The following is a 72,089-nucleotide window of genomic DNA, read 5'->3' as shown; positions in this document are numbered from 1 at the left end:
GAGCTGCCAGTCTGCAAGGAGCCGCCAGAGCTGCCAGTTAGCATGGAGCAGCCAGGGCCGCCAGTCAGTATGGAGCAGCCAGGGCCGCCAGTCAGCATGGAGCAGCCAGGGCCGCCAGTCAGCATGGAGCAGCCAGGGCCGCCAGTCAGCATGGAGCAGCCAGTCAGCATGGAGCAGCCAGAGCAGCCAGTCAGCATGGAGCAGCCAGAGCTGCCAGTCAGCATGGAGCAGCCAGTCAGCATGGAGCAGCCAGAGCTGCCAGTCAGCATGGAGCAGCCAGTCAGCATGGAGCAGCCAGAGCTGCCAGTCATCATGGAGCAGCCAGTCAGCATGGAGCAGCCAGAGCTGCCAGTCGACCAGACTCTCCCAGATCTGCCAGTCGACCAGACTCTTCCAGATCTGCCAGTCGACCAGACTCTTCCAGATCTGCCAGTCGACCAGACTCTTCCAGATCTGCCAGTCGACCAGACTCTTCCAGATCTGCCAGTCGACCAGACTCTTCCAGATCTGCCAGTCGACCAGACTCTTCCAGATCTGCCAGTCAGCCAGGATCTGCCAGTCAGCCAGGATCTGCCGAAACCACCAGCCAGCCAGGATCTGGTAGATTCATCAACCTGCCTGAGCTTCCTTTCACTCCTGAGCTTCCTTTCACTCCTGAGCTTCCTCTCACTCCTGAGCTTCCTCTCACTCCTGAGCTTCCCCTCAGTCCCGAGCTGCCTCAGTCCCGAGCTGCCCCTCAGTCCCGATCTGCTCCTCAGTCCAGTGGGGTTCTGGGTGAGGACTACTAGGCCATGGTCGGCGGCGAGGGTGGACTATCCAGGGACGCGAGGAGAAGGGACTAAGACATTGATTGAGTGGGGTCCACGTCCCGCGCCGGAGCCGCCACCATGGACAGACGCCCACCCGGACCCTCCCTATTGTTTTGAGGTGCGTTCGGGAGTCCGCACCTTAGGGGGGGGGTTCTGTCACACCCTGGTCAAAGTATTTTGTGTTTATCTTTATTTATTTGGTCAGGCCAGGGTGTGGCATGGGTTTGTGTATGTGGTGTGTATGTATGGGGATTGTAGCTAGTGGGGTGTTCTAGCTAAGTCTATGGCTGTCTGAAGTGGTTCTCAATCAGAGGCAGGTGTTTATCGTTGTCTCTGATTGGGAACCATATTTAGGCAGCCGTATTCTTTGAGTTTGTCGTGGGTGATTGTCCTTAGTGTCCTGATGTCATTGTTCTGTGTTAGGTTACACAAGTATAGGCTGTTTCGGTTTTCGTTAAGTTTATTGTTTTGGTAGTGTTTGTGTTTAGTGTGTTACTTCATTAAACATGGATTGCAATAGACACGCCGCATTTTGGTCCGACTCTCCTTCTCATCAAGAAAACCGTTACACATGTGTGATTGTGTAGATGTGCAGGGAGCGTGGAGACAGAGAGAGAAACAGAGTGACGGTGCTCTGCAGACTCACTGTCATTCACTGAAACAGATAATGAACCAGAGCTCAGGTCTAAAAACATCCACTGGGATGGAGGGATCTAGCTGTGTGTTGGTTTCCACAGGTCATGGAAATAAGACTTTAGGAGAGGAGAGGAGCTACTGATGGGCTAGATGCCAAAACAGGGAGGAGATGCAGTCAGCCAACCAGCCAGCCAGCCAGCCAGCCAGCCAGCCAGCCAGCCAGCCAGTCAGCCAGTCAGCCAACCAACCAACAAACCAACCAGCCAGTCAACCAGCCAGCCAGTCAACCAGCCAGTCAGCCAGCAGTCAACCAGCCAGTCAGTCAACCAGTCAGTCAACCAGCCAGCCAGCCAGTCAGCCAAACAGCCAGCCAGCCAGCCAGCCAGTGAACCAGCCAGTCAGTCAACCAGCCAGTCAGCCAACCAGTCAACCAGCCAGTCAGCCAGCCAGCCAGCCAGCCAGCCAGCCAGTCAGCCAGTCAGGCAGCAGGGCCTATGGGCTGAGGGGAGACCTGCTACTTGTTTTTTTCACAATCATCCATTCACAATGTGTAAATTGACTCAGTGATCTCCTGGCTTTTGGACATGCTAGCCAAACTTAACACACCTCCAACACAATGACAACCATGCCCAGATTAGACAGTTGAGTTGGTAGTGCCACATGTTCCCCTGCATGGCTCCCGCTCCTCCCCTCCTCCCCCTATCCCCTTCTCAGACAGTCAGGGTCTGCTGCTCCTCTTCTGCCCTTATTTCTACCACTCAGTGGGTTACTAGTGGGTATCCATGTGTTGAGTTAGCTGGTCCCAGCCCCAGTCCCAGTCTAATAGCCTCTCCATAGTGTATCTACAATAGCTTCACTGAAAGAAACACAACATCATTTGTTTTTCTACCACATCAATGATTAATGATCAATAATTGACATCACTGATAATGGCACCACTGTCGATCAATAACTGTAACTAGTAATCATTATAAACACATTTTCTGCTGTTTTGGCTCTGTACTCCAGCACGTTGGAATTGAAATTATACACTGACTATGAGGTTAAAGTGCAGAATGACAGTTTTAATTTGAGGTTACAGTATTTTCATCCATGTCAGGTGACCCGTTTAGAGATTAAATGGTAAATGTTTTTTTTCTTCATTTTGGAGTCACTTTTATTGTATATAAGAATATAATATGTTTCTAAACACCTCTAAATATCATGCCCCTCCTCCCCAAAAAGTATAACCTCCCCTGGTACTGTAGTGGTGACAGGTTAGCATGACTTGGGGCGTACTTGTGCTTCTCGTACTTCTGTAACTTTCTCACTCATCAATGTTCACGATTCGTTCAGGACTCTCCGTAGTCATGGTAACAATCCCTTTAAAGAAGAGGTGTTTAGAAACATTCTATTTTGATTTACTGTAAAGTGACTTCAAAATGGCACAACATTTGAAGAGTCAGTCACAAGCTTGTTGCAGTCATTGTGTGATATGAATATGGGAACAAATTCTTCATTTCTGACTATTTCAATACAAATATAAGTGAATTTGTCCCAATACTTTTGGTGCTCTAAAATGGGGGGACTATGTACAAAGTGCAGTCATTTCTAAAAAGTTCATCTGATTGTATCCATGCTCTCCTGCTAAACATCTAGACCTAGTATTATCCATGCTCTCCTACTAAACATCTAGACCTAGTATTAATCATGCTCTCCTGCTAAACATCTAGACCTAGTATTATCCATGCTCTCCTACTAAACATCTAGACCTAGTATTATTCATGCTCTCCTACAAACATCTATACCTAGTATTATCCATGCTCTCCTGCTAAACATCTAGACCTAGTATTATCCATGCTCTCCTACTAAACATCTAGACCTAGTATTAATCATGCTCTCCTGCTAAACATCTATACCTAGTATTATCCATGCTCTCCTACTAAACATCTTGACCTAGTATTATTCATGCTCTCCTACAAATAGCTGTGACTTCACTTTCTATATACGTAGCTGGACGATAGGCTTTTGTCCTATTCTTGTTTAGTCATTTTTAGTCATTTGTATTCTTCAGTACTTACCCCTGGTACAGGTATTCTTCAGTACTCACCCTAGTACAGGTATTATTCAGTACTTACCCCTGGTACAGGTATTCTTCAGTACTTACCACTAGATACTCTTCAGTACTTACCCCTGGTACAGGTCTTCTTCAGTACTTACCACTAGATACTCTTCAGTACTTAACCCTGGTACAGGTATTATTCAGTACTTACCCCTGGTACAGGTATTATTCAGTACTTACCACTAGATACTCTTCAGGACTCACCCTTGTACATGTATTCTTCAGTACTTACCCCTGGTACAGGTATTCTTCAGTACTCACCCTGGTACAGGTATTATTCAGTACTTACCCCTGGTACAGGTATTCTTCAGTACTTACCGTTGGAACAGGTATTCTTCAGTAATTACCCCTGGTACAGGTATTATTCAGTACTCACTCTGGTACAGATATTATTCAGTACTCACCCTGGTATAGGTATTCTTCAGTACTTACCCATGGTACAGGTATTCTTCAGTACTTACCCTGGTACAGGTATTCGTCAGTACCTACCCCTGGTACAGGTATTCTTCAGTACTTACCACTAGATATTATTCAGTACTCACCCTGGTATAGGTATTCTTCAGTACTTACCCCTGGTACAGGTATTCTTCAGTACTCACCCTGGTACAGGTATTCTTCAGTACTTACCCTGGTACAGGTATTATTCAGTACTCACCCTGGTACAGGTATTCTTCAGTACTTACCACTAGTTACTCTTCAGTTCTTACCCCTGGTACAGGTATTCTTCAGTACTTACCCCTGGCACAGGTATTCTTCAGTACTCACCCTGGTACAGGTATTATTCAGTACTTACCCATTGTACAGGTATTATTCAGTACTTACCACTAGATATTATTCAGTACTCACCCTGGTATAGGTATTCTTCAGTACTTACCCCTGGTACAGGTATTCTTCAGTACTCACCCTGGTACAGGTATTCTTCAGTACTTACCCTGGTACAGGTATTATTCAGTACTCACCCTGGTACAGGTATTCTTCAGTACTTACCACTAGTTACTCTTCAGTTCTTACCCCTGGTACAGGTATTCTTCAGTACTTACCCCTGGCACAGGTATTCTTCAGTACTCACCCTGGTACAGGTATTATTCAGTACTTACCCATTGAACAGGTATTATTCAGTACTTACCACTAGATACTCTTCAGTACTCAACCTGGTACATGCATTCTTCATTACTCACCCTGGTACAGGTATTCTTCAGTACTTACCCTGGTACAGGTATTATTCAGTACTCACCCTGGTACAGGTATTCTTCAGTACTTACCACTAGATACTCTTCAGTTCTTACCCCTGGTACAGGTATTCTTCAGTACTTACCCCTGGTACAGGTATTCTTCAGTACTCACCCTGGTACAGGTATTATTCAGTACTTACCCATTGTACAGGTATTATTCAGTACTTACCACTAGATACTCTTCAGTACTCAACCTGGTACATGTATTCTTCAGTACTCACCCTGGTACAGGTATTATTCAGCACTCACCCTGGTACAGGTATTATTCAGTACTTACCCCTGGTACAGGTATTATTCAGTACTTACCACTAGATACTCTTCAGTACTCACCCTGGTACATGTATTATTCAGAACCTACCCCTGGTACATGTATTCTACAGTACTTACCACTAGATACTCTTCAGTACTCACCCTGGTACAGGTATTATTCAGTACCTACCCCTGGTACAGGTATTCTTCAGTACTTACCACTAGATACTCTTCAGTACTCACCCTGGTACAGGTATTCTTCAGTACTTACCACTAGATACTCTTCAGTACTCACCCTGGTACAGGTATTCTTCAGTACTTACCACTAGATACTCTTCAGTTCTTACCCCTTGTACAGGTATTATTCAGTACTCACCCCTGGTACAGGTATTCTTCAGTACTTACCCCTGGTACATGTATTATTCAGTACTTACCCCTGGTACAGGTATTATTCAGTACCTACCCCTGGTACAGGTATTCTTCAGTACTTACCACTAGATACTCTTCAGTACTCACCCTGGTACAGATATTCGTCAGTACTTACCACTAGATACTCTTCAGTTCTTACCCCATGGTACAGGTATTCTTCAGTACTTATCCCTGGTACATGTAATATTCAGTACTTACCCCTGGTACAGGTATTAATCAGTACTCACCCCTGGTACGGGTATTATTCAGTACCTACCCCTGGTACAGGTATTCTTCAGTACTTACCACTAGATACTCTTCAGTACTCACCCTGGTACAGGTATTCTTCAGTACTTACCACTAGATACTCTACAGTTCTTACCCCTGGTACAGGTATTATTCAGTACTCACCCCTGGTACATGTATTCTTCAGTTCTTACCCCTGGTACAGGTATTATTCAGTACTTACCCCTGGTACAGGTATTATTCAGTACTCACCCCTGGTACAGTTATTATTCAGTACTTACCCCTGGTACAGGTATTATTCAGTACTCACCCCTGGTACAGGTATTCTTCAGTACTTACCCCTGGTACAGTTATTATTCAGTACTCACCCCTGCTAGACTACTGTAGTTATTATTCAGTACTCACCCCTGCTAGACTACTGTAGTTATTATTCAGTACTCACCCCTGCTAGACCACTGCAGTTATTATTCAGTACTCACCCCTGCTAGACTACTGAAGTTATAATTCAGTACTCACCCCCGCTAGACTACTGTAGTTATTATACAGTACTCACCCCTGCTAGACTACTGTAGTTATTATTCAGTACTCACCCCTGCTAGACTACTGTAGTTATTATTCAGTACTCACCCCCCGCTAGACTACTGTAGTTATTATACAGTACTCACCCCTGCTAGACTAGTGTAGTTATTATTCAGTACTCACCCCTGCTAGACTACTGTAGTTATTATTCAGTACTCACCCCTGCTAGACTACTGTAGTTATTATTCAGTACTCACCCCTGCTAGACTACTGTAGTTATTATTCAGTACTCACCCCCGCTAGACTACTGTAGTTATTATACAGTACTCACCCCCGCTAGACTACTGTAGTTATAATTCAGTACTCACCCCCGCTAGACTACTGAAGTTATTATTCAGTACTCACCCCTGCTAGACTACTGTAGTTATTATTCAGTACTCACCCCTGCTAGACTACTGTAGTTATTATTCAGTACTCACCCCCGCTAGACTACTGTAGTTATTATACAGTACTCACCCCTGCTAGACTACTGTAGTTATTATTCAGTACTCACCCCTGCTAGACTACTGTAGTTATTATTCAGTACTCACCCCTGCTAGACTACTGTAGTTATTATTCAGTACTCACCCCCGCTAGACTACTGTAGTTATTATTCAGTACTCACCCCTGCTAGACTACTGTAGTTATTATTCAGTACTCACCCCTGCTAGACTACTGTAGTTATTATTCAGTACTCACCCCCCGCTAGACTACTGTAGTTATTATTCAGTACTCACCCCCCGCTAGACTACTGTAGTTATTATTCAGTACTCACCCCCGCTAGACTACTGTAGTTATTATTCAGTACTCACCCCTGCTAGACTACTGTAGTTATTATTCAGTACTCACCCCTGCTAGACTACTGTAGTTATTATTCAGTACTCACCCCTGCTAGACTACTGTAGTTATTATACAGTACTCACCCCTGCTAGACTACTGTAGTTATTATTCAGTACTCACCCCTGCTAGACTACTGTAGTTATTATTCAGTACTCACCCCTGCTAGACTACTGTAGTTATTATTCAGTACTCACCCCCGCTAGACTACTGTAGTTATTATTCAGTACTCACCCCTGCTAGACTACTGTAGTTATTATTCAGTACTCACCCCTGCTAGACTACTGTAGTTATTATTCAGTACTCACCCCCGCTAGACTACTGTAGTTATTATTCAGTACTCACCCCTGCTAGACTACTGTAGTTATTATTCAGTACTCACCTCTGCTAGACTACTGTAGTTATTATTCAGTACTTAACCCTGCTAGACTACTGTAGTTCAGTCTGGCAATCCTCCTCTTTCAAAGACAGTGTGACAGACACAGACACAGAGACAGACAGACTTTATCTAGTCATATCACAACAATTCATATTCATAACATAATTGTTTCTATATTTGACTCAAAGGACATAGATTCATAGATTCTTTTTGAGTGTAATAATAGAAAAAAGGTCCATCTTTACATTTAATTAGATGACTTGGCAAATATCTCCCCTCTTTTGTGTTTCAGATGGTTCGAAACCATAAATTCCCAAATGGGAAGCCTAGTTTGGTTGTTAAGTAAATCAACAGTGACCTCTTCCTTCCACAGATGGAACAACGGGAGGAGATGAGAATATTCAGCAGCTGCACAGCTGACCCTTGCCTAGGGTATCTGGGGCTGCTGATTCCACTATCTAATATTACATGAGGATATCAGCAGTGGTGTAAAGTACTTCAGTAAAAATACTTGAAAGTACTACTTCAGTACGTTTTTGGGGTATCTGTACTTTACTATTTATATTTTTGACAACTTTTACTTTTACCTCACTACATTCCTAAAGAAAATCATGACTTTTTTACTCCATCATTTTTTCCTGACAGCCAAAAGTTTTAGTTACGTTTTGAAATTCTTAACAGGACAGGAAAATGGTCCAATTCACACACTTGTCAAGACAAAATCCTTGGTCATCCCTACTGCCTCTGATCTGGCGGACTCACTAAACACACTTGCTTCATTTCTAAATTATGTCTGTGTGTTGGAGTGTGTCCCTGGCTATCCATATATTTAAAAATCAAGAAAATGGTGCCATCTGGCTTGCTTAAAATAAGGAATTAGAAATGATGTACACTTTTACTTTAACTTTTGATACATGTGTTTATTATAACACTTACATTTACTTTTGATACTTAAGTATATTTTACACCAAATAATTTTTGACTTTTACTCAAGTAATATTTTACTGGGTGACTTTCACTTTTACTTTAGTTAATTTCTATTAGGGTATCTTTACTTTTACTCAAGTATGACAATTGGGTACTTTTTCCACCACTGGATATCAGATTAACTGTTAGTAGTAACTGATCTGAGCAAAGTGAACACAATTAAACCACCATCTGTTTACCTTGTGAGCAGCATATGTTGTTATCTCAGTCTTTACATAGAGAGCATCATATGTTGTTATCTCAGTATTAGTCTTTACCTAGAGAGCATCATATGTTGTTATCTCAGTATTAGTCTTTACCTAGAGAGCACCATATGTTGTTATCTCAGTATTTACCTAGAGAGCATCATATGTTGTTATCTCAGTATTAGTCTTTACCTAGAGAGCATCATATGTTGTTATCTCAGTATTAGTCTTTACCTAGAGAGCAGCATATGTTGTTATCTCAGTATTAGTCTTTACCTAGAGAGCATCATATGTTGTTATCTCAGTATTAGTCTTTACCTAGAGAGCATCATATGTTGTTATCTCAGTATTAGTCTTTACCTAGAGAGCACCATATGTTGTTATCTCAGTATTTACCTAGAGAGCATCATAGGTTGTTATCTCAGTATTAGTCTTTACCTAGAGAGCATCATAGGTTGTTATCTCAGTATTAGTCTTTACCTAGAGAGCATCATATGTTGTTATCTCAGTATTTACCTAGAGAGCATCAAAATTTGATTTGATTTGAGGTTGTTATCTCAGTATTAGTCTTTACCTAGAGAGCATCATATGTTGTTATCTCAGTATTAGTCTTTACCTAGAGAGCATCATATGTTGTTATCTCAGTATTAGTCTTTACCTAGAGAGCATCATATGTTGTTATCACAGTATTAGTAAATAGAACCAGTCACTATTGCAACTGTATTGCTTTCCTTTGTGCGTTGGATATGAGAGAGGCTCTGCAACATTGAGGGATTTAGGCTTGTTACTCACATGTAACACGTTCTATCTAGAGTTTGACTGACAGTACAGTATGTTACATCTCAAAAGTAGGCTGAAAGCTTCTTGTACAATCAGAGCAGTTTGCTGTGACCGCCTTAACACAGGGAAGATTATTCTTGTAGCAGAACAGACCAGCTGTGTGTGTGTGTGTGTGTGTGTGTGTGTGTGTGTGTGTGTGTGTGTGTGTGTGTGTTTTTGTGTGTGTGTGTTTTTGTGTGTGTGTGTGTGTGTGTGCATGTGTGTGTGCGCGCGCGTGTGTGTGTGTGTGTGTGTGTGTGTGTGTGTGTGTGTGTGTGTGTGTGTGTGTGTGTGTGTGTGTTGGACAGGGAGCAGCCTGTCACCACTGATCACATCAGCCTCCTGCCGAAGGAGAAATAAGGAACTTATTTCTGTTTGACAGTACAGCAGACCAGAGCAACCATCCCCTGTTCCTGTCTCGCAGTGAGTGTGTGTTTGTGTGTGTGTGTGTGTGTAAAATCATTTGGGAGCCGTTTTACAGTAAGGTCACTGACAGTGTGTTGGCGAGAGTGTGTTGGCCAGTCAGGTTGTTCACTACTCGATGTTCTGTTCAAACCATGTTTATATTTGCAGTTATTGTTTCCTATGAATGACAACATGTTACTGAATAGGACATCACAAAGCATCATGGGATTACTACAGCAGAATGGTTCAGAGATGGTTGGACAGGCATCCCAAAAACAAGCCGGCATTGACAGAAGAAATGATTTACAGACGTTAACCAACAAATGTTTTGATGTTTCCAGCTGTACTTTCCACACTCATTGTTTTGTAGAACTCTGGATACTTTTAGATCTTTCTCCAGTTGTCCTACCTCTAAACCTCTCTAACATGCATGGCTTTCACTAGCTGCAAATCCAGCACGTCCAACAAGGAACATGTTCAGCCCTGAGCAGCTTACAAATACCACAACAACCAATCAGTGAGGTGGAGCATTGGCAATGATCTGGATCATATCAGTGTGAATCCCACAGCAGAGCAGAAAACAGCAGAGCATCTTACTGTAAACCAATCGGCTTGCAGAGTTCAGGGATCCCTAAGGCATCAGGCCAATCAGCTTACAGTGTGATGGATCTAAGCGATCAGACCCTCATAACGCTATAAGTACCATATCTGAAATATACATGTGGCTTAACACCATCACAGAATATAATGAGCTGCTTAGTTCAATACTGCCCCAGTGATGGGTCCCCTCTATATCAACCCTCTAAGTCTCCAGTGATGGGTCCCCTCTATATCAACCCTCTATATCAACCCTCTATATATCCAGTGATGGTCCCCTCTATATCAACCCTCTATGTCTCCAGTAATGGGTCCCCTCTATATCAACCCTCTACATCTCCAGTAATGGGTCCCCTCTATATCAACTCTCTATATATCCAGTGATGGGTCCCCTCTATATCAACCCTCTATATCAACCCTCTATATATCCAGTGATGGTCCCCTCTATATCAACCCTCTATGTCTCCAGTAATGGGTCCCCTCTATATCAACCCTCTACATCTCCAGTAATGGGTCCCCTCTATATCAACCCTCTATATATCCAGTGATGGTCCCCTCTATATCAACCCTCTACATCTCCAGTGATGGGTCCCATCTATATCAACCCTCTATATATGCAGTGATGGGTCTCCTCTATATCAACCCTCTATGTCTCCAGTGATGGGTCCCCTCTATATCAACCCTCTATGTCTCCAGTAATGGGTCCCCTCTATATCAACCCTCTATGTCTCCAGTAATGGGTCCCCTCTATATCAACCCTCTGTATATCCAGTGATGGGTCCCCTCTATATCAACCCTCTATATATCCAGTGATGGGTCCCATCTATATCAACCCTCTATGTCTCCAGTAATGGGTCCCCTCTATATCAACCCTCCATGTCTCCAGTAATGGGTCCCCTCTATATCAACCCTCTGTATATCAAGTGATGGGTCCCCTCTATATCAACCCTCTGTATATCCAGTGATGGGTCCCCTCTATATCAACCCTCTGTATATCCAGTGATGGGTCCCCTCTATATCAACCCTCTATATCTCCAGTGATGGGTCCCCTCTATATCAAACTTCTATATATAATTTGATGGTCCCCTCTAGATCAATCATCTGTCTCTACAGTGACGTGTACCCTCCATATCAAACCTCTATATATCATTTGATGGTCCCCTCTATATCAACTCTCTAAATCTCCAGTTATGGGTCCCCTCTATATAACCCTCTATATCTCCAGTGATGGGTCCCCTCTATATCAACCCTCTATATATCCAGTGATGGTCCCCTCTATATCAACCCTCTATATCTCCAGTAATGGGTCCCCTCTATATCAACCCTCTATATCAGCCCTCTATATCTCCAGTGATGGGTCCCCTCTATATCAAACCTCTATATATCATTTGATGGTCCTCTCTATATCAACCCTCTATATATCCAGTGATGGGTCCCCTCTATATCAACCCTCTATATCTCCAGTAATGGGTCCCCTCTACATCAACCCTCTATATATCCAATGATGGGTCCCAGTGGAAAGAGGGGAACCGGCCAGACAGAGACAGCAAGGGCGGTTCGTTGCTCAAGAGCCTTTCCGTTCACCTTCCCACTCCTGGGCCAGACTACACTCAATCATATGACTCACTGAAGAGATGAGTCTTCAGTAAAGACTTAAAGGTTGAGACCGAGTTTGCGTCTCTGACATGGGTAGGCAGACCGTTCCATAAAAATGGAGCTCTATAGGAGAAAGCCCTGCCTCCAGCTGTTTGCTTAGAAATTCTAGGGACAATTAGGAGGCCTGCGTCTTGTGACCGTAGCGTACGTGTAGGTATGTACGGCAGGGACCAAATCAGAGAGATAGGTAGGAGCAAGCCCATGTAATGCTTTGTAGGTTAGCAGTAAAACCTTGAAATCAGCCCTTAGACAGGAAGCCAGTGTAGGGAGGCTAGCACTGGAGTAATATGATCAAATTTTTTGGTTCTAGTCAGGACTCTAGCAGCCGTATTTAGCACTAACTGAAGTTTATTTAGTGCTTTATCCGGGTAGCCGGAAAGTAGAGCATTGCAGTAGTCTAACCTAGAAGTGACAAAAACATGGATACATTTTTCTGCATCATTTTGGACAGAAAGTTTCTGATTTTTGCAATGTTACGTAGATGGAAAAAAGCTGTCCTTGAAATGGTCTTGATATGTTCTTCAAAAGAGAGATCAGGGTCCAGAGTAATGCCGAGGTCCTTCACAGTTTTATTTGAGACGACTGTAAAACCATTAAGATTAATTGTCAGATTCAACAGAAGATCTCTTTGTTTCTTGGGACCTAGAACAAGCATCTCTGTTTTGAGATGAGTTTAAAAGTAGAAAGTTTGCAGCCATCCACTTCCTTATGTCTGAAACACATGCTTCTAGCGAGGGCAATTTTGGGGCTTCACCATGTTTTGTTGAAATGTACAGCTGTGTGTCATCCGAATAGCAGTGAAAGTTAACATTATGTTTTCGAATGACATCCCCAAGAGGTAAAATATATAGTGAAAACAATAGTGGTCCTAAAACTGAACCTTGAGGAACACTGACATTTACAGTTGATTTGTCAGAGGACAAACCATTCACAGAGACAAACTGATATCTTTCCGACAGATAAGATCTAAACCAGGCCAGAACTTGTCCATGTAGACCAATTTGGGTTTCCAATCTCTCCAAAATAATGTGGTGATCGATGGTATCAAAAGCAGCACTAAGGTCTAGGAGCACGAGGACAGATGCAGAGCCTCGGTCTGATGCCATTAAAAGGTCATTTACCACCTTCACAAGTGCAGTCTCAGTGCTATGATGGGGTCTAAAATCAGACTGAAGCATTCCGCATACATTGTTTGTCTTCAGGAAGGCAGTGAGTTGCTGCGCAACAGCCTTTTCTAAATTTTTTGAGAGGAATGGAAGATTCGATATAGGCCGATAGTTTTTTATATTTTCTCGGTCAAGGTTTGGCTTTTTCAAGAGAGGCTTTATTACTGCCACTTTTAGTGAGTTTGGTTCACATCCGGTGGATAGAGAGCCGTTTATTATGTTCAACATAGGAGGGCCAAGCACAGGAAGCAGCTCTTTCAGTAGTTTAGTTGGAATAGGGTCCAGTATGCAGCTTGAAGGTTTAGAGGCCATGATTATTTTCATCATTGTGTCAAGAGATATAGTACTAAAACACTTGAGCGTCTCTCTTGATCCTAGGTCCTGGCAGAGTTGTGCAGACTCAGGACAACTGAGCTATATCAACCCTCTATATCTCCAGTGAGTGTTCTGCTCTATATCAACCCTCTATATATCCAGTAATGGGTCCCCTCTATATCAACCCTCTATATATCCAGTGATGGGTCCCCTCTATATTAACTTTCATTATCTCCAATGATGGGTCCCCTCTATATTAACTTTCAATATCTCCAGTGAAGGGTCCCCTCTATATCAACCCTCTATATCAACCCTCTACATCTCCAGTGATGGGTCCCCTCTATATTAACTTCCATTATCTCCAGTGAAGGGTCCCCTCTATATCTCCAGTGATGGGTCCCCTCTATATAACCCTCTACATCTCCAGTGATGGGTCCCCTCTATATCTCCAGTGATGGGTCCCCTCTATATCAACCCTCTATATATCCAGTGATGGTTCCCTCTATATCAACCCTCTATATCTCCAGTGATGGGTCCCCTCTATATAAACCTTCTATATCTCCAGTTTATTTCACCTTTATTTAACCAGATAGGCTAGTTGAGAACAAGTTCTCATTTGCAACTGCGACCTGGCCAAGATAAAGCAAAGCAGTTTGACACATACAACAACATATGGAATAAACAAACATACAATCAATAATACAGTAGAAAACTCTGTAAACAGCATGTGCAAATGAGGTAGGATAGGAGAGGTAAGACAATATATTGGCCATTGTGGCAAAGTAATTACAATATCGCAATTAAACACTGGAATGGTATGGTGTGCAGAAGATGAATGTCCAAGTAGAAATACTGGGGTGCAAAGGATCAAGATAAATAAATAAATACAGTACGGGGACGAGGTAGATTGGATGGGCTGTTTACAGATGGGCTATGTACAGGTGCAGTGATAGTGGTCTCTGAGCTGCTTTGACAGCTGGTGCTTAAAGCTAGTGAGGGAGGTAAGAGTCTCCAGCTTCAAAGATTTTTGCAGTTCGTTCCAGTCATTGGCAGCAGAGAACTGGAAGGAGAGGCGGCCAAAGGGGGAATTGGCTTTGGGGGTGACCAGTGAGATATACCTGCTGGAGCGCGTGCTACGGGTGGGTGCTGCTATGGTGACCAGTGAGCTGAGATAAGGCGGGGCTTTACCTAGCAGAGACTTGTAGATGACCTGTAGCCAGTGGGTTTGGCGACGAGTATGAAGCGAGGGCCAGCCAACGAGAGAATACAGGTCGCAGTGGTGGGTAGTGTATGGGGCTTTGGTGACAAAACAGATGACACTGTGATAGACTGCATGCAATTTGTTGAGTAGAGTGTTGGAGGCTATTTAATAGAGGATCGGTAGGATGGTCAGTTTTACGAGAGTATTTTTGGCAGCATGAGTAAAGGATGCTTTGTTGCGAAATAGGAAGCCGATTCTAGATATAATTTTGAATTGGAGATGCTTAATGTGAGTCTGGAAGGAGAGTAGTCTAACCAGACACCTAGGTATTTGTAGTTGTCCACATATTCTCAAGTCAGAACCGTCCAGAGTAGTGATGCTGGACGGGCGGGCAGGTGCAGGCAGTGATCGATTGAATAGCATGCATTTAGTTTTACTTGCATATAAGAGCAGTTGGAGGCCACGGAGGGAGAGATGTATGGCATTGAAGCTCGTCTGGAGGTTAGTTAACACAGTGTCCAAAGAGGGGACAGAAGTATACAGAATGGTGTCATCTGCGTAGAGGTGGATCAGAGAATCACCAGCAGCAAGAGCGACATCATTGTTGTTTCCAGAGAAGAGAGTCGGCCCGAGAATTGAATTGAATATAATTTCATACACTGTATTATATTATACTGTAGCTAGTCTGACGTTGGACTGTAGCATACTGTAATATGGTAGACTGTATTATATTATATTGTAGCTAGCCTGTCATTGGTCATTATGTAATATGGTACACTGTATTATATTATACTGTGGTTATCCTGTCATTATGTAATATGGTACACTGTATTATATTATACTGTGGTTATCCTGTCATTATGTAATATGGTACACTGTATTATACTATACTGTATTATATTATACTGTAGTTATCCTGTCATTGGTCTTTATGTAATATGGTACACTGTATTATATTATACTGTATTATATTATACTGTAGTTATCCTGTCATTATGTAATATGGTACACTGTATTATATTATACTGTGGTTATCCTGTCATTGGTCTTTATGTAATATGGTACACTGTATTATACTATACTGTATTATATTATACTGTAGTTATCCTGTCATTATGTAATATGGTACACTGTATTATATTATACTGTGGTTATCCTGTCATTATGTAATATGGTACACTGTATTATATTATACTGTAGTTATCCTGTCATTATGTAATATGGTACACTGTATTATATTATACTGTAGTTATCCTGTCATTATGTAATATGGTACACTGTATTATATTATACTGTATTATATTATACTGTATTATATTATACTGTATTATATTATACTGTAGTTATCCTGTCATTGGTCTTTATGTAATATGGTATACTGTATTATATTATACTGTATTATATTATACTGTAGGTATCCTGTCATTATGTAATATGGTACACTGTATTATACTATACTGTAGTTATCCTGTCATTGGTCTTTATGTAATATGGTACACTGTATTATATTATACTGTATTATATTATACTGTAGTTATCCTGTCATTATGTAATATGGTACACTGTATTATATTATACTGTGGTTATCCTGTCATTGGTCTTTATGTAATATGGTACACTGTATTATACTATACTGTATTATATTATACTGTAGTTATCCTGTCATTATGTAATATGGTACACTGTATTATATTATACTGTGGTTATCCTGTCATTATGTAATATGGTACACTGTATTATATTATACTGTAGTTATCCTGTCATTATGTAATATGGTACACTGTATTATATTATACTGTGGTTATCCTGTCATTATGTAATATGGTACACTGTATTATATTATACTGTAGTTATCCTGTCATTATGTAATATGGTACACTGTATTATATTATACTGTAGTTATCCTGTCATTGTGTAATATGGTACACTGTATTATATTATACTGTATTATATTATACTGTGGTTATCCTGTCATTGGTCTTTATGTAATATGGTACACTGTATTATATTATACTGTAGTTATCCTGTCATTATGTAATATGGTACACTGTATTATACTATACTGTAGTTATCCTGTCATTATGTAATATGGTACACTGTATTATATTATACTGTAGTTATCCTGTCATTATGTAATATGGTACACTGTATTATACTATACTGTAGTTATCCTGTCATTATGTAATATGGTACACTGTATTATACTATACTGTAGTTATCCTGTCATTGGTCATTATGTAATATGGTATACTGTATTATATTATACTGTATTATATTATACTGTGGTTATCCTGTCATTGGTCTTTATGTAATATGGTACACTGTATTATATTATACTGTAGTTATCCTGTCATTGGTCATTATGTAATATGGTATACTGTATTATATTATACTGTATTATATTATACTGTAGTTATCCTGTCATTGGTCTTTATGTAATATGGTATACTGTATTATATTATACTGATGCTATCCTGTCATTGGTCTTTATGTAATATGGTACACTGTATTATATTATACTGTATTATATTATAATGTAGTTATCCTGTCATTGGTCTTTATGTAATATGGTATACTGTATTATATTATACTGTATTATATTATACTGTAGTTATCCTGTCATTATGTAATATGGTACACTGTATTATATTATACTGTATTATATTATACTGTAGTTATCCTGTCATTATGTAATATGGTACACTGTATTATATTATACTGTATTATATTATACTGTAGTTATCCTGTCATTATGTAATATGGTACACTGTATTATATTATACTGTAGGTATCCTGTCATTATGTAATATGGTATACTGTATTATATTATACTGTAGTTATCCTGTCATTGGTCATTATGTAATATGGTACACTGTATTATATTATACTGTATTATATTATACTGTAGTTATCCTGTCATTATGTAATATGGTATACTGTATTATATTATACTGTATTATATTATACTGTAGTTATCCTGTCATTATGTAATATGGTATACTGTATTATATTATACTGTATTATATTATACTGTAGTTATCCTGTCATTATGTAATATGGTACACTGTATTATATTATACTGTATTATATTATACTGTGGTTATCCTGTCATTGGTCTTTATGTAATATGGTACACTGTATTATATTATACTGTAGTTATCCTGTCATTATGTAATATGGTATACTGTATTATACTATACTGTATTATATTATACTGTAGTTATCCTGTCATTATGTAATATGGTACACTGTATTATATTATACTGTATTATATTATACTGTGGTTATCCTGTCATTGGTCTTTATGTAATATGGTACACTGTATTATATTATACTGTAGTTATCCTGTCATTATGTAATATGGTATACTGTATTATACTATACTGTATTATATTATACTGTGGTTATCCTGTCATTATGTAATATGGTACACTGTATTATATTATACTGTATTATATTATACTGTGGTTATCCTGTCATTGGTCTTTATGTAATATGGTACACTGTATTATATTATACTGTAGTTATCCTGTCATTATGTAATATGGTACACTGTATTATATTATACTGTGGTTATCCTGTCATTGGTCTTTATGTAATATGGTACACTGTATTATATTATACTGTGGTTATCCTGTCATTATGTAATATGGTACACTGTATTATATTATACTGTGGTTATCCTGTCATTATGTAATATGGTACACTGTATTATATTATACTGTATTATATTATAATGTAGTTATCCTGTCATTGGTCTTTATGTAATATGGTATACTGTATTATATTATACTGTGGTTATCCTGTCATTATGTAATATGGTACACTGTATTATATTATACTGTATTATATTATACTGTAGTTATCCTGTCATTATGTAATATGGTACACTGTATTATATTATACTGTATTATATTATACTGTAGTTATCCTGTCATTATGTAATATGGTACACTGTATTATATTATACTGTAGGTATCCTGTCATTATGTAATATGGTATACTGTATTATATTATACTGTAGTTATCCTGTCATTGGTCATTATGTAATATGGTACACTGTATTATATTATACTGTATTATATTATACTGTAGTTATCCTGTCATTATGTAATATGGTATACTGTATTATATTATACTGTATTATATTATACTGTAGTTATCCTGTCATTATGTAATATGGTATACTGTATTATATTATACTGTATTATATTATACTGTAGTTATCCTGTCATTATGTAATATGGTACACTGTATTATATTATACTGTATTATATTATACTGTGGTTATCCTGTCATTGGTCTTTATGTAATATGGTACACTGTATTATATTATACTGTAGTTATCCTGTCATTATGTAATATGGTATACTGTATTATACTATACTGTATTATATTATACTGTAGTTATCCTGTCATTATGTAATATGGTACACTGTATTATATTATACTGTATTATATTATACTGTAGTTATCCTGTCATTGTGTAATATGGTACACTGTATTATATTATACTGTATTATATTATACTGTGGTTATCCTGTCATTGGTCTTTATGTAATATGGTACACTGTATTATATTATACTGTAGTTATCCTGTCATTATGTAATATGGTATACTGTATTATACTATACTGTATTATATTATACTGTAGTTATCCTGTCATTATGTAATATGGTACACTGTATTATATTATACTGTATTATATTATACTGTGGTTATCCTGTCATTATGTAATATGGTATACTGTATTATATTATACTGTATTATATTATACTGTGGTTATCCTGTCATTATGTAATATGGTACACTGTATTATATTATACTGTATTATATTATACTGTGGTTATCCTGTCATTGGTCTTTATGTAATATGGTACACTGTATTATATTATACTGTAGTTATCCTGTCATTATGTAATATGGTATACTGTATTATACTATACTGTATTATATTATACTGTGGTTATCCTGTCATTATGTAATATGGTACACTGTATTATATTATACTGTATTATATTATACTGTGGTTATCCTGTCATTGGTCTTTATGTAATATGGTACACTGTATTATATTATACTGTGGTTATCCTGTCATTATGTAATATGGTACACTGTATTATATTATACTGTGGTTATCCTGTCATTATGTAATATGGTACACTGTATTATATTATACTGTGGTTATCCTGTCATTATGTAATATGGTACACTGTATTATATTATACTGTGGTTATCCTGTCATTATGTAATATGGTACACTGTATTATATTATACTGTATTATATTATACTGTAGTTATCCTGTCATTGGTCTTTATGTAATATGGTATACTGTATTATATTATACTGTATTATATTATACTGTGGTTATCCTGTCATTATGTAATATGGTACACTGTATTATATTATACTGTAGTTATCCTGTCATTATGTAATATGGTACACTGTATTATATTATACTGTGGTTATCCTGTCATTATGTAATATGGTACACTGTATTATATTATACTGTAGTTATCCTGTCATTATGTAATATGGTACACTGTATTATATTATACTGTAGTTATCCTGTCATTATGTAATATGGTACACTGTATTATATTATACTGTAGTTATCCTGTCATTATGTAATATGGTACACTGTATTATACTATACTGTATTATATTATACTGTAGTTATCCTGTCATTATGTAATATGGTACACTGTATTATATTATACTGTAGTTATCCTGTCATTATGTAATATGGTACCCTGTATTATATTATACTGTAGTTATCCTGTCATTATGTAATATGGTACACTGTATTATATTATACTGTAGTTATCCTGTCATTATGTAATATGGTACACTGTATTATATTATACTGTATTATATTATACTGTGGTTATCCTGTCATTGGTCTTTATGTAATATGGTACACTGTATTATATTATACTGTAGTTATCCTGTCATTATGTAATATGGTACACTGTATTATATTATACTGTAGTTATCCTGTCATTGGTCATTATGTAATATGGTACACTGTATTATATTATACTGTAGTTATCCTGTCATTATGTAATATGGTACACTGTATTATACTATACTGTATTATATTATACTGTAGTTATCCTGTCATTATGTAATATGGTATACTGTATTATATTATACTGTGGTTATCCTGTCATTATGTAATATGGTACACTGTATTATATTATACTGTGGTTATCCTGTCATTATGTAATATGGTACACTGTATTATATTATACTGTGGTTATCCTGTCATTATGTAATATGGTACACTGTATTATATTATACTGTGGTTATCCTGTCATTATGTAATATGGTACACTGTATTATATTATACTGTAGTTATCCTGTCATTATGTAATATGGTACACTGTATTATATTATACTGTGGTTATCCTGTCATTATGTAATATGGTACACTGTATTATATTATACTGTAGTTATCCTGTCATTATGTAATATGGTACACTGTATTATATTATACTGTATTATATTATACTGTAGTTATCCTGTCATTATGTAATATGGTACACTGTATTATATTATACTGTATTATATTATACTGTAGTTATCCTGTCATTATGTAATATGGTATACTGTATTATATTATACTGTATTATATTATACTGTAGTTATCCTGTCATTATGTAATATGGTACACTGTATTATATTATACTGTATTATATTATACTGTGGTTATCCTGTCATTATGTAATATGGTACACTGTATTATATTATACTGTAGTTATCCTGTCATTATGTAATATGGTACACTGTATTATATTATACTGTAGTTATCCTGTCATTGGTCTTTATGTAATATGGTATACTGTATTATATTATACTGTATTATATTATACTGTAGTTATCCTGTCATTATGTAATATGGTATACTGTATTATATTATACTGATGCTATCCTGTCATTGGTCTTTATGTAATATGGTATACTGTATTATATTATACTGTATTATATTATACTGTAGTTATCCTGTCATTGAGATTTTTAAAATGCTAGCCTTTTTCAAGAGTGCACTGGCCAAGATAGGCACCACCAAGCCATTACAAAATTGACAGACAAACAACATGAAAAACCACAAGTAATCTAGTAAAAACCATAGAATTCACAAGAGTATAACAAAATCAAAAACAGCTAATTAAAAACATTGACAGGTCAGGGAATCTGTCTCAAGATCATTCATCAGTGTTTTAAAAATACCAATCAGGACAAGTTCTTCCAGTTTAAAAGTGTTTTCTAAGGCGTTCCAAGACAATGGCGCAGAGTACATAAAAGCCCTTTTACCATATTCAGTTCATAAATGTTGATGAAAATACAAGTGTTATGCATGGAACTTTAGATCAACTTCTCCTTAAACATCTGACAACATGCAGACTTTCTCCATCAAGACAACACTTACAGTTTATGATTCAGAAGGTCTAAAATCAATGTAAGTCTCATTGAGGGTGAATACATTTTTATTAATACAGTATAGGACATCACACAGGTATGCCAACTACAATATATATCCCATAGAACAAATAGGCTGTGTTTAGAAAGGTAGCTGTTATGTTAGACTTAAGCACAACTTTTGACATTATCGATCATAACAGAACACAGAGGGTTTTATTTATTAGAAGCCTCTCTAACATAATCCAGGTAGAATCAGGAATTCCCCAGGGCAGCTGTCTAGGCCCCTTACTTTATTCAATCTTTACTAACGACATGCCACTGGCTTTGGGTAAAGACACATTTTCCAAATTTTCTTTATCACATGTGCTGAATACAACAGGCTGTGAACCTTACCGTGAAATGCTTACTTACAAGTCCTTAACTTCTTAAGGTATAGGGGGCGCTTGCGTCCCACTTGGCCAAAAGCCAGGGAAAATGCAGCACGGCAAATTCAAAATAAAATGATGTAAAAATCTAACTTTCATTAAATCACACATGTAAGATACTAAATTAAAGCTACACTCATTGTGAATCCAGCCAACATTACCGACGACAGTTTCCAGTTCAGAGCTTCCGGCGACAGTTCCCAGTCCAGAGCTTCCGGCGACGTTTCACAGTCCGGAACCTCTAATGAAGGGCCACTGTCTGGAACCTCCAATGACAGTCCACAGTCCGGAACCTCCAACGACGGGCCACAGTCCACTAATTGCTGCACTGCTGCAATGTAGAAAATAGTACAAAATAAAGAAAAACCCTTGAATGAGTAGGTGTGTCCAAACTTTTGACTGGTACTGTACATGTATTAATTACATCGACTAACCTGAAGTCCTGCACATTGACTCGGTACCGGTAACCCCTGTATATAGCCTCGTTATTGCTATTTTATTTAGTTTATTTAGTAAATATTTTCTTGACTCTATTTCTTGAACTGCATTGTTGATTAACTTCTTAACATCTCAAGGTATAGGAGACGCTTGCGTCCCACTTGGCCAAAAGCCAGGGAAAATGCAGCGCTGCAAATTCAAATAAAATGATATAAAAATCTAACTTTCATTAAATCACACATGTAAGATACTAAATTAAAGCTACACTCGTTGTGAATCCAGCCAACATGTCAGATTTTAAAAAGGCTTTTCTGTGAAAGCATAAGAAGCTATTATCTGATGATAGCACAACAGTAAACAAATAGAGTAGCATATTTCAACCCTGTAGGCACTACACAAAACAGAAATAAAATATAAAACATGCCTTACCTTTGACGAGCTTCTTTTGTTGGCACTCCAATATGTCCCATAAACATCACAATTGGTCCTTTTGTTCGATTAATTCCGTCCATATATATCCAAAATGTCCATTTATTTGGCGCTTTTGATCCAGAAAAAAACAGCTTCCAGTTTGCGAAACGTCACTACAAAATATCTCAAAAGTTGCCTGTAAACTTTGCCAAAACATTTCAAACTACTTTTGTAATACAACTTTAGATATTTTTAAACGTTAGTAATCGATCAAATTGAAGACGGGTCTATCTGTGTTCAATACAGGAAGACATCAAACCAACGCTACTTTTCAAGTCTTGCACAACTCTCAACAGTGTTACCAGTTCCTTGATGGCCGCACTTCTTCATTGCACAAAGGAATAACCTCAACCAAATTCCAAAGACTGGTGACATCCAGTGGAAGCGGTAGGAACTGAAAACAAGTGCCTAAGAAATATTGTTTGCCAATAAGAACAGCTTCACTATGAGCACATTCACCATGAACATCCGTTTCACCTTAACTTCTAAAGGTATAGGGGGCAGCATTTTCACTTTTGGATAAATAGCGTGCCCAATTTCAACTTCCTGCTGCTCATGCCAAGAATATAAGATATGCATATTATTAGGAGATTTGGATAGAAAACACTCTGAACTTTCTAAAACTGTTTGAATCAGTCCAGAGCTTCCGGTGAAGGTTCCCAGTCCAGAGCTTCCAGCGACAGTTCCCAGTCCAGAGCTTCCGGCGACAGTTCCCAGTCCAGAGCTTCCGGCGACAGTTCCCAGTCCAGAGATTCCGGCGACAGTTCCCAGTCCAGAGATTCCGGCGACAGATCCCAGTTCAGAGCTTCCGGCAACAGTTCCCAGTCCAGAGCTTCCGGCGACAGTTTCTGTTGAATTTATTATGGATTTATTATGGATAAATGAATAAACAATATCACCATTTTAAATAGAATTGTATCTAGGTAAACTTATAATCTGTATGTTTAATAGACATTAGGAGTTCATAAGAAGAAATTGTGTGACAGGAGAAAGGAGTAATAAAATGTTAATGAACACCATTCCAACTGGGCAGGAACAAATGGGTTGTGGACTGTGTAAACACATAAGGTCGTTAGCCTATGGTTGACCCAACCTGAAACTTAGCTCTGGGGTTTTTAGATAAGGCAGTGAGTGCATTCCTAGGGTTTCTGTTAGTTAAAACTGTCAGTTCAGTGGTGATCGATAATGTTGAGGGGTCAAAAGTTATCTGGGAGTGTGTTAGTAAGTTAGAATGAACTTTTCACCTTACTTTGTCCTGTCGAGAGGAGGGGGTTCGGTTAAGGCAGTGAAATGACGTCATGATCTGTATTTAAACTGATGCATGTGTTTGAGTGGTAGCGCGCTCCGAGAATAAATTCTATTACCTATTATTTAAAGACTGGTCTGCGTCTATTTTATGCAAACAAGAAATCTTATAAATTCTCATAAAATAGATGAAGGGCTTTCAATTGATGAAAGCATATTGGCTTAATTAAATTATACTAACAGTTTCCAGTTCAGAGCTTCCGGCGACAGTTCCCAGTCCAGAGCTTCCGGCGACGTTTCACAGTCCGGAACCTCTAACGACGGGCCACTGTCCGGAACCTCCAATGACAGTCCACATTATCGGAACCTCAAACGACAGGCCACAGTCCGGAACCTCCAACGACGGGCCACAGTCTACTAATTGCTGCACTGCTGCAATGTAGAAAATAGTACAAAATAAAGAAAAACCCTTGAATGAGTAGGTGTGTCCAAACTTTTGACTGGTACTGTACATGTATTAATTACATCGACTAACCTGAAGTCCTGCACATTGACTCGGTACCGGTAACCCCTGTATATAGCCTCGTTATTGCTATTTTATTTAGTTTATTTAGTAAATATTTTCTTGACTCTATTTCTTGAACTGCATTGTTGATTAACTTCTTAACATCTCATGGTATAGGGGACGCTTGCGTCCCACTTGGCCAAAAGCCAGGGAAAATGCAGCGCGGCAAATTCAAATAAATTGATATAAAAATCTAAACTTTCATTAAATCACACATGTAAGATACTAAAAACCCTAGACAATACAAAAACTAGCATACCCACCCTCGTCACACCCTGACCTAACCAAAATATAAAGAAAACAGAGATATCTAAGGTCAGAGCGTGACAGTCATTCACAAAGTAGATGTCCTAACCAACTTGCCAAAACTACAGTGCGTCAACAATACATGAAAAATGTGTTTTAATGACTCCAACCTAAGTGTGTGTAAACTTCTGATATATATATATATATATATATATATATATGTGTGTATCTCAAAAAGTTTTACTTCAGCACACTATTCCAGACCAGTCTGCACATTTTAACGTTGGAATGGTGTTTCTAGCTTAAACGGAGTAAGAGGAGCAGTGTGCAGAAGAATCATAGTAAGTATGATAACGATTTAAAGTCTGGACTTTGGCTTTGCAAGTCCCATCGAATAAGAACTATAATGAAGATTTAAAATCTGGACTTTGGCTTCACAAGTCCCATCGAATAAGAACTATAATGAAGATTTAAAATCTGGACTTTGGCTTCACAAGTCCCACCTAATCAGACGAAAGTTTATGTAAACAAAAAGGGAGTAACGTAGACATCTATGGGTCTTTAGTGATGTCCAGCTAACCTTTTGGTACAGGATGCAGTGATGAGGATCAAATCTGTGGCCTGTAACCAAACGAAGAGCACTATGGTAGATGGCATTCAAAGGTTTATGAGTAGTTGGACATTTAACAAGGATTCAACAATCTTAGCTAGATAAGGAAGCCTTGCAATGGGGCCATACTTATTTGTTATAAACCTAGTTAATAACAATAATTTATATCAAATAAAATCAAAGTTTATTGGTTATATATCATACGTACACTGCTTCCTTCACAATAGTGTGCTCTCCTCTCCTATCTGCTTCCTTCACAATAGTGTGCTCTCTCCTCTCTGCATCCTTCACAATAGTGTGCTCTCCTCTCCTCTCTGCATCCTTCACAATAGTGTGCTCTCTCATCTCTGCATCCTTCACAATAGTGTGCTCTCCTCGCCTCTCTGCTTCCTTCACAATAGTGTGCTCTCTCCTCTCTGCATCCTTCACAATAGGGTGCTCTCCTCTCCTCTCTGCTTCATTCACAATAGTGTGTTCTCCTCTCCTATCTGCTTCCTTCACAATAGTGTGCTCTCCTCTCCTCTGCTTCCTTCACAATAGTGTGCTCTCTCCTCTCTGCATCCTTCACAATAGTGTGCTCTCCTCTCCTCTCTGCTTCCTTCACAATAGTGTGCTCTCTCCTCTCTGCATCCTTCACAATAGTGTGCTCTCCTCTCCTATCTACTTCCTTCACAATAGTGTGTTCTCCTCTCCTATCTGCTTCCTTCACAATAGTGTGCTCTCCTCTCCTCTGCTTCCTTCACAATAGTGTGCTCTCTCTCCTCTCCTCTCTGCTTCCTTCACAATAGTGTGTTCTCCTCTCCTATCTGCTTCCTTCACAATAGTGTGCTCTCCTCTCCTCTGCTTCCTTCACAATAGTGTGCTCTCTCCTCTCTGCATCCTTCGCAATAGTGTGCTCTCCTCTCCTCTCTGCTTCCTTCACAATAGTGTGCTCTCTCCTCTCTGCATCCTTCACAATAGTGTGTTCTCCTCTCCTATCTGCTTCCTTCACAATAGTGTGCTCTCCTCTCCTCTGCTTCCTTCACAATAGTGTGCTCTCTCCTCTCTGCATCCTTTACAATAGTGTGCTCTCCTCTCCTCTCTGCTTCCTTCACAATAGTGTGCTCTCTCCTCTCTGCATCCTTCACAATAGTGTGCTCTCCTCTCCTATCTACTTCCTTCACAATAGTGTGTTCTCCTCTCCTCTCTGCTTCCTTCACAATAGTGTGCTCTCCTCTCCTCTGCTTCCTTCACAGTAGTGTGCTCTCCTCTCCTCTCTGCTTCCTTCACAATAGTGTGCTCTCCTCTCCTCTGCTTCCTTCACAGTAGTGTGCTCTCCTCTCCTATCTGCTTCCTTCACAATAGTGTGCTCTCCTCTCCTCTGCTTCCTTCACAATAGTGTAGTCTCCTTTCCTCTCTGCTTCCTTCACAATAGTGTGGTCATGCCCTGACCATAGAGGGCCATTGTTTCTCTATGGTGTAGTAGGGCAGGGCGTGACTCGGGGTATTCTAGTTTATTTTTCTATGTTGGTGATTTGTATGATTACCAATTAGAGGCAGCTGGTAATCGTTGTCTCTAATTGGGGTTCATATTTGGTAGCATTTTACCCACCTGTGTTTGTGGGATATTATTTAGTGTTTTGTGCATGTGTACCACGTTGTTAGTTTATTGATTTATTGTTTTATTCTTGCTAACTTTCACTTTATAATAAATATGTGGAACTCAACATCCGCTGCGTCTTGGTCCATCTCTCCTCACGAACGTGACAGAATATCCCACCATAACAGGACCAAGCAGTGTGACCATTCATGTCCCTATGAAGGAGAGTTATGCTGTTAGTAATGAGGCAGTGTGCCCTATTAGGTATACTCGGCCTTGTCTCAGGGTAGTAGGTTGGTGGTTGAAGATATCCCCCTAGTGGTGAAGGGGGCTGTGCTTTGGCAAAGTGGGTGGGGTTATATCCTGTGTCCTGTCCGGGGTTATCGTCGGACAGGGCCCCAGTGTGACCCGACCCTTCCAGTCTCAGTCTCCAGTATTTATGCTGCAGCAGTTTATGTGTCGGGGGGCTAGGGTCAGTCTGTAATATCTAGAGTATTTCTCCTGTCTTATCCGGTGTCCTGTGTGAATTTAAGTATGCTCCCTCTAATTCTCTCTTTCTCTTACTCCTTCTCTATCTCTCTCTTTCTTTCTTTCTCTCTCTTCTGTCCGAGGACCTTAACCCTAGGACCATGCCTCAGGACTACCTGGCCTGATGACTCCATGTTGTTCCCAGTCCACCTGGTTGTGCTGATGCTCCAGTTTCAACTGTTCTGCCTCCGACTATGGAACCCTGACCTGTTCACTGAACATGCTACCTGTCCCTGACCTGCACTTTTGGAATCTCTCTCTACCGCACCTGCTGTCTCATACTCTGAATGATCGGCTGTGAAAAGCCAACTGACATTTACTACTGAGGTGCTGACCTGTTTCACCCTCTGCAACCACTGTGATTATTATTGTCTGACTCGGCTGGTCATCTATGAACGTTAGAATATCTTGGCCATATGCTGGACTGGCCATCTCTTAGAGCCTGGTTCCACTCTAGGTTTCTTCCTAGGTTCTAGCCTTTCGAGGGAGTTTTTCCTAGCCACCATGCTTCTACATCTGCATTGCTTGCTGTTTGGGGTTTTAGGCGAGGTTTCTGTACAGCACTTTGTGACATCGGCTGATGTAAAAAGGGTTTTGTAAAGACATTTGATTGATTGATTAATGAACCACTCAGGTGCCTCCTCCTCTTCCCTCCTCCCTGTTGAACCACTGCTCCACCCAGCTCGATCTAGCACTATCCAGTCCTAACCTCATTATGTCAGAGCAAACAGCTGGTGCTAGTCAGAGATCCTCTCAGCTTGAATATCACAGAGACAATTAAAGCTTGAATAAATCTGTCCTGGAATCAGATCTGCTGGAAGTGGGATAATTTAATGACTTTAGTGCAGACAGACAAAGGGTTAATGTTTAATTCATTGTGCCAAGTCCTCAGCCCTCCCACGTCCCTCCTCTCCCTCCCTCCTCTGCTCTGCTCTGCTCTGTGATGTGGTGGAGTACTGGGTCATATGCCAGTGGCATGTCAATGAATGTAGAAAAGCCAAGCCAAGTGGCAAAGTAGTGATGGAATATAGCTAGCGCCGTAATTATAATATTCATGAGCATGTCCGTGGCTATCCTCCCCACTCCTCCTCCACATTTCCTCTCCTCTCTTCACCTCTCCTCTCCTCCCCTCTTTTCAGCTCTCCCCCTCTCTTCACCTCTCCCCCTCTTCTCTCTCCCCCTCTCCTCTCCTCTCTTCACCTCTCCACCTCTCCTCTCTTCACCTCTCCACCTCTCCTCTCTTCACCTCTCCCCCTCCCCTCTCTTCACCTCTCCCCCCTCCTCTCTCCGCCTCTCCTCACCTCTCTTCACCTCTCCACCTCTCCTCTCTTCACCTCTCCTCCTCCCCTCTCTTCATCTCTCCTCCCCTCTCTTCACCTCTCCCCCTCTCCTCCCCTATTCACTTCTCCCCCTCTCCTCCCCTCTCCTCCCCTCTTCATCTCTCCCCCTCTCCTCCCCTCTCTTCACCTCTCCCCCTTTCCTCCTCATCTCTCCCCCTCTCCTCCACTCTCTTCACCTCTCCCCCTTTCCTCCTCATCTCTCCCCCTCTCTTCACCTCCCCCTCTCCTCCCCTCTCCTCATATCTTCACCACTCCCCTCCCGTCTCTTCATCTCTTCCCCTCTCATCTCCCGCTTCCCCTCTCCCCCTTTCTTACTTTTCTCCCCCTCTCCTCCCATTTCTTCACCTCTCCCCCCTCGCTTCCCCTCTCATCCTCTCTCCCCCCTCAACCCCCCCCTCCTCTCCTCTCTTCACCTCTCCTCTCCTCTCTTCACCTCTACCATCCTCCCCTCTCTTTTCCTCTCCTCTCCACTCTTCATCTCTCCTCTCTTCACCTCTACCCTCCTCTCCTATCTTCACCTCTCCTCTCCTCTCTTAGCCTCTCCTCTCCTCTACCCTCCTCTCCTCTCTTCACCTCTACCCTCCTCTCCACTCTTCACCTCTCCTCTCCTCTCTTCACCTCTCCTCTCTTCACCTCTCCTCTCTTCACCTCTACCCTCCTCTCTTCACCTCTCCTCTCTTCTCCTCTACCCTCCTCTCCTCTCCTCTCTTCACCTCTCCTCTACCTTCCTCTCTTCACCTCTCCTCTCCTCTACCCTCCTCTCCTCTCTTCACCTCACTTCTACCCTCCTCTCCTCTCTTCACCTCTACCCTCCTCTCCTCTCTTCACCTCTCCTCTCTTTTCCTCTCCTCTCCTCTTTTCACCTCTACCCTCCTCTCATCTCCTCATCTCTCCTCTCCTCTCCTCTCCTCTCTTCACCTCTCCTCTCCTCTACCCTCCTCTCCTCTCTTCACCTCTCCTCTACCCTCCTCTCTTCACCTCTCCTCTCCTCTACCCTCCTCTCTTCTCTTCACCTCTACCCTCCTCTCCTCTCTTTTCCTCTCCTCTCCTCTCCTCTCTTCACCTCTACCCTCCTCTCCTCTCTTCACCTATCCTTTCCCCCCTCTCTTTTCCTCTCCTCTCTTCACCTCACCTCTACCCTACTCTCCTCTCTTCACCTTTCCCTCCTCTCCTCTCTTTTCCTCTCCTCTCCTCTCCTCTCTCCACCTCTACCCTCCTCTCCTCTCTTCACCTATCCTTTCCCCCCCTCTCTTTTCCTCTCCTCTCCTCTCTTCACCTCTCCTTTCCTCTCTTCATCTCTTCCCTCCTCTCCTCTCCTCCTCTCCTCTCCTCTCCTCTCCTCTCCTCTCCTCTCCTCTCCTCTCCTCTCCTCTCTCTAGTGTATGAATAGAGGTGACTGATCCTCTCCTCTCTTCTACTCTCCTCTCTCTAGTGTATGAATAGAGGTGACTGATCCTCTCCTCTCCTCTCCTCTCCTCTCCTCTCCTCTCCTCTCCTCTCCTCTCCTCTCCTCTCCTCTCTTCTCTTCTCTTCTCCTCTCTTCTCTTGTCTTCTCCTCTCTTCTTCTCGTCTCCTCTCCTCTCCTCTCTATAGAGGTGACTGATCCACTCGTCTGTCTCACAAGTTGTTGGTTCCAGTGAAGATGAATACTCCAGTATTACAGGACTCAGTTAGACCCAGCTGCCAGATCCACCTTTCCCTCTCTAGAGAATATTACATTTAAACAGCAATGTCCAAACCAATTCAATTTCAGTTGATCATTCTACAAAAGCACAAAATATGCATCTGTCAGATTTTCCCTAGGAGAGGTGGGTGTGGAGTCAGGCGCAGGAGAGTAAGAATTTTAAGAAGGGCGTTTTATTACAAGTCCATCAACAGAACAGGCACAAGACCACAACAGCAGCCACAAAAAAACAGGAACGCAGTCCAGTCGAACACGGAGGAAAACACTCCTCTGACTAAACTAACGTGCGGGAAAACAGTCCCGTGAAAACACCTGTTTAACAGAACAAACAAAATGCAACCCATACCAATGACAGATACACAAATCAAATCAAATCAAATTTTATTTGTCAAATGTTATTTGTCACATTCACATGGTTAGCAGATGTTAATGCGAGTGTAGCGAAATGCTTGTGCTTCTAGTTCCGACAATGCAGTAATAACCAACAAGTAATCTAGCTAACAATTCCAAAACTACTACCTTATAGACACAAGTGTAAGGGGATAAAGAATATGTACATAAAGATATATGAATGAATGATGGTACAGAGCGGCATAGGCAAGATACAGTAGATGGTATTGAGTGCAGTATATACATATGAGATGAGTATGTAAACAAAGTGGCATAGTTAAAGTGGCTAGTGGTACATGTATTACATAAAGATGCAGTAGATGATATAGAGTACAGTATATACATATACATATGAGATGAATAATGTAGGGTATGTAAACATTATATTAGGTAGCATTGTTTAAAGTGGCTAGTGATATATTTTACATAATTTCCCATCAATTCCCATTGTTAAAGTGGCTGGAGTTGAGTCAGTGTGTTGGCAGCAGCCACTCAATGTTAGTGGTGGCTGTTTTAACAGTCTGATGGCCTTGAGATAGAAGCTGTTTTTCAGTCTTTCGGTCCCAGCTTTGATGCACCTGTACTGACCTCGCCTTCTGGATGATAACGGGGTGAATAGGCAGTGGCTCGGGTGGTTGTTGTCCTTGATGATCTTTATGGCCTTCCTGTGACATCGGGTGGTGTAGGTGTCCTGGAGGGCAGGTAGTTTGCCCCCGGTGATGCGCTGTGCAGACCTCACTACCCTCTGGAGAGCCTTACGGTTGTGGGCGGAGCAGTTGCCATGCCAGGCGGTGATACAGCCCGACAGGATGCTCTCGATTGTGCACCTGCAGAAGTTTGTGAGTGCTTTTGGTGACAAGCCGAATTTCTTCAGCCTCCTGAGGTTGAAGAGGCGCTGCTGCGCCTTCTTCACGATGCTGTCTGTGTGGGTGGACCAATTCAGTTTGTCTGTGATGTGTACGCCGAGGAACTTAAAACAATCCCGCACAAAACCTAGCGGATAGGGAGAGACTAAATACCCCACTGATTAACCTAAACTCGACACAGGTGAACACAAGACAGACAAAACCAAACGAAAAAGAAAAGGGATCGGTGGCAGCTAGTAGACCAGCGATGACGACCGCCGAGCGCCACCCGAACAGGGAGAGGAGCCACCTTCGGTGGAAGTCGTGACAGCATCAGGGTTTTTGGAAACTTTTTATGGTGGAAAATGTATGTAATTTTCATAATAATTGGGGTTGTTAGCAGATTGTATGGTTGGTGAGAGGAGAGCTGCAGTTCAACTTAATGGCACCAACCTGGACTGCATACTGGTATAGAGAGACACAGACCAAGAGGATAGTACATGTACATTTGACATATCATTTGGATATAGTGGTGTTTGAGGACAGTAACAGGGAATATGTTTCTAAAATGTTATTTGTTCCCCGTGTGTTCCCTGTGCACTGAGCAAACAGCTCCTTAAACAGCCAAACTCACAGAGAGAGCATATGAACTAGAGGACCAGGGCAGAGAAGAGCCCTAACCCCCAACAATGCAAACATCAGATGCCTGTTATCACCCTCTCACATGCTTGCTGAGCAAAGTTTAAGCTGATTCAGTGACAAGTGTGTTTCAGCATACAGCCCTAATCTGTGCTTGGATGGACTGGTAATACTACAGAGGACCAGGGCTAGAATTAACACCATTAGAAAGATAGTGTGGTGTTTCCACTGGCTAGGCTGTGTAACTGCTGAATGGGGACAGAACCATCTTAACTACAGCGAGAGGAGATGGGTGGTGTGTATATGATCCCTGGTTCTGCTGAATGGGGACAGAACCATCTTAACAACAGTGAGGGGAGATGGGTGGTGTGTATATGATCCCTGGTTCTGCTGAATGGGGACAGAACCATCTTAACAACAGTGAGGGGAGATGGGTGGTGTGTATATGATCCCTGGTTCTGCCTAATGTGGACAGAACCATCTTAACTACAGTGAGAGGAGATGGGTGGTGTGTCTATGATCCCTGGTTCTACTGTATTCTGTCAGATTCCATTGAAGGAATGTGAAATATGTGTATTATGTCCACATAACAGCTTCTGTTTGAATGCTGGCATTAGACTCAGCCGTTGGCAAAGGAAGACAAACATATTGTGATCTCATCTAATCTGTTTGACAGAGAAACAGCAAATCCCACAATGTGTTGAGAGGTTGAGACAATATTATCCGTCTCAATATGAGAGGCTTTGAGAGATTCATTCCACCAGACACTGTTACCATGCAGGGTTAGTTACTAACAGGAGACAATAGACTGTGAAGTATAGAGGACAGGACAGAATAGGACATGACTCTAGTATTCAGACAATAGGACAGTCATCTCATCTGTAAAGCAGAGAGAAGGGTCATCTCTGTTTTATATAGACAATAGGACAGTCATATGCTCCATAAACCCATCAATAACCTGGACCCAGAACCCAGCTTTTTGAGTTACGATGTTAAATGAACACTTCAACTATCGCTCAATTGGCAATCAGTGGTTTCTAGTGGTCTGAAATATTTTGTTGACATGGAGTGGTATCTAGTGGTCTGAATTTCTAGTGGTCTGATATCTATGGTTGACATGGAGTGGTATCTAGTGGTCAGATATTCTAGTGGTCTGATGTTCTAGAGGTCTGAAATCTAAGGTTGACATGGAGTGGTATCTAGTGGTCTGATACTCTAGTGGTCTGATATCTATAGTTGACATGAGGTGGTATCTAGTGGTCTGATATTCTAGTGGTCTGATATCTATGGTTGACATGGAGTGGTATCTAGTGGTCTGAAATCTATGGTTGACATGGAGTGGTATCTCGTGGTCTGATATTCTAGTGGTCTGATGTTCTAGAGGTCTGAAATCTATGGTTGACATGGAGTGGTATCTAGTGGTCTGATATTCTAGTGGTCTGATGTTCTAGAGGTCTGAAATATATGGTTGACATGGAGTGGTATCTAGTGGTCTGATATTCTAGTGGTCTGATATCTATGGTTGACATGGAGTGGTATCTAGTGGTCTGATATCTATGGTTGACATGGAGTGGTATCTAGTAGTCAGATATTCTAGTGGTCTGATATCTATTGTTGACATGGAGTGGTATCTAGTGGTCTGATATTCTGGTGGTCTGATATCTATAGATGACATGGAGTGGTATCTAGTGGTCTGATATTCTAGTAGTCTGATATCTATAGTTGTCATGCAGTGGTATCTAGTGGTCTGATATCTATAGTTGTCATGCAGTGGTATCTAGTGGTCTGATATCTATAGTTGACATGGAGTGGTATCTAGGGGTCTGATATCTATAGTTGACATGCAGTGGTATCTAGTGGTCTGATATCTATAGTTGACATGGAGTGGTATCTAGTGGTCTGATATCTATAGTTGACATGGAGTGGTATCTAGGGGTCTGATATTCTAGTGGTCTGATATCTATAGTTGACATGGAATGGTATGTAGTGGTCTGATATCTATAGTTGACATGGAGTGGTATCTAATGGTCTGATATTCTAGTGGTCTGATATCTATAGTTGACATGGAATGGAATCTAGTGGTCTGATATCTATAGTTGACATGGAGTGGTATCTAGTGGTCTGATATCTATGGTTGACATGTAGTGGTATTTAGTGGTCTGATATTGTAGAGGTCTGATATCTTTAGTTGACATGGAGTGGTATCTAGTGGTCTGATATTCTAGCGGTCTGATATCTATGGTTGACATGGAGTGGTTTGAATGCATTGTGGAGAGAATAACTGTAAACTGTTTGTAATCAGCCATATTCCCAGTCATATTTCCATGGTTCAATAAGGTGGTTTGCGCTTTCAGCTTGGTTCAAAAGCCGCTAACTATCCACGGTTTCTGGTTTGGGTAGGTACAACATCTCCTATGCACTTCTTTATAAACTCACTCACTGAATCAGCGTATAAATCAATATTATTCTCTGAGGCTACCCGGAACATGTCCCATTTCGCGCGATCAAAACAATCTTGAAGCATGGATTCCGATTCGTCAGACCAGCATTGAATATACACATCCTGTATGAGTTTCTACCTATAGGAAGGAGGAGCAAAATTGAGTCATGGTTAGATTTTCTGAGAGGAAGGCGGGGGAGGGCCTTGTATGCATTGCGGAAGTTACAGTAGCAGCGATCCAGTGTTTTGCCAGCGCAAATACTACAACAATATGCTGATAGAATTTAGGTAGCCTTGTTCTCAAATTTACTTTGTTAACCTTTTGGGGTAGAGGGCAGCATTTTCGGATGAATTGCGTGCCCAAACTGAACTGCCTCCTACTCTGTCCCAGATGCTAATATATGCATAGTATTGGATAGAAAACACGCTGAAGTTTCTAAAACTGTTTGAATGATGTCTGTGAGTATAACAGAACTCATATGGCAGGCAAAACCCTGAGAAGAAATCCAAACAGGAAGTGAGAAGTTGAATTTCAAAACAGTGCCTATTTAAATCCCTGATAGTTATGGAAGTGCTTGCACTTCCTAGGGCTTCCACTAGATGTCACTGTCTTTAGAACCTGTTTTGAGGATTCTACTATAAAGGAGGGGCTCATAGGAGCTATTTGGGTGAGTGGTCTGGCAGAGAGCCTCGGTCTAATGACGCGCGCTCCCGAGAGAGTTAGCTCCCGTTCCAATGCTTTTCTTCAGACAATTACATTTTTAAATGAAAAATCTGACACAGCGTTTAAATAGAGGATAAGTCTATTTTTAATTCTGTGAATAACACTTGCATCTTTTATCAATGTTTATTATGAGTATTTCTGTGAAAATCACCAGATGTTTTGGAATCAAAACATTACTGCACGTAAGGCACCAATGTAAACTGAGATTTTTGGATATAAATATGCACATTATCAAACAAAACATACATGTATTGTGTAACATGATGTCCTATGAGTGTCATCTGATGAAGATCATCAAAGGTTAGTGATACATTTTATCTCTCTTTCTGCTTTTGTGACTCCTATCTTTGGAAAAATGGCTGTGTTTTTTCAACTTGGCGGTGATCTAACAATCATATCTTGTGCTTTAGCTGTAAATCTTAATCTTAATGGTTGTACAGTCGTCTCAAATAAAACTGTGAAGGACCTCGGCGTTACTCTGGACCCTGATCTCTCTTTTGAAGAACATATCAAGACCATTTCAAGGACAGCTTTTTTCCATCTACGTAACATTGCAAAAATCTGAAACATTCTGTCCAAAAATGATGCAGAAAAATTAATCCATGCTTTTGTCACTTCTAGGTTAGACTACTGCAATGCTCTCCTTTCCGGCTACCCGGATAAAGCACTAAATAAACTTCAGTTAGTGCTAAATACGGCTGCTAGAATCCTGACTAGAACCAAAAAAATTGATCATATTACTCCAGTGCTAGCCCCCCTACATTGGCTTCCTGTCAAAGCAAGGGCTGATTTCAAGGTTTTACTGCTAACCTACAAAGCATTATATGGGCTTGCTCCTACCTATCTCTCTGATTTGGTCCTGCCGTACATACCTACATGTACGCTACGGTCACAAGACGCAAGCCTCCTAATTGTCCCTAGAATTTCTAAGCAAACAGCTGGAGGCTGGGCTTTCTCCTATAGAGCTCCATTTTTATGGAACGGTCTGCCTACCCATGTCAGAGACGCAAACTCGGTCTCAACCTTTAAGTCTTTACTGAAGACTCATCTCTTCAGTGGGTCATATGATTGAGTGTAGTCTGGCCCAGGAGTGTGAAGGTGAACGGAAAGGCTCTGGAGCAACGAACCGCCTTTGCTGTCTCTGCCTGGCCGGTTCCCCTCTTTCCACTGGGATTCTCTGCCTCTAACCCTATTACAGGGGCTTAGTCACTGGCTTACTGGGGCTCTCTCATGCCGTCCCGGGAAGGGGTGCGTCACCTGAGTGGGTTGATTCACTGATGTGGTCATCCTGTCTGGGTTGGCGCCCCCCCTTGGGTTGTGCTATGGCGGAGATCTTTGTGGGCTATACTCGGCCTTGTCTCAGGATGGTAAGTTGGTGGTTGAAGATATCCCTCTAGTGGTGTGGGTGCTGTGCTTTGGCAAAGTGGGTGGGGTTATATCCTTCCTGTTTGGCCCTGTCCGGGGGTGTCCTTGGATGGGGCCACAGTGTCTCCTGACCCCTCCTGTCTCAGCCTCCAGTATTTATGCTGCAGTAGTTTATGTGTCGGGGGGCTAGGGTCAGTTTGTTATATCTGGAGTACTTCTCCTGTCCTATTCGGTGTCCTGTGTGAATCTAAGTGTGCGTTCTCTCCTTCTCTCTTTCTTTTTCTCTCTCGGAGGACCTGAGCACTAGGACCATGCCCCAGGAATACCTGACATGATGACTCCTTGCTGTCCCCAGTCCACCTGACCGTGCTGCTGCTCCAGTTTCAACTGTTCTGCCTTATTATTTTTCGACCATGCTGGTAATTTATGAACATTTGAACATCTTGGCCATGTTCTGTTATAATCTCCACCCGGCACAGCCAGAAGAGGACTGGCCACCCCGCATGGCCTGGTTCCTCTCTAGGTTTCTTCCTAGGTTTTGGCCTTTCTAGGGAGTTTTTCCTAGCCACCGTGCTTCTATACCTGCATTGCTTGCTGTTTGTGGTTTTAGGCTGGGTTTCTGTACAGCACTTTGAGATATCAGCTGATGTACGAAGGGCTTTATAAATACATTTGATTTGATTTTGATTTAAAGCATTTTTTTAAATCGGACACAATGGGTAGATTAACAAGGTGTTTATCTTTCATTTGCTGTATTGGACTTGTTAATGTGTGAAAGTTACATATTTCCCCAAAATATTTTTGAATTTTGCGCGCTGCCTTTTCAGTGGAAGGTTGTCGAGGTGTTCCGCTAGCGGAACCCCTGCGTGCGTTAGAAAGGTTAACACAAAATCCGGGGAGGGGCCAGCTGAGTATACGACTGTATCATCTACATATAACTGGATGAGAGCGCTTCCTACTACCTGAGCTATGTTGTTGATGTAAATTGAGAAGAGCGTGGGACCTAGGATCAAGCCTTGGGGTGCTCCCTTGGGGACAGGCAGTGGCTAAGACAGCAGATGTTCTGACTTTATACACTGCACTCTTTGGGAGAGGTAGTTAGCAAACCAGGCCAAAGTCCCCTCTGAGACAGCAACACACCTTAGCTGGCCCACAAGTATGGAATGGTCTACTGTATCGAAAGCTTTGGCCAAGTTAATTAAAATAGCAGTACAGGCAACGGTGACATCATTTAGGAGATAATACTATAAACATCAAGAAAGCCGGTCAGTTGATTATTGACAAGTTTTTACAACACTTTTGATCAACAGGGCAAAATAGAAATTGGCCTATAACACTTTCGATCAGCTTGATCTCCCCCTTTAAATAAAGAATGCCCCCCCCAACAGTGTTAGTATGGTGCCTCTCACCTGCCCCCCCAACACAGTGTTGCCCTCCTCCCCCCTCCCTCCCCTCTCACTGCATGTTGCTGGTTCTAAACAGATCCCTCCCTGGGTGGCAATGCTGTTGCTACCTTATTGAGCAAGATGCAGGCCAGTCCTCCTGGGTCTCCCCTCCTCCTCTCTTTCCTTCTCTCTTCTCTCTCTCCTCTCCCCCTCATCCCCTCTCTCCTCCTAGCTTTTCTCTTTCCTTTCATCCCCTCCTCCTCCCCTCTCTCCTCCTTTCTTCCCTCTCTGTTCTCCTCCCCCCTCCTCCCCTCTCTGCTCCTCTCTTCTCTCTCCTCTCATCCCCTCCTCATCCCCTCTCTCCTCTCCTCTCCTCTCTCCTCCTCCATTCTCCCTCTCTTCTCCCTCTTCTTTCCTCTCTTCCCTCTCTGGCTCGTCAATAAAATATACAAGCAGCCTAATTACAGCCACAGTGTCAGATTCAATGTATTTTCTTTGTAGCAGGAGAAATCCCCACAGAAAGCTTTTCAATGTAGGTAGTCTCATAGAGAACAATGCTGTCCCTCCAGACCAGTGCAACAGCAGCACAAAGGACCATTATAAATGATGATTCATATTTCATATGTTCCCAAATGTTTGGTGCAAGTTACAAATGGATGGATGGTGCAGTATTTATGCTATGCAACAAACAGACTATCCATTAGTAATATGTGTTGAGTGAAGAGAAACATATTCCGTTGTTTATATCCATTTGTTGTCAGACTGCATGTTGGCTTTCAGGATACCAAGAGGAGGAAGAGGAGAGGAGGAGGAGGAATGTCTGTGGAGCCTGGCTCAGCTGGAGAGGGAGTGGGAAACTGATGCTAACCCTAACCCTAAACTTAACTCTAACTGTTGATCACACAACCATAACCCTTATTCTTCATCACTAACTGTTGATCACACAACCATAACCCTTACTATTCATCACTAACTGTTGATCACACAACCTTAACCCTTACTCTTCATCACTAACCTTAACTGTTGATCACATAGCCACATGCTGTAGCAGTCTGCTTTCTGGTGAGTTCCTGTTTCTCATTGTTCACATAACAATGTGCATTCTACTCATCTCTTTACTCAGGCATATGAATCCAGTGGGACATTTAAAACACAATACACAAAACAACTCTCCAAGTTCCTAGTGAAATAATTTTTGTCGCCCAATGTTTTGTTGTTGTGAAAGACATGCAAATACTACGTAAACCAGTCCAGAGCTGAGAGGCTGTTTTCTCCTATATCACTACTGAAAGCAACAGTAAAACATGAAGAGACCTGTAGAGGACCACATGTACAACACGGTCATTGGTGAAATAATAAACACGTGGAGGCAGAGAGAGACCTGGATGTAACATTAAACTAAATGACAATTAGTTTGTGTTGACTCCAGCCCTACAATCAGTACACCATCATTAGAGCACAGAGCAGTTCAGGAGGCTGCAAACAAAACCAGGATGTTAGTGTGACATTCTAACATGGCAGGAATAAGGTGACGATTAATAGTTACAAAATGAAGCTTGTTTACCTCTGGTTATATGCATATTAGATGACGTGGTAGAACTTTAAAATAAAAACTATTACAACGTTACAATGTGCAGAGAAGCATATCATAATGACTACATACAGGAACATAAGCTAAAAGTTTTACACAATTTATAGAACATGCAGCGACGGTATTCGCGGTGTAATTGAAATAGGAATTTGCATGGGCATGAATAACTTAGTACGCACAACACAAGTTCCTACCACCGTAGGCACCAATCAAAATTAATTATTTCTATTGTTAATTTTTCATGGGCCCAATCCGAGACTGACAAAATGCATTAGCCACTTAGCAACCATTGCATTTTTCATTGCAAGCTGTTCTGCAGGAAAACAAAATAACATCTGAAAGACAACACCACAGCTGATGTGGAAACGTTCAGAGGATCCTATCCTGGAACAACTGACCTCCATGTCACTACCACTAAACATCAGACTCACTGGAAGGGTTAGGGTCTGGAAAACAACACCACAGCTGATGTGGAAACGTTCAGAGGTTCCTATCCTGGATTAACTGACCTCCATGTCACTACCACTAAACATCAGACTCACTGGAAGGGTTAGGGTTAGGGTCTGGAAAACAACACCACAGCTGATGTGGAAACGTTCAGAGGATCCTATCCTGGAACAACTGACCTCCATGTCACTACCACTAAACGTCAGACTCACTGGAAGGGTTAGGGTCTGGAAAACAACACCACAGCTGATGTGGAAACGTTCAGAGGTTCCTATCCTGGAACAACTGACCTCCATGTCACTACCACTAAACATCAGACTCACTGGGAGGGTTAGGGTTAGGGTCTGGAAAACAACACCACAGCTGATGGGGAAACGTTCAGAGGTTCCTATCCTGGAACAACTGACCTCCATGTCACTACCACTAAACATCAGACTCACTGGGAGGGTTAGGGTTAGGGTCTGGAAAACAACACCACAGCTGATGGGGAAACGTTCAGAGGTTCCTATCCTGGAACAACTGTACTCCATGTCACTACCACTAAACATCAGACTCACTGGGAGGGTTAGGGTTAGGGTCTGGAAAACAACACCACAGCTGATGGGGAAACGTTCAGAGGTTCCTATCCTGGAACAACTGACCTCCATATCACTACCACTAAACATCAGACTCACTGGGAGGGTTAGGGTTAGGGTCTGGAAAACAACACCACAGCTGATGTGGAAACGTTCAGAGGTTCCTATCCTGGAACAACTGACCTCCATATCACTACCACTAAACATCAGACTCACTGGAAGGGTTAGGGTCTGGAAAACAACACCACAGCTGATGGGGAAACGTTCAGAGGTTCCTATCCTGGAACAACTGACCTCCATGTCACTACCACTAAACATCAGACTCACTGGAAGGGTTAGGGTCTGGAAAACAACACCACAGCTGATGGGGAAACGTTCAGAGGATCCTATCCTGGAACAACTGACCTCCATGTCACTACCACTAAACGTCAGACTCACTGGAAGGGTTAGGGTCTGGAAAACAACACCACAGCTGATGTGGAAACGTTCAGAGGTTCCTATCCTGGAACAACTGACCTCCATGTCACTACCACTAAACATCAGACTCACTGGGAGGGTTAGGGTTAGGGTCTGGAAAACAACACCACAGCTGATGGGGAAACGTTCAGAGGTTCCTATCCTGGAACAACTGACCTCCATGTCACTACCACTAAACATCAGACTCACTGGGAGGGTTAGGGTTAGGGTCTGGAAAACAACACCACAGCTGATGGGGAAACGTTCAGAGGTTCCTATCCTGGAACAACTGACCTCCATATCACTACCACTAAACATCAGACTCACTGGGAGGGTTAGGGTCTGGAAAACAACACCACAGCTGATGGGGAAACGTTCAGAGGTTCCTATCCTGGAACAACTGACCTCCATATCACTACCACTAAACATCAGACTCACTGGAAGGGTTAGGGTCTGGAAAACAACACCACAGCTGATGGGGAAACGTTCAGAGGTTCCTATCCTGGAACAACTGACCTCCATGTCACTACCACTAAACATCAGACTCACTGGAAGGGTTAGGGTTAGGGTCTGGAAAACAACACCACAGCTGATGGGGAAACGTTCAGAGGTTCCTATCCTGGAACAAGTGACCTCCATGTCACTACCACTAAACATCAGACTCACTGGGAGGGTTAGGGTTAGGGTCTGGAAAACAACACCACAGCTGATGGGGAAACGTTCAGAGGTTCCTATCCTGGAACAACTGACCTCCATGTCACTACCACTAAACATCAGACTCACTGGGAGGGTTAGGGTTAGGGTCTGGAAAACAACACCACAGCTGATGGGGAAACGTTCAGAGGTTCCTATCCTGGAACAACTGACCTCCATGTCACTACCACTAAACATCAGACTCACTGGAAGGGTTAGGGTTAGGGTCTGGAAAACAACACCACAGCTGATGGGGAAACGTTCAGAGGTTCCTATCCTGGAACAACTGACCTCCATATCACTACCACTAAACATCAGACTCACTGGAAGGGTTAGGGTCTGGAAAACAACACCACAGCTGATGGGGAAACGTTCAGAGGATCCTATCCTGGAACAACTGACCTCCATGTCACTACCACTAAACATCAGACTCACTGGAAGGGTTAGGGTTAGGGTCTGGACAACAACACCGCAGCTGATGGGGAAACGTTCAGAGGTTCCTATCCTGGAACAACTGACCTCCATATCACTACCACTAAACATCAGACTCACTGGAAGGGTTAGGGTCTGGAAAACAACACCACAGCTGATGGGGAAATGTTCAGAGGATCCTATCCTGGAACAACTGACCTCCATGTCACTACCACTAAACATCAGACTCACTGGAAGGGTTAGGGTTAGGGTCTGGAAAACAACACCGCAGCTGATGGGGAAACGTTCAGAGGTTCCTATCCTGGAACAACTGACCTCCATGTCACTACCACTAAACATCAGACTCACTGGGAGGGTTAGTGTTAGGGTCTGGAAAACAACACCGCAGCTGATGTGGAAACGTTCAGAGGTTCCTATCCTGGAACAACTGACCTCCATGTCACTACCACTAAACATCAGACTCACTGGGAGGGTTAGGGTTAGGGTCTGGAAAACAACACCACAGCTGATGGGGAAACGTTCAGAGGTTCCTATCCTGGAACAACTGACCTCCATGTCACTACCACTAAACATCAGACTCACTGGAAGGGTTAGGGTTAGGGTCTGGAAAACAACACCACAGCTGATGGGGAAACGTTCAGAGGTTCCTATCCTGGAACAACTGACCTCCATGTCACTACCACTAAACATCAGACTCACTGGAAGGGTTGGGGTCTGGAAAACAACACCACAGCTAATGGGGAAACGTTCAGAGGTTCCTATCCTGGAACAACTGACCTCCATGTCACTACCACTAAACATCAGACTCACTGGAAGGGTTAGGGTTAGGGTCTGGAAAACAACACCACAGCTGATGGGGAAACGTTCAGAGGTTCCTATCCTGGAACAACTGACCTCCATGTCACTACCACTAAACATCAGACTCACTGGAAGGGTTAGGGTTAGGGTCTGGAAAACAACACCACAGCTGATGGGGAAACGTTCAGAGGTTCCTATCCTGGAACAACTGACCTCCATATCACTACCACTAAACATCAGACTCACTGGAAGGGTTAGGGTCTGGAAAACAACACCACAGCTGATGGGGAAACGTTCAGAGGATCCTATCCTGGAACAACTGACCTCCATGTCACTACCACTAAACATCAGACTCACGGGAAGGGTTAGGGTTAGGGTCTGGAAAACAACACCACAGCTGATGGGGAAACGTTCAGAGGTTCCTATCCTGGAACAACTGACCTCCATATCACTACCACTAAACATCAGACTCACTGGAAGGGTTGGGGTCTGGAAAACAACACCACAGCTGATGGGGAAACGTTCAGAGGTTCCTATCCTGGAACAACTGACCTCCATGTCACTACCACTAAACATCAGACTCACTGGAAGGGTTAGGGTTAGGGTCTGGAAAACAACACCACAGCTGATGGGGAAACGTTCAGAGGTTCCTATCCTGGAACAACTGACCTCCATGTCACTACCACTAAACATCAGACTCACTGGAAGGGTTAGGGTTAGGGTCTGGAAAACAACACCACAGCTGATGGGGAAATGTTCAGAGGATCCTATCCTGGAACAACTGACCTCCATGTCACTACCACTAAACATCAGACTCACTGGAAGGGTTAGGGTCTGGAAAACAACACCACAGCAGATGGGGAAATGTTCAGAGGTTCCTATCCTGGAACAACTGACCTCCATGTCACTACCACTAAACATCAGACTCACTGGAAGGGTTAGGGTTAGGGTCTGGAAAACAACACCGCAGCTGATGGGGAAACGTTCAGAGGTTCCTATCCTGGAACAACTGACCTCCATGTCACTACCACTAAACATCAGACTCACTGGGAGGGTTAGTGTTAGGGTCTGGAAAACAACACCGCAGCTGATGTGGAAACGTTCAGAGGTTCCTATCCTGGAACAACTGACCTCCATGTCACTACCACTAAACATCAGACTCACTGGGAGGGTTAGGGTTAGGGTCTGGAAAACAACACCACAGCTGATGGGGAAACGTTCAGAGGTTCCTATCCTGGAACAACTGACCTCCATGTCACTACCACTAAACATCAGACTCACTGGAAGGGTTAGGGTTAGGGTCTGGAAAACAACACCACAGCTGATGGGGAAACGTTCAGAGGTTCCTATCCTGGAACAACTGACCTCCATATCACTACCACTAAACATCAGACTCACTGGAAGGGTTGGGGTCTGGAAAACAACACCACAGCTGATGGGGAAACGTTCAGAGGTTCCTATCCTGGAACAACTGACCTCCATGTCACTACCACTAAACATCAGACTCACTGGAAGGGTTAGGGTTAGGGTCTGGAAAACAACACCACAGCTGATGGGGAAACGTTCAGAGGTTCCTATCCTGGAACAACTGACCTCCATGTCACTACCACTAAACATCAGACTCACTGGAAGGGTTAGGGTTAGGGTCTGGAAAACAACACCACAGATGATGGGGAAACGTTCAGAGGTTCCTATCCTGGAACAACTGACCTCCATATCACTACCACTAAACATCAGACTCACTGGAAGGGTTGGGGTCTGGAAAACAACACCACAGCTGATGGGGAAACGTTCAGAGGTTCCTATCCTGGAACAACTGACCTCCATGTCACTACCACTAAACATCAGACTCACTGGAAGGGTTAGGGTTAGGGTCTGGAAAACAACACCACAGCTGATGGGGAAACGTTCAGAGGTTCCTATCCTGGAACAACTGACCTCCATGTCACTACCACTAAACATCAGACTCACTGGAAGGGTTAGGGTTAGGGTCTGGAAAACAACACCACAGCTGATGGGGAAACGTTCAGAGGTTCCTATCCTGGAACAACTGACCTCCATGTCACTACCACTAAACATCAGACTCACTGGGAGGGTTAGGGTTAGGGTCTGGAAAACAACACCACAGCTGATGGGGAAACGTTCAGAGGTTCCTATCCTGGAACAACTGACCTCCATGTCACTACCACTAAACATCAGACTCACTGGAAGGGTTAGGGTTAGGGTCTGGAAAACAACACCACAGCTGATGGGGAAACGTTCAGAGGTTCCTATCCTGGAACAACTGACCTCCATGTCACTACCACTAAACATCAGACTCACTGGAAGGGTTAGGGTTAGGGTCTGGAAAACAACACCACAGCTGATGGGGAAACGTTCAGAGGTTCCTATCCTGGAACAACTGACCTCCATATCACTACCACTAAACATCAGACTCACTGGAAGGGTTGGGGTCTGGAAAACAACACCACAGCTGATGGGGAAACGTTCAGAGGTTCCTATCCTGGAACAACTGACCTCCATGTCACTACCACTAAACATCAGACTCACTGGAAGGGTTAGGGTTAGGGTCTGGAAAACAACACCACAGCTGATGGGGAAACGTTCAGAGGTTCCTATCCTGGAACAACTGACCTCCATGTCACTACCACTAAACATCAGACTCACTGGAAGGGTTAGGGTTAGGGTCTGGAAAACAACACCACAGCTGATGGGGAAACGTTCAGAGGTTCCTATCCTGGAACAACTGACCTCCATGTCACTACCACTAAACATCAGACTCACTGGGAGGGTTAGGGTTAGGGTCTGGAAAACAACACCACAGCTGATGGGGAAACGTTCAGAGGTTCCTATCCTGGAACAACTGACCTCCATATCACTACCACTAAACATCAGACTCACTGGAAGGGTTAGGGTCTGGAAAACAACACCACAGCTGATGTGGAAACGTTCAGAGGTTCCTATCCTGGAACAACTGACCTCCATATCACTACCACTAAACATCAGACTCACTGGAAGGGTTAGGGTCTGGAAAACAACACCACAGCTGATGGGGAAACGTTCAGAGGATCCTATCCTGGAACAACTGACCTCCATGTCACTACCACTAAACATCAGACTCACTGGAAGGGTTAGGGTTAGGGTCTGGAAAACAACACCACAGCTGATGGGGAAACGTTCAGAGGTTCCTATCCTGGAACAACTGACCTCCATGTCACTACCACTAAACATCAGACTCACTGGGAGGGTTGGGGTCTGGAAAACAACACCACAGCTGATGGGGAAACGTTCAGAGGATCCTATCCTGGAACAACTGACCTCCATGTCACTACCACTAAACATCAGACTCACTGGAAGGGTTAGGGTCTGGAAAACAACACCACAGCTGATGGGGAAACGTTCAGATTTTCCTATTTTTTCTGTTCTTTTACTTTTTGAAATGAAAAGAGAAATTAGGAAAACATATATTTGCTTTGATTTCATACAGTCTTTCTCTAATTCGAACTATTGTAGTCATAGATTATTAAACATAATAATGGATTAGGGTTAACTATTGTAGTCATATATTATTAAACATAATAATGGGTTAGGGTTAACTATTGTAGTCATGGATTATTAAACATAATAATGGATTAGGGTTAACTATTGTAGTCATGGATTATTAAACATAATAATGGGTTAGGGTTAACTATTGTAGTCATAGATTATTAAACATAATAATGGATTAGGGTTAACTATTGTAGTCATAGATTATTAAACATAATAATGGATTATTGTTAACTATTGTAGTCATATATTATTAAACATAATAATGGGTTAGGGTTAACTATTGTAGTCATAGATTATTAAACATAATAATGGATTAGGGTTAACTATTGTAGTCATAGATTATTAAACATAATAATGGGTTAGGGTTAACTATTGTAGTCATAGATTATTAAACATAATAATGGATTAGGGTTAACTATTGTAGTCATAGATTATTAAACATTATAATGGGTTAGGGTTAACTATTGTAGTCATAGATTATTAAACATAATAATGGATTAGGGTTAACTATTGTAGTCATATATTATTAAACATAATAATGGATTAGGGTTAACTATTGTAGTCATAGATTATTAAACATAATAATGGATTAGGGTTAACTATTGTAGTCATAGATTATTCAACATAATAATGGATTAGGGTTAACTATTGTAGTCATAGATTATTAAACATAATAATGGATTAGGGTTAACTATTGTAGTCATAGATTATTAAACATAAACATATTTTAAGGTTAACTATTGTAGGATTCATAAATTATAAAACATAAAAATGTAACTATTGCAAACATCATAAATGACCAAACATACTAATGCAAATATTAGAGTCATCATAGATGATCAGTCACTCTAATTGTAATTATTGTAGTCATCATAGTGATCAAATATTATAATTAATGAAGTTAATTTAACTAATGTAGTCATTATAGATTATCAAAAATAATAATGAATGAAATACTCTACCGGTTAAAAGTTTTAGAACACCTACTCATTAAAGGGTTTTTCTTAGTATTACTATTTTCTACATTGTAGAATAATAATGAAGACATCAAACTATGACATAACACATATGGAATCATGTAGTAACCAAAAAAGTGTTAAACAAATCAAAATATATTTGAGATTATTCAAATAACCACCCTGTGGCATGATGACAGATTTGCACACTCTTGGCATTCTTTCAACCAGCTTCATGAGATAGTCACATGGAATGCATTTCAATTAACAGGTGTGCCTTCTTCAAAGTTAATTTGTGGAATTTCGTACCTTCTTAATGCGTTTGAGCCAATCAGTTGTGTTGGCATTCTCTCAACGAGTTTCACCTGGAATGCTTTTTCAACAGTCTTGAAGGAGTTCCCACATATTGTGACGGCCCTGAATTATTCTGAACCGTCTCAGTGCTTCTCCTTCCAATAGGGTGCTTTCTCTTTAATTCCCAATTAAATAGTCAGCATCAGCTGCGCAATGGAGACGTGACTGAGGATGTGTTCCCGAAGCTTCTCTATTCCGGTTGTTTTGTTGCTGTTAAACGTGTGTTTTGTAGCCTGAGAGAGTTTACCCAGGATCGGATCCACTCTTTGCGTCCGTGGCTATTGGCGGATTGTCTGACTGACCGACTGACTACCACCTTTTTTGTATACGGTATTTCATTTGTTTTGATATGATGTATACGGTGATGATTTATGTAGTTAGATGTAGTTGAGGACTTAATAAGAGCTGATACGCTTTAAAGTTCTGTGGTAAAATTGTTATATTGATTGTATGATTTAATACTGAGTTTACGCTACACGGAATGAACGGACAAACATTGCGTGACAAAAGTCACTTGAGTTCACTGAACTCCTTTACCGGGCTGGACTCTTTTTAGGCCCGAGGTACAGGACATTTCTGGAGGAACCAGAACTCATTGTGTTATATTATTATGTGTGTGTAATCCATTGATGTTGCTAATACAACCCACGCAAAAGAATACAGTTGTTTTTGAAGTTCTTTTCAATGTTTTAAGGGTTTATGAAAAGTTGATTTCCCTCCTGACGTTTACATAAGTCCTTTGTATTGGTGTAGACTTGACAGACCAGATGGGACTCATTCCCTCCCAAACTAAAAGGAGAAACCAATGTTTTCTCTGGTAGGCACAACCTACCTGGCACCCCTATAAATAATAACCTCAAGTCAAAACCGTTACATAAAAAATGGCACCCCAGATGGGACAGCTCAACATTGAGAACTAACCAAAGCAAATATTTTGTGTGGAATTAAAACAATGGATTCACCCCAAGATAATGTGCTCATCCATTTCATACCTGTCAATGGGAATACACAGGGCCATTCTGACCATCAAGCTGACAACACAAATCATAATGGGAATGGAGATAATGGAGTTGATTTGGGCCAGAGCCCTGGGAATCTGAATGCTCGGTCTGGACCACAGGCCACAGGAGGTCTAACCAGTTACTCACTTATTGACATGGATCTGTGTGAAAGTACTGAGCCAGCCCTCCATCTGACACCCAATCTTCCTCCATTGTCTGGTTTATCTCCAGAGGTTGTAGTTTTACAACTTCAAGGTGACATCCTTGATATTCGTCGGACTCAACAACATCTCCAAACTCTTATCCACGATAAATTCAAATGTCTGAGGGAAGAGCAACAACAGAGTGCAATGGAATTCAGAAACTCACTGAACACTCTAACCCACACACTGACAGAGCTCAGTGAGAGTGGAAGACGGGAAATTACTGGTGCCATGGACAGGCAGTTTGACTACCAACGAAACCAACTCACTGCCACTCTCCAATGGCGCCTGCAACATCATCACACTGAGGTCCTCAAGGACGTTAATTCTGTTTTTTCTCCCATGGTTAACACTGTAGACCACTTGCAAACAGAGCTCTCTAATTGTATTAAAATGTTGGAGGACGTGTCTGTGGACATGGCCTCCATTAGGCACAACTCCTTACACAGAGTTTCTCTAGTGTCCACTTCTGTTCAGACCACTGAGGGCCAAGCTGGCACCTCTGAAGAGCCAAGACAAGGCCATGCTACAACCACCCCTTGCAGGATGCAATCCACCATGCATCCTGGTGTTAATTTTCATTGTCCGATAACGCCCTCCCCCTCTACTTCCTCAATCCCTCCTAGCTCGTTTGTTCATGGTGAATTGAGTAGACGTCATGTGGGGGCGATGCACATTAAATTGCAATTTCCCACCTTTGGGAAAAAAGATGACAGTCCGGATCCGCTAATGTACCTAGAAAGATGTCGTGACTTTCTTGCCCTCAATCCCCTGGCTGACGAAGAACTCCTTGCCACATTGAGGAATGTGTTGCATGGGACAGCTCGAGACTGGTGGGATGTGGCACGTCTCACCACTACCTCCTGGGCTGACTTTGAGGCCAAGTTTTCCTCTGCATTTCTGTCTGAGGACTACACAGATGAGCTGGCAGACAGAGTCAGGAATCGAGTGCAAAGCGAGAAAGAGGGTATCCGTGACTTTGCATACGGTTACCACTCCCTGTGCAGAAGGTGGAAACCTGGCATTGAGGAGGAAGAGGTCATTAAATTGATTTTGAAGAACATCAACCCACTACTAGCCAGTCAACTCCGAGAACGAGTCACCACTGTCGATGGACTGGTTCGCTTGGGACAGCAGTTTGAGAAGGACAGAGAATGCCAACAGCAATATGACCAAAGAAAGAAACAGACACCCAAACAGTTACCCAAGACAGACCATCAACAACAGCTAGAGTCTCCAGCCAAGACCCCTCTCATGTTCTGTTGGAGATGTAACCAAAAGGGACATTCTTCAGCTACATGTCCAAGACCGTATCAAGAAAACCCTTCCAGAAACCACAAATCACAACAGGCCAACACACCTAACTCTCTTCGCAGGAATGACCATCCTTCTCTGGGTGCTTTAACCAGAGCTGAAATCCCAAGAGTCACTGCCTACGCCCCCCCCATCGACATCCAGAGGCCCATGGACAGGAAGAGCCATCCTGGACACCGGGTCATCCTACACACTGCTCAATGAGAAACTGTGGAAGGAGGTTAAAGGTCCGCAATACAACTTGAAGCCGTGGACAGAAGGTCCACTCTATCTGGCTGATGGTGAGGCTAAACGACCACTTGGATGGAGTGAGGTAGAGTTCCGCCTGTGTAACCGCTCCTATATGATTCCTTCGGTTATCCTACAAACCAAGAACCTTGCTTTTCCTGTCGTGTTGGGAATTGATTTCATGTACTTCAGTGGTGTCCAGATTGATATCGCACACAATTGCTACTGGTTTCCATACAATCCGAGCAAGAAGCATTTCTTCCAATCAGAAGCTACGAAGTTACATGATTGGGGTTCAAATGTGGCAGTCTTCTCTGCCGTTGCTCCGTTACCACTAACCCTTGATAATCCTTCTGACGATCTCCTTTTACAGGCTGTAAGAAGAGCTCAGCTGGAACATCCAGAGGAGTTAAGGCTGTTGGAACAGCTGCAGAATAATGCTGATGTATGTACTTCAAGGCTAGGACGCACCGGGCTCCTGAAGCACAAAATATTCCTTACACAGGAAATGCCGATCAAGCAAAAGCCATATCGTTTGTCCCCAGCGAAGCTAATCATCCAAAAGGGACTCATTAATGATATGTTAACACAAGATATAATAGAACATTCCTCCTCTCCTTGGGCTGCTCCTGTTGTCCTCATCCCAAAAAGGACTGGTGGTCTTAGATTTTGTGTGGACTATAGGAAGACCAACAATGTTTCCCAGACTGATGCCTATCCTCTTCCTACCATCCACGAGATCCTGGAGTCATTGTCTGGCGCTGTTGTGTTCACTACCCTTGACCTCAATAGTGGTTATTGGCAAGTTGAGATGGACCAGGAAAGCAAGGACAAGACTGCTTTTGTCTGTGCTGAGGGCTTGTTTTCCTTTAAGGTGATGCCTTTTGGATTAAAGAATGCACCTGCCACTTTCCAAAGACTGATGGAGATTGCGTTAGGTGAGCTCAAAGGGAAGATCTGTTTCGTCTACCTGGACGATATAATTATCTACTCCCAGAACAGAGAACAACACTTTCAAGATCTTCAAGCAGTGTTGGACAAGCTAAGAGAAGCTGGTCTGACCGTGAATATGAAGAAGAGCAACTTCTGCCAAACTTCCCTGAAGTTCCTTGGCCATATTGTGTCTTTCGACAGCATTCATGTGGATCCTGAAAAGACCAAGGCGGTACAAGATTTTCCTGTGCCAACCACACTCAAGGCCCTTCAACGGTTCCTTGGGATGGCTGGATGGTACCATCAGTTTGTGTCGAACTTCTCCCAGGTGGCAGAACCCCTCAACGCGTTGAAGCGAAAAGGAGTGAAATTCCTATGGACGGCAGAGTGCCAGACCTCCTTTGAAACCCTGAAACGACACCTCGTCACACCTCCCATTTTAGGTCATCCCAACTTTGATTCCCCTTTTGTTGTTTACACTGATGCAAGTGATGTTGGACTTGGTGCTGTCCTAGTCCAACAGACTGGACTTGGCACTGAAGAAGTGCCAGCGTTTGCCAGTCGGACATTGAATGGAGCAGAACGGAACTACTCCACAACCGAGCAAGAGTGCCTTGCAGTTGTCTGGGCTTTGGAAAAGTGGAGGTACTACCTGGAGGGAAGGACTTCACTGTGGTCACTGACCATTCCTCCCTTGTGTGGGTGTTCAAGACCAACAAACCAAGCACCAGACTCATAAGATGGGCTCTACGGTTGCAAGAGTTCACCTTTGCAGTAGAATACAGGAAAGGAAAATACAACACTGTTCCAGATGCCTTATCCAGGGCTCCTGCTTGTGATAACGGTGGCCCTCATTTTACATGTGCTACTGTCCTGTCAAGCAGTCGAGACTCGCCCAAAACAGACTTTCCCATCTCTGATGAGACCATATGGAAAGCCCAACAGGATGATCCAGAAGTACAGGCTTTGTACCAGACTATCCTGGAAGATGGAGAAAAGATGGTCAATCCTACCACAAAGCTGACCATCATGGAAGACAAAGTCTACCGTGTTGTACAACTACCTCACAGAACCCTCTACCAATTGTACATACCTGAAACTCTACGCCTACAACTGCTTCAACATTTCCATGAAGACCCATTAGCTGGTCATTTGGGCAGGTTCAAAACCTACAAGCGGTTGCAAGCGTTACTGTACTGGCCACATCTGAGCATGGATGTGAAGTCACACATCCGAAACTGTCAGATTTGTCAAATGTACAAACCAGAAGGTAGAAAGCCTGCTGGCAAGTTGCAGCAAATGGTGGTTACCCGACCTTGGGAAATGCTAGGAGTGGATTTGATGGGTCCATTTCCTAGAAGCTCCAATCAGAATGTGTACATGCTTGTGTTTGTTGATTATTATTCAAAGTGGGTGGAACTCTTTTCCCTGCGTCAGGCCACAGCAAGGACCGTCTCTAACATCCTTACGAAAGAGATCCTGACTCGCTGGGGAGTGCCTGATTACATCCTGTCTGATCGAGGTTCCCAATTTGTCTCTGATCTCTTTGAGGAGACCTGCCAAAGATGGAACCTGAGACAGAAGTTGACCACGGCCTATCACCCACAGACCAATCTCACTGAGAGAGTAAATCGAACCTTGAAGACAATGATTGCTTCCTATGTAGGGACCCAGCACAAACACTGGGACAAGCACCTTCACGAGTTTCGATTTGCCCTGAATTCTGCTGTGCAAGAGTCCACTGGAGTCACACCTGCAGAGCTGAACCTAAGTCGTCCCCTCCGAGGACCCTTGGATATGGTGCTACAGCCCCAGCAGCTTACTCCAGACGCTGCTTGCTATGACCAGGTAGTCCATCTCCATGACTTGAGAGTCTCAAAGAACATGATCCAGGCTCGACTCAAGCAGAAGAGAAATTATGATAAGAACAGACGAGACATGCAGTTTCAGCTTCGTGATCGGGTATGGCTTCGCTCTCATCCTTACTCGAAAGCTGAACAATTCTTCTCTGCCAAGCTCGCTCCTAAATGGCAAGGACCATATAGGATTGTGGAGCAGATGGGCCCTTTGAACTACCGAGTGGTGAAAGAGGACACAGGTGAAGATATGCGCGTTGTCCATGTCTCACGCCTTAAGGCCTGTTACCCCTCGGCTGAGGAGCGTGAGCTCCAAAAAGTCATGAACATTTTTGTAGAGGAAAGTGATGAGGAGACCTTTCTCGGTTTCCCCGAACAAGATGTGCCTTCCAGGGCAATGGTCGGCTTTTTCCAGGGGAGGGGGTGTGTGACGGCCCTGAATTATTCTGAACCGTCTCAGTGCTTCTCCTTCCAATAGGGTGCTTTCCCTTTAATTCCCAATTAAATAGCCAGCATCAGCTGCGCAAAAGGGGGGTTTGTGATGGAGACGTGACTGAGGATGTGTTCCCGAAGCTTCTCTATTCCGGTTGTTTTGTTGCTGTTAAACGTGTGTTTTGTAGCCTGAGAGAGTTTACCCAGGATCGGATCCACTCTTTGCGTCCGTGGACTACACCTCTCCATTCTTCGTGGCCTTTCTCCGCTGGAGATCTATTGGGGATTGTCTGACTGACCGACTGACTACCACCTTGTTTGTATACGGTATTTCATTTGTTTTGATATGATGTATACGGTGATGATTTATGTAGTTAGATGTAGTTGAGGACTTAGTAAGAGCTGATACGCTTTAAAGTTCTGTGGTAAAATTGTTATATTGATTGTATGATTTAATACTGAGTTTACGCTACACGGAATGAACGGACAAACATTGCGTGACAAAAGTCACTTGAGTTCACTGAACTCCTTTACCGGGCTGGACTCTTTTTAGGCCCGAGGTACAGGACATTTCTGGAGGAACCAGAACTCATTGTGTTATATTATTATGTGTGTGTAATCCATTGATGTTGCTAATACAACCCACGCAAAAGAATACAGTTGTTTTTGAAGTTCTTTTCAATGTTTTAAGGGTTTATGAAAAGTTGATTTCCCTCCTGACGTTTACATAAGTCCTTTGTATTGGTGTAGACTTGACAGACCAGATGGGACTCATTCCCTCCCAAACTAAAAGGAGAAACCAATGTTTTCTCTGGTAGGCACAACCTACCTGGCACCCCTATAAATAATAACCTCAAGTCAAAACCGTTACAATATGCTGAGAACTTGTTGGCTGCTTTTCCTTCACTCTGTGATCCGACTCATCCCAAACTATCTCAATTGAGTTGAGGTCGGGGGATTGTGGAGGCCAGGTCATCTGATGCAGCACTCCATCACTCTCCTTCTTGATCAAATAGCCCTTACACACCTGGAGGTGTGTTGGGTCATTGTCTTGTTGAAAAACTGTTGAAAAACAAATGATAGTACCACTAAGCCCAAACCTGATGGGGTGGCGTATCGCTGCAGAATGCTGTGGTGGCCATGAAAAACGTTATACTAGTGATAGTGTCTGCAGTAGTAATGGTGGTGACTGGTATAGTTCAAGAAGTAAGTAGATGTAAGATAGGATAGCCTGAACATATTACAGTGGTGCACCTTGTGCTGGGAATAATAAAAGGCGATTATATTGGTTTGCTGTACCTCACTTGAAAGATTCAAGAGTTACTATTGGTGAGTTATGTTATGCTAATAAATACAAATGTATATTGTTTTACTTTATATTTTTAAAACGTTTTCAAGAATTTGAAGTAAGGATAACCTGAACATGTGAAAGTTGGTTTGGGATCTGTAGCTCGAATGTTTCAATAACAAAAATACTAATGCAACATGTAAAGTGTTGGTCCCATGTTTCATGAGCTAAAATAAAAGATCCCAGAAATGTTCCATACACACAAAAAAACATATTTCTCTCAAATTGTGTGCACAAATTTGTTTACATCCTTGTTAGTGAGCATTTCTCCTTTGCCAAGATATTTCATCCACCGGACAGGTGTGGCATATCAAGAAGCTGATTTAACAGCATGATCATTACAGTGGTGCACCTTGTGCCGGGAATAATAAAAGGCGATTTATATTTTTGTTTTGCAAACAGATTTGAAAAGTAGATGAAGATATCGTACGTTCTAACTTTTTGTCTAAGTTGTTGGGGAAGTGGTCAACATTTCAGTTGTTTATAAAAAGTTAGAGAAACTGTTGTTGATGCGTTTATTTAAACAGCTGTAACCTTTGATTGGTACCAGATAATTATGTTATTATTTCAGAGATTCAAGGCTTTACCCAAGCCAGCAGGGAGATGTCCCAGGGCAGGCTGTGCCGACTTCAGACAATGTGCATGGCAAAATGGACTCCAACCCATGATGGAACCCGTAGCCCTCTGGAGCCATGAGAACCTCAAAATCATGGGTACATGAGGAAACTCCAGGAGCAGAAACTGAATAGACTCGCTGTGGTTGCCTGACACTCGCAGGTGGATAGGAACCATATTGTGGGAGACTCTGCCAATATAGCACCCATCCAGTGCTCTGACATCGGCATGGAAAGGGGTTGAGTGGAGATATCCCCCTTTGACACCAGGGTATAAAACTGTCCATAAAACTCTCGCTCACCAGTGTACTCGTACCAACTGATGAGCCTGGTCCTTTAATGGGCAGGTAGATAAGAAATGTCCTGTAGCTCCACAAAACAGACAGCTCTTGCTGTTTAGTCTGCGCAAGCGCTCAGCAGGAGACAGTCTAGCCCTTCCCATTTGCATGGGCTCCACAGGAGGTGAGTCGACAGCCCTTGGTGATTTCTGAGAGATCTCGAGTGACACCGGATTCAATCGGAAATGTAGACTTTGGGGATTTCCGGGATTCCTCTGAGGCGAGGTGGAAATCGAGGACGAGCGAGGGCAACAGGGAACTGACTCCCTCTCCCTCCTAAGTTCCCGTAACTGCCCATCGATCCGGATGGTCAAGGCTATGAGGGAGTTGATCGTCCATCGGCAGCTCCCGGGCTACGAGCTCATCTTTAATCTCCTCCAATAATCTGTGACGGAATGTGTCGAACAGGGTTTTCAGGTTCCAGGCACGCTCAGCCGCCAACGTGCAAAAATCCACCGCATAGTCTGCAACACTATGGGAGTTTTGACGTAGCTGGAGCAGCCTATGAGCAACCTCACTCCCGACAACGGAGAATCGAACACTTTTCGTACCTCCGCCACAAACTCCTCCAGACTGAGGCAAATGGTGGACTGTTGCTCTCACACCTCTGTAGCGCAGGCAAGAGCCTTCCCGGACCTCAGCGTCATGAGGTATGCTATCTTCAAGAGGTCAGAGGGAAACAAAGCAGACTGCAGCTCGAAGATGAGGGAGCCCTGGGAGAGAAAAGCCTGGCAGGTTCCAATATCTCCAGTGTAGTGCTCCGGAGGAGATAAATAAGCAAGGTTCTCGGGACACCAGGGTAGGCTGGGAAGAAGAACCTCTGGTGGTGGGGTTGCTGAGAGTCTGGGGGATTACTGTTGTGGTTTGCTGCCTAGTAGGGAATCCGCGGAATTGAACACATGCTCATGGTGTTCTGCCAGGTTATGGAGTCCCTCAGGACTAAGGTTTTGCAGTAACTCCTCATGTCTTCCAATGGTGGCTCCTTGGAGGAGACAACGTTGCGGAGATGGTCCGAGTCTGCTGGGTCAGTCATGGCCAGTTCGCACTATCATGGTCTTAGGCTAAGACCCAGATGCAGACACAGGAGGCGGCATACCTTCCTCTTCCTCAGAGTTTATTACAGTACAAAGGGCAGGTAAAAGGTAAGTAAAGACAGGGAAAGAGTTGTTTATTTTTTATTTATCCGTTATTTTACCAGGTAAGTTGACTGAGAACACGTTCTCATTTGCAGCAACGACCTGGGGAATAGTTACAGGGGAGAGGATGGGGATGAATGAGCCAATTGTAAACTGGGGATTATTAGGTGATCGTGATGGTTTGAGGTGCCAGATTTGGGAATTTAGCCAGGACACCGGGGTTAACACCCTTACTCTTACGATAAATGCCATGGGATTATTTAATGACCTCAGAGAGTCAGGACACCCGTTTAACATCCCATTCGAAAGACAGCACCCTACACAGGGCAGTGTCCCCAATCACTGCCCTGGGGCATTGTAATCCAAATCAGAGTCAGGCCGGTACAAGACGGCAGACAATCGGTAAGTAAAGACAGGCAAGGAGTCGTAATCCAAAACAGAGTCAGGCAGGTACAGGATGGCAGGCAGGATCAGGATCAGGACTGAACTGGCAAGACTAGGAAAAACAAACTAGAGCACAGGAAACACAGGAAACACGGGACAAGACAAAATGGCAACAGACAAACAGAAAACGCAGGTATAAATAAACAGGAGATAATGGGGACAAATGGGAGACACCTGGCGGGGGATGGAGACAAGCACAACATTGGTGAACAGATCAGGGTGTGACAGTATTTCTCCACAACTTGGTTGTCCTGAGTCTGCAGAGAACTGTTCGAACCGAAGATCAATGGAGACACTCACGTTTTTAAATTCTGTATCCCTCTAAACATTCACAAAAATAGTCATGGCCTCTACTAGACCCTATTCCAACTAACTACTGAAAGAGCTACTTCCTGTGCTTGGCCCTCCTATGTTGAACATATTAAATGGCTTCCTTTTTTCCCGATGTGTTCCAAACTCACTAAAAGTGGCAGTAATAAAGCCTCTCTTGAAAAACCCAAACCGTCACCCAGAATCCCAGAATCTATCGAATCTCCCATTCCTCTCAAACATTTTAGAAAAAGCTGTTGTGTAGCAATTGACTGCCTTCCTGAAGACAAATAGCATATACGAAACGCTCCAGTCTGGTTTTAGACCCCATCATAGTACTGAGACTGCACACATGAAGATGGTAAATTACCTTTTAATGACGTCAGACCAAGGCTCTGCATGTGTCCCTTTGCTCATACACCTTATTGCCACCTTTGACACCATCGATCACCACATTCTTTTGGAGAAATTGGAAACCCTAATTAGTCTACACGGATACTTCCTTGCCTGGTTTAGATCTATTTGTCGGAAAGATATCAGTTCGTCTCTGTGAATGGTTTGTCCTCTGAAAAATCTATTGTAAGTTTTGATGTTCCTCAAGGTTCCATTTTAGGACCTCTATTGTTTTCACTATAGAGTCTACTTCTTGGTGATGTCATTTGGAAACACAATGTCAACTTTCACTGATCTGCGGACGACACACAGCTGTACATTTTGATGAAACTTGGTGAAGCCCCAAAATCTCCTACCCTGGAAGTCTGTGTTTCAGACATAAGGAGTGGATGGTGACAACCTTTTTACTTTTAAACTCAGACAAAACAGAGCTGCTAGTTCTAGGTCCAAAGAAACAAATAGATCCGACAATTCATCTAGATGGTTATACAGTCGTCTAAAATAAAACTGAAGGGCTTCAGCATTTGCATTTATATTTTAGTTGTAAAACAAAATGTCCTTTCCTTTATTATTTCCTTTATTATCTTCTAACCCTACAACCCCTCTCCTAATTGGAGTAAACTAATGGACAACAACACCTAGGCTACTACTTTCCAAATTAGACAGGTACTTTCCTTTCCATGGTAGCAAGATCTTATCAATTTCTTTACTAACATTCTTTCTTTCGGGATTTGTATACCGACTATGTCCACATCACCGTCAGACCATTTTATTGGAAAACTACACGGTAATGTGAAAGTTGTATTTTTAAAGATCTAATTTGCAATATAGTACACTTCTCATTGGTTGTAATCCAGAGAGGATAGACAAATTATCTAGATAAAATTGTGGATTTAAAGAAAGCATGAATCATCAGCGTACAATGACATCTTTGTTTTAAAGCTACATACTGGAGATGTCGGAAGTTTACATACACCTTAGCCAAATCCATTTAAACTCAGTTTTTCACAATTCCTGACATTTAATCCAAGTAAAAATTCATAGTAAAAATGTTAGGTCAGTTAAGATCACCACTTTATTTTAAGAGTGTGAAATTCTTTCATCACATTCCCAGTGGGTGAGAAGTTTACATACACTCAATTAGTATTTGGTAGCATCGATTTTTTGGGGGAAAAGACAAACTCCTTTACCATCAACTGGCTAGCTTTATCAGGCAGCTTTATATTCGAGGTACAAACAAATATATTTGCTAGTTAACCATCTGTTTGATAAAGTTGATTATGAATGCCATTAGCTAGCTACATTTAAACTGCTGGGGGAAAGATAGCTAGCTAACTCCCACCATCATCACTGCAGTGTAACTTATGTTAGCTAGGTTTCTAGAAGAAATATATATATATATATATATATACATATATATAATATGCTAGCTATATTTTAAAGACTTGTTACTGACTTTTGAACACTTGTCAAACTTCTTCATTCCACTGCCTGTTTATTGATTAATAGGTAACTGAAAAAGTTGGCAAGAAAAATGTCCCTCCCAATTTCTCTGCAATGAGACTATTCGCCTGTATTGGTTGGGTATCATTTGGCTGATGTGCACATTTACATGAGTGTTTAATTTGCCTTGTTAGCCAAGTTACTGACAAGGCATATTGGTATTCATGTTTTTGTTGTTACTGCATTTCAGGTGGAGCGGGAGTAAGATCACTAGTAAGCAGCATGCTGCAAGACCACCACAGTACCCTAGAAGTATTACAGTCAGTGCTTACTGTAATTTGAATTTGATATAGATACTTTTGTACCTGTTTCCTCCAGCATCTTCAGAAGGTCTTTTGCTGTTGTTCTGGGATTGATTTGCACTTTTCACACCAAAGTACGTTCATCTGTAGGAGACAGAACTCGTCTCCTTCCTGAGCGGTATGACGGCTGCCTGGTCCCATGTTGTTTATACTTGCGTACTATTGTTTGTACAGATGAATGTGGTACCTTCAGGCATTTGGAAATTTCTCCCAAGGATGAACCAGACTTGTGGAGGTCTACAATTTTTTTCTGAGGTCTTGGCTGATTTATTTTGATTTTCCAATGATGTCAAGCAACAAGGCACTGTGTTTGAAGGTAGGATTTGAAATACATCTACAGGTACACCTCCAATTGACTCAAATTATGTCAATTAGCCTATCAGAAGCTTCTAAAGCCATGACATTATTTTCTGGAATTGTCCAAACTGTTTAAATGCACAGTCAATTTAGTGTATGCAAACGTTTGACACACTGGAATTGTGATACAGTGAAATATAAGTGAAATAATCTTTCTGTAAACAATTGCCAAAACTATAATTTGTTAACAAGAAATTTGTGGAGGGGTTGAAAAACACGTGTATGTAAACTTCCGACTTCAACTGTATGTTAACATGGGCTATTTTGAGAGCTTGTCTTCCGGGATGCTTACTTGTTTTTATTGATTTACTATGAACCTTAGTGGAAGTAGATATGCTATTTATGTTAGTGCAGGGTGAGTTGCACACGGTGGACCTCCTCCTAGGGACCACAGGCTCAGTGCTAACAGTATAAATCTGGTTCATAGGCACATGATTACTGTATACAATAGCTGTAGGATCAGCAGAGACATTTAGGGCAGTTAGAGAGAAATAAATTAGGTTACTTACATTGTGTCTACCAACACCCCTGGTGTAATGTACATTTGCCGAAGCATTATGACAACTCAGCGACACAATAGAAGGGATTAACGGAGTTGGGGTTGGATCATTGATAAGTAATTGTCTCAACACAGCCTTGCTGTGAAAGGATCCAGGAACCCAAATGATTTGGGTGGATCCCACTCTCCTTATAAAACTTGTTTTTTTTCCCCAAAGGTATCGAAATTGTCAAAATAAGTTACACCAATTGAGCTGCAATAATCACGTAGCCAGTTGTGAAGAGAAAGAATCCTGCTAAAGCGTTCAATGCCACGATTCAGAGAGGGCACAGGGCCAGATATTATGGTTATTTTGTTAGTGTCTAGCAGAGAGTCAATCAGCTTTTTGAAATCCTACTACGATAGAATCGATGTCCATGTCCTGGTGTGGTACATTCAGGAGCAGTTTAGCAATGTAACTTATTCGAGCTCCGGGATAAAACATTGTTTTTGCATCAGGAACGTTCACATTTCTTACCATGGAGATCAGCGCTGTTAAAGATCTGATGTGAAAAGATTGATGTGATTGGTCAAAAGAATTGGGCTGCCTGTCGAAACATAGCCAGGGACAAGTGAATTTAAGTCAGTTTTTGTGTTCATAGCAGTTCGTATGAATGAGTGGTTACATACACTAGATGTTAAATGGCTATGAGACAGATATCAGGAGAATCTTGCTGTAATCAAAGAGAAGGTACTACTGAAGGCCCCAGTATTCAGGCAGGCAGCTTGAAGCAGATGTGTGTTACCATCCAGGTCCTTCTCACAGCATGCAGTGGCCTGATAGGGAGATGACAATAAATGCATTATGTACGTTATACCACCAAAGCCGTGTTAGCATTTACTGTATATGTTGCTGAAAAATCCAAACATTTTCTTAGTTTCATTGAAGGGATTGCATATAAATTGGTAATTCAAATTACAGTAAGCACTGACTGTAATACTTCTAGGGTACTGTGGTGGTCTTGCAGCATGCTGCTTACTAGTGATCTTACTCCCGCTCCACCTGAAATGCAGTAACAACAAAAACATGAATACCAATAAGCCTTGTCAGTAACTTGGCTAACAAGGCAAATTAAACACTCATGTAAATGTGCACATCAGCCAAATGATACCCAACCAATACAGGCGAATAGTCTCATTGCAGAGAAATTGGGAGGGACATTTTTCTTGCCAACTTTTTCAGTTACCTATTAATCAATAAACAGGCAGTGGAATGAAGAAGTTTGACAAGTGTTCAAAAGTCAGTAACAAGTCTTTAAAATATAGCTAGCAAATATATATATATATATCTACTGATCTACTGTCACTATTATATAATGACATACCAGCTAGATCTACTACCTCTATGTCTCTATTATATTGACAGACCAGCTAGATCTACTGTCTCTATTATATTATGACAGACCAGCTAGATTTAATGTCTCTATGTCTATATTATATTATGACAGACCAGCTAGATCAACTGTTTCTATTATAATCTGACAGACCAGCTAGATCTACTGTCTCTATTATATTTTGACAGACCAGCTAGATCTACTGTCTCTATTATATTATGACAGACCAGCTAGATCTACTGTCTCTACTATATTATGACTGACCAGCTAGATCTACTGTCTCTATTATATTATGACAGACCAGCTAGATCTACTGTCTTTATTATATTATGACAGACCAGCTAGATCTACTGTCTCTATAATATGACAGACCAGCTAGATCTACTTTCTCTATTATAATATGACAGACCAGCTAGATCTACTGTCTCTATTATAATATGACAGACCAGCTTGATCTACTGTCTCTATGTCTCTTTTAACTTATGACAGACCAGCTAGATCTACTTTCTCTATTATATTACGACACACCAGCTAGATCTACTGTCTATTATAATATGACAGACCAGCTAGATCTACTGTCTCTATTATATTATGACAGACCAGCTAGATCTACTGTCTCTATTATAATATGTGACAGACCAGCTTGATCTACTGTCTCTATGTCACTTTTAACTTATGACAGACCAGCTAGATCTAATGTCTCTATTATAATATGACAGACCAGCTAGATCTAATGTCTCTATTATAATATGACAGACCAGCTAGATCTACTGTCTCTATGTCTCTATTATATTATGACAGACCAGCTAGATCTACTGTCTCTATTATATTATGACAGACCAGCTAGATCTACGGTCTCTATTATATTGACAGACCAGCTAGATCTACTGGCTCTATTATGTTATGACAGACCAGCTTGATCTGCTGTCTCTATTCTAATATGACAGACCAGCTAGATCAGCTGTCTCTATTATAAAATGACAGACCAGCTAGATCTACTGTCTCTATGTCTCTATTATATTATGACAGACCAGCTAGATCTACTGTCTCTATTATATTATGACAGACCAGCTAGATCTGCTGTCTCTGTTATTATGACAGACCAGCTAGATCTACTTTGTCTATTATATTATGACAGACCAGCTAGATCTACTGTCTATTATAATATGACAGACCAGCTAGATCTACTGCCTCTATGTCTCTATTATATTGACAGACCAGCTAAATCTACATTCTCTATTGTATTATGACTGACCAGCTAGATCTACTATCTCTTATATAATATGACAGACCAGCTAGATCTAATGCCTCTATGATATTATGACAGACCAGCTAGATCTACTGTCCCTATTATATTATGACAGTATAGCTAGATCTAATGTCTCTATGTCTATATTATATTATGACAGACCAGCTAGATCTACTGTCTCTATTATAATATGACAGACCAGCTAGATCTACTGTCTCTATTATATTATGACAGACCAGCTAGATCTACTGTCTCTATTATATTCTGACAGACCAGCAACATCTACTGTCTCTATTATATTTTGACAGACCAGCTAGATCTACCGTCTCTATTATATTATGACATACCAGCTAGATCTACTGTCTCTATATTATGATTGACCAGCTAGATCTACTGTCTCTATTATATTATGACAGACCAGCTAGGTCTACTGTCTCTATTATATTCTGACAGACCATATAGATCTATTGTCTCTATTATAATATGACAGACCAGCTTGATCTACTGTCTCTATTATATTCTGACAGACCAGCTACATCTACTTTCTCTATTATAATATGACAGACCAGCTAGATCTACTGTCTCTATTATATTATGACTGACCAGCTAGATCTACTGTCTATTATATTATGACAGACCAGCTAGAACTACTGTCTCTATTATAATATGACAGACCAGCTAGATCTACTGTCTCTATTATATCATGACATACCAGCTAGATCTACTGCCTCTATGTCTCTATTATATTATGACAGACCAGCTAGATCTACTGTCTCTATTATATTATGACTGACCAGCTAGATCTACTGTCTCTATTATAATATGACAGACCAGCTAGATCTACTGTCTCTATTATATTATGACATACCAGCTAGATCTACTGCCTCTATGTCTCTATTATATTATGACAGACCAGCTAGATCTACTGTCTCTATTATATTATGACTGACAAGCTAGATCTACTGTCTCTATTATAATATGACAGACCAGCTAGATCTACTGTCTCTATTATATTATGACTAACCAGCTAGATCTACTGTCTCTATTATATTTTGACAGACCAGCTAGATCTACTGTCTCTATTATATTATGACAGACCAGCTAGATCTACTGTCTCTACTATATTATGACAGACCAGCTAGTTCTACTGTCTCTATTATAATATGAAAGACCAGCTAGATCTACTGTCTCTAATATATTATGACTGACCAGCTAGATCTACTGTCTCTATTATATTATGACATACCAGCTAGATCTACTGCCTCTATGATATTATGACAGACTAGCTAGATCTACTGTCTCTATTATAATCTGACAGACCAGCTAGATCTACTGTCTCTATTATATTTTGACAGACCAGCTAGATCTACTGTCTCTATTATATTATGACAGACCAGCTAGATCTACTGTCTCTACTATATTATGACAGACCAGCTAGTTCTACTGTCTCTATGTCTATATTATATTATGACAGACCAGCTAGATCAACTGTTTCTATTATAATCTGACAGACCAGCTAGATCTACTGTCTCTATTATATTTTGACAGACCAGCTAGATCTACTGTCTCTATTATATTATGACAGACCAGCTAGATCTACTGTCTCTACTATATTATGACAGACCAGCTAGTTCTACTGTCTCTATGTCTCTATTATATTGACAGACCAGCTAGATCTACTGTCTCTATTATATTATGACAGACCAGCTAGATTTAATGTCTCTATGTCTATGTTATATTATGACAGACCAGCTAGATCAACTGTTTCTATTATAATCTGACTGACCAGCTAGATCTACTGTCTCTATTATATTTTGACAGACCAGCTAGAGCTACTGTCTCTATTATATTATGACAGACCAGCTAGATCTACTGTCTCTACTATATTATGACTGACCAGCTAGATCTACTGTCTCTATTATATTATGACAGACCAGCTAGATATACTTTCTCTATTATATTATGACAGACCAGCTAGTTCTACTGTCTCTATGTCTCTATTATATTGACAGACCAGCTAGATCTACTGTCTCTATTATATTATGACAGACCAGCTAGATTTAATGTCTCTATGTCTATATTATATTATGATAGACCAGCTAGATCAACTGTTTCTATTATAATATGACAGACCAGCTAGATCTACTGTCACTATTATATTATGACATACCAGCTAGATCTACTGCCTCTATGTCTCTATTATATTGACAGACCAGCTAGATCTACTGTCTCTATTATATTATGACAGACCAGCTAGATCTACTGTTTCTATTGTAATCTGACAGACCAGCTAGATCTACTGTCTCTAGTATATTTTGACAGACCAGCTAGATCTACTGTCTCTATTATAATATGACAGACCAGCTAGATCTACTGTCTCTACTATATTATGACTGACCAGCTAGATCTACTGTCTCTATTATATTATGACAGACCAGCTAGATCAACTGTTTCTATTATAATCTGACAGACCAGCTAGATCTACTGTCTCTATTATATTTTGACAGACCAGCTAGATCTACTGTCTCTATTATATTATGACAGACCAGCTAGATCTACTGTCTCTACTATATTATGACTGACCAGCTAGATCTACTGTCTCTATTATATTATGAAAGACCAGCTAGATCTACTTTCTCTATTATAATATGACAGACCAGCTAGATCTACTGTCTCTATTATAATATGACAGACCAGCTTGATCTACTGTCTCTATGTCTCTTTTAACTTATGACAGACCAGCTAGATCTACTTTCTCTATTATATTATGACACACCAGCTAGATCTACTGTCTATTATAATATGACAGACCAGCTATATCTACTGTCTCTATTATATTATGACAGACCAGCTAGATCTACTGTCTCTATGTCTCTTTTAACTTATGACAGACCAGCTAGATCTACTTTCTCTATTATATTATGACACACCAGCTAGATCTACTGTCTATTATAATATGACAGACCAGCTAGATCTACTGTCTCTATTATATTATGACAGACCAGCTAGATCTACTGTCTCTATTATAATATGTGACAGACCAGCTTGATCTACTGTCTCTATGTCACTTTTAACTTATGACAGACAGGCTAGATCTACTGTCTCTATTATAATATGACAGACCAGCTAGATCTACTGTCTCTATTATATTATGACATACCAGCTAGATCTACTGCCTCTATGTCTCTATTACATTGACAGACCAGCTAGATCTACTGTCTCTATTATATTATGAGAGACCAGCTAGTTTTACTGTCTCTATGTCTATATTATATTATGACAGACCAGCTAGATCAACTGTTTCTATTATAATCTGACAGACCAGCTAGATCTACTGTCTCTATTATATTTTGACAGACCAGCTAGATCTACTGTCTCTATTATATTATGACAGACCAGCTATATCTACTGTCTCTACTATATTATGATAGACCAGCTAGTTCTACTGTCTCTATTATATTATGACAGACCAGCTAGATTTAATGTCTCTATGTCTATATTATATTATGATAGACCAGCTAGATCAACTGTTTCTATTATAATCTGACAGACCAGCTAGATCTACTGTCTCTATTATATTTTGACAGACCAGCTAGATCTACTGTCTCTATTATATTATGACAGACCAGCTATATCTACTGTCTCTATTATATTGACAGACCAGCTAGATCTACTGTCTCTATTATATTATGACAGACCAGCTAGATTTAATGTCTCTATGTCTATATTATATTATGATAGACCAGCTAGATCAACTGTTTCTATTATAATATGACAGACCAGCTAGATCTACTGTCACTATTATATTATGACATACCAGCTAGATCTACTGCCTCTATGTCTCTATTATATTGACAGACCAGCTAGATCTACTGTCTCTATTATATTATGACAGACCAGCTAGATCTACTGTTTCTATTATAATCTGACAGACCAGCTAGATCTACTGTCTCTATTATATTTTGACAGACCAGCTAGATCTACTGTCTCTATTATAATATGACAGACCAGCTAGATCTACTGTCTCTACTATATTATGACTGACCAGCTAGATCTACTGTCTCTATTATATTATGACAGACCAGCTAGATCAACTGTTTCTATTATAATCTGACAGACCAGCTAGATCTACTGTCTCTATTATATTTTGACAGACCAGCTAGATCTACTGTCTCTATTATATTATGACAGACCAGCTAGATCTACTGTCTCTACTATATTATGACTGACCAGCTAGATCTACTGTCTCTATTATATTATGACAGACCAGCTAGATCTACTGTCTCTATTTTATTATGACAGACCAGCTAGATCTACTGTCTCTATTATATTGACAGACCAGCTAGATCTACTGGCTCTATTATGTTATGACAGACCAGCTTGATCTACTGTCTCTATTCTAATATGACAGACCAGCTAGATCAGCTGTCTCTATTATAAAATGACAGACCAGCTAGATCTACTGTCTCTATGTCTCTATTATATTATGACAGACCAGCTAGATCTACTGTCTCTATTATATTATGACAGACCAGCTAGATCTGCTGTCTCTGTTATTATGACAGACCAGCTAGATCTACTTTCTCTATTATAATATGACAGACCGGCTAGATCTACTGTCTCTATTATAATATGACAGACCAGCTAGATCTACTTTCTCTATTATATTATGACACACCAGCTAGATCTACTGTCTATTATAATATGACAGACCAGCTAGATCTACTGTCTCTATTATATTATGACAGACCAGCTAGATCTACTGTCTCTATTATATTATGACATACCAGCTAGATCTACTGCCTCTATGTCTATATTATATTGACAGATCAGCTAGATCTACTGTCTCTATTATATTATGACTGACCAGCTAGATCTACTGCCTCTATGATATTATGACAGACCAGCTAGATCTACTGTCTCTATTATAATATGACAGACCTGCTAGATCTACTGTCTCTATTATATTATGACATACCAGCTAGATCTACTGCCTCTATGTCTCTATTATATTGACAGACCAGCTAGATCTACTGTCTCTATTGTATTATGACTGACCAGCTAGATCTACTATCTCTATTATAATATGACAGACCAGCTAGATCTACTGTCACTATTATATTATGACACACCAGCTAGATCTACTGCCTCTATGTCTCTATTATATTGACAGACCAGCTAGATCTACTGTCTCTATTATATTATGACTGACCAGCTAGATCTACTGCCTCTATGATATTATGACAGACCAGCTAGATCTACTGTCTCTATTATATTCTGACAGACCAGCTACATCTACTGTCTCTATTATATTTTGACAGACCAGCTAGATCTACCGTCTCTATTATATTATGACATACCAGCTAGATCTACTGTCTCTATATTATGATTGACCAGCTAGATCTACTGTCTCTATTATATTATGACAGACCAGCTAGGTCTACTGTCTCTATTATATTCTGACAGACCAGATAGATCTATTGTCTCTATCATAATATGACAGACCAGCTTGATCTACTGTCTCTATTATATTCTGACAGACCAGCTACATCTACTGTCTCTATTATAATATGACAGACCAGCTAGATCTACTGTCTCTATTATATTATGACTGACCAGCTAGATATACTGTCTCTATGTCTATATTATATTATGACAGACCAGCTAGATCAACTGTTTCTATTATAATCTGACAGACCAGCTAGATCTACTGCCTCTATGTCTCTATTACATTGACAGACCAGCTAGATCTACTGTCTCTATTATATTATGAGAGACCAGCTAGTTTTACTGTCTCTATGTCTATATTATATTATGACAGACCAGCTAGATCAACTGTTTCTATTATACTCTGACAGACCAGCTAGATCTACTGTCTCTATTATATTTTGACAGACCAGCTAGATCTACTGTCTCTATTATATTATGACAGACCAGCTATATCTACTGTCTCTACTATATTATGACAGACCAGCTAGTTCTACTGTCTCTATGTCTCTATTATATTGACAGACCAGCTAGATCTACTGTCTCTATTATATTATGACAGACCAGCTAGATTTAATGTCTCTATGTCTATATTATATTATGATAGACCAGCTAGATCAACTGTTTCTATTATAATATGACAGACCAGCTAGATCTACTGTCACTATTATATTATGACATACCAGCTAGATCTACTGCCTCTATGTCTCTATTATATTGACAGACCAGCTAGATCTACTGTCTCTATTATATTATGACAGACCAGCTAGATCTACTGTTTCTATTATAATCTGACAGACCAGCTAGATCTACTGTCTCTATTATATTTTGACAGACCAGCTAGATCTACTGTCTCTATTATAATATGACAGACCAGCTAGATCTACTGTCTCTACTATATTATGACTGACCAGCTAGATCTACTGTCTCTATTATATTATGACAGACCAGCTAGATCAACTGTTTCTATTATAATCTGACAGACCAGCTAGATCTACTGTCTCTATTATATTTTGACAGACCAGCTAGATCTACTGTCTCTATTATATTATGACAGACCAGCTAGATCTACTGTCTCTACTATATTATGACTGACCAGCTAGATCTACTGTCTCTATTATATTATGACAGACCAGCTAGATCTACTGTCTCTATTTTATTATGACAGACCAGCTAGATCTACTGTCTCTATTATATTGACAGACCAGCTAGATCTACGGGCTCTATTATGTTATGACAGACCAGCTTGATCTACTGTCTCTATGTCTCTATTATATTATGACAGACCAGCTAGATCTACTGTCTCTATTATATTATGACAGACCAGCTAGATCTGCTGTCTCTGTTATTATGACAGACCAGCTAGATCTACTTTCTCTATTATAATATGACAGACCAGCTAGATCTACTGTCTCTATTATAATATGACAGACCAGCTTGATCTACTGTCTCTTTTAACTTATGACAGACCAGCTAGATCTACTTTCTCTATTATATTATGACACACCAGCTAGATCTACTGTCTATTATAATATGACAGACCAGCTAGATCTACTGTCTCTATTATATTATGACAGACCAGCTAGATCTACTGTCTCTATTATATTATGACATACCAGCTAGATCTACTGCCTCTATGTCTATATTATATTGACAGATCAGCTAGATCTACTGTCTCTATTATATTATGACTGACCAGCTAGATCTACTGCCTCTATGATATTATGACAGACCAGCTAGATCTACTGTCTCTATTATAATATGACAGACCTGCTAGATCTACTGTC

General features: G+C 41.2%; 1 protein-coding gene across 1 annotated transcript; it reads left to right on the top strand.

Annotated features, from left to right (window-relative positions):
* The first annotated feature begins 41,067 nt into the window (after nt 1-41,067).
* LOC118964342 lies at nt 41,068-51,705 on the top strand. Its single transcript, XM_036975416.1, has 7 exons — nt 41,068-41,167; nt 41,390-44,770; nt 44,999-45,073; nt 45,536-45,652; nt 45,881-45,997; nt 46,577-47,545; nt 50,665-51,705. The coding sequence occupies exons 1-7, from the start codon at nt 41,081-41,083 to the stop codon at nt 51,703-51,705; spliced, it is 5,787 nt and encodes a 1,928-aa protein (XP_036831311.1). The 5' UTR covers nt 41,068-41,080.
* The last annotated feature ends 20,384 nt before the right edge of the window (nt 51,706-72,089 follow it).

The sequence above is a fragment of the Oncorhynchus mykiss genome, chromosome 3, assembly GCF_013265735.2.
Source record: "Oncorhynchus mykiss isolate Arlee chromosome 3, USDA_OmykA_1.1, whole genome shotgun sequence".
Taxonomy (NCBI): Eukaryota; Metazoa; Chordata; class Actinopteri; order Salmoniformes; family Salmonidae; genus Oncorhynchus; species Oncorhynchus mykiss.
Note: the sequence above shows the minus strand (reverse complement) of the source record. Positions and strands in the feature narration are given on the sequence as shown.

Coding starts and splice junctions, on each gene's coding strand:
- LOC118964342 (XM_036975416.1), top strand. CDS start 41,081: ATGTGGAAACGTTCAGAGGATCCTATCCTGGAACAACTGACCTCCATG. Junction 41,168..41,389: donor GACTCACTGGAAGGGTTAGG/GTCTGGAAAACA, acceptor CTCACTGGAAGG/GTTAGGGTCTGGAAAACAAC. Junction 47,546..50,664: donor CAGATTTTCCTATTTTTTCT/GTTCTTTTACTT, acceptor ACTTCTGTTCAG/ACCACTGAGGGCCAAGCTGG.